The sequence below is a fragment of the Leptosomus discolor genome, chromosome 3, assembly GCF_034619465.1.
Source record: "Leptosomus discolor isolate bLepDis1 chromosome 3, bLepDis1.hap2, whole genome shotgun sequence".
In the NCBI taxonomy this organism is placed as follows: Eukaryota; Metazoa; Chordata; class Aves; order Leptosomiformes; family Leptosomidae; genus Leptosomus; species Leptosomus discolor.
The window spans coordinates 82,335,660-82,389,280 of record NC_141393.1 but is presented as its reverse complement, the minus strand read 5'-3'; the positions used below and the strand labels follow the sequence as shown (position 1 = coordinate 82,389,280).

Genomic DNA, 53,621 nt, shown 5'->3' with positions numbered 1-53,621 from the left:
ACTAATGACTCTCACGGTATCACCAAGAAGAAATAGTGTTTTAAAAAAAGGTAGAGGGCATGACCTGCAAAATTATTGGAAAATCTGCTTAACATCTGTTCCAGAAAAGTAACAGGAAAGCTGATGCAGAATTCAATCACTAATGAATTAAAGGATGAAAATGTAATCAGTGTCAATCACTACCACATCTATTCCATTTTTATTATTTTTAATGCAATCATGAATTTAACTCACAATTTATTACTTTGTGATAGTCCAATTCAAAATATAGTACCTTGTGGGATGAACCCAGCACCTCCTTAACAAATTAGGAGCTACCTGGCTGAGGCATCTCAATAAGTAGCTGGTCGGGAATCGTCATCTAACAGACATTTCTCAAAGGACTGCAAATCAGTCATAGGTGTGATGCTATTAAATACTTTATTGCTGAATTGAAATCAATTATGAAGTCACTTCTGGACAAATTTCTTCAAATATGAAGTGACAAATGATGAGGGGGCATAGGACAGCCACACAGAGTAATCTGGCTTGCTTGACAAACTGTTCCCTCTCAAGAAAAACACATTTTACTCCAAATGGGATGTTTATTCCATGCCATTTAAAAGGGGAGATTTTACATACCAAATATTGTGTACAGAGCTTGTCAGCATTTTACTATCTGACTGATCTAATCTTGCTTTCTTCTGTTGTTCCAATTCTGGATAATATAATTATTGCGTTGTTCAGAATTTCTTTCCAAGAAATTCCACATGTGTTTTGCAATTATTTCTCTCTTCTAAAATGAGTAACAGAGCATAGATCACCTACAGAGGCATAAGGAAATTAAATAGTGGGGGTTTAGTTCACAATAAAATATCAAGTATTTTCTCCTAAAGTGAACACACAGCTAAATGCAGCCAACATATCCGACATAACGGTGCTTGCGTAGAACATCATTGTCCTGTTGCAAAGCGTTACACCTCTTTTCCACACAAAGACGGTGTTAGGAGCGAAGAGCAAGTGTGAATCCCTCAGGGACGAGGCACAACACCCAGCGAGTGAAAGCTCTGGCTTTACGGAAAGCGTAGCGTCACCGTGCTGGGAGCACCGCGACACCGACGCTGATCAAAACGGGGACCCCATGCAGTGGAGCCCTGCTCAGGAGTGAAGCTCAAGGGAAAGCACCGCAGGGGTGGATGATAAAACTTGTGCTGATTAACATATCATACATAGGCAATGTCCTGCTTGGCTCATTAGCAAGCCGGCTGAGGGAAGGGAGGTCCTGTTGCCCGCATGCTGGGGTCCGCAGCTGGCTGTCAGCTTGGTGGCCGCGCAATGGGGGGGAAGCGCACGACCCTGCCTTATTGTGACAACGAGATAGGGCAGACCTGGGACTCTATGGGCTTGGATGGGCAGATGTAAACTACCCCAGGTTGCTGGAACAAGAAGATAAAGTGTGCTTGGGACTCTGCACGCTCAGGCAGGGGAGGTGAACTCCCCTGGGTTACCAGAACAAAGTCTTCTCACACCCTACAGGGCGTCATATAAATAAGACTGATAAGCCATCGCTTTTCTAACCAAGAACCTCGCAGACAGGGACAAGAAATGGGGGTGATGAGGAGCTTGATATTTTTGCTGTCGTTGCAGCCCCTGCATGTGGCAAAAGGTTCTATGGTATGGCTAAATAAGAATGGCTATGAGGATTTGGTTGTTGCAATTAATCCCCAGGTGCCAGAAGATGCCAACACCATCCTGAACACGATGGTAAGAACATTTGCATTTACAAGCCTTGTTTCTCGGTAGTTGCAACTTGACTTTCCTGCTTGGAAATTAGCACGAATCAGGTCCAGCTCCCATTCTTGTCAACGGGGGGTTTTCTTCTTGCTGTTTTGAATTATCATGGATTAATCCCATAGTTACTAAACTAGTAATCTCTAATTTGCCTTGACATCTGTTGTTGCTACTAAGCAAGCACTAATTCCTTTAGACAATGCTGTAGTATCTCTGTTGGGAGCAGACTGAAATTCCTTTAAGTCGCTTTGCGAATTATGTTTACGTGAAAGAATGTCCTGCGAATGCTTGTTTAATAGCCATTGATTATAATACTCCCTGTCATTAGCTAGTATGTCGCATAATGTTCTTTTAAAAATTGTAAATTAAAAAAAAATATCTAGTTTTAGTGTCATTTCTGGGCTTAACCTTTATTCCAATCCACATAGATGTCTCAAGGGATAAATTCCCCTAGAACAGGATGCTGGCCATGTCTCAAAGCAAAGAAATTGTTTTCTACAAGGTCAAATCATTTCAGAGAAAACCTGCTGAACAGGACACTTCTGAGAAATGCTGAGGTTCTGCAACAGGTCTAATGCCTGCTAGACCCTGATAGAGGATTAGCTCAGTCCCATGTAATCTGTAAGATCAAGTATGAAGGATACCATAAAATTTTTAACAATTCCAGATTTCTTTAACCTTGTGAGAAGAGGTTTACGTGATGTAAAAGCAGATCTGATAATTTACTTTTTACCATCAGCCAGTGACTGTCCCCTTTTCGATCAATAAGTAGAGTTTGGATCACTCCGTCAGTAAGGGGCAAACACTGAGCAGTTTTTAGGGTGGAAGCCTACAAGTGATGGTTACTGTTACTGTGAGGTATCTACCACATATTAAATTGACATTATAGCTGCCCTTATGAGAACTTGCTCTTACACCATTCCTCCTGTTCCCTTGAATGAGTTAAAACTGCTCTGTTCTACCTGCAGAGCAGGCAAGGAGCTGCACGAGGACAGCTGAAGTGGCACAATTGCTGCTCAGCTTCTCGTGGGTCAACACCATCACTCTCAGTCCTGGGACTGAATCTCTTCAAGAAATCTCCTTCAGCTGAATTTTATGTACATGCAACGTAGATATTGGATTCCAAAGCTGCTGACACAGTTTAGGTTCTTAGTTTAGGAAAAGTCTACGTGACAGATTTTAGTTCCCTCCTTCCTCTTTGTTTTTTTTTTTCCCCACTAAACACCTAGTTGTTAGTGCAGAGAAAAATAAACAAAGGCAATGCTTTTTCTGATGCCTCTGCTCCATGAGAGGTGGTAAAAGAGCATGACTAGCATGTAGTAGCCATAATACAAATAAGAAGAAATGAGAAACAGCGAATTTGACAGAAGAATTTTGACATTAGATAAATGAAAAGCAGGTGCAATGTTGAATCTTGCCCACACTTGCTGTCAGGCCAGTATTAATTTAAAGGTAAAATCCTTGTATTTAGTAGTTTTCATCTCATATGAAGGCTAGAGTGTGAATTTTATCACAGCCTCTAATTAAGAGCAGGATTATAAAACTGGTGAGAGGTTCCAAGAATTACAGCTTAGTCCTTGGCTTCTTTGTTTATTCCTTTCTTAGCGAAGATTGCAATAATTTCTTAGTCTTGTGTTATGTACTCAGTTCTAACCTATTGTACTGCTGTTTCTTGGTAAGGCTAAATTATTCAATGCACATACAGTCAGATTTTTAATATTAATACTGATATTAATATTTTATTTTCTTTCATTCCCTAGAACATGATTAAAAATGCTTCTAATTACTTGTTTGAAACTACCAAACATTGATTTTTCTTCAAGTCTGTAAAAATTATAATTCCTAAAACATGGAAGAAAAAGAGCAACTATTCAAGATTAAAAACAGAATCGTATGATAAGGTATGATTTAGAGAACCCTTTATGATTAGAACAGCAAGGAAAAGCTAGACTGGTGAGGCTACATGATGAATCACAGCAAAATCTAGGACTAATCCTGGAAGTTCTTGCTCAAAAGTGTTGAGTGTGTGTAGGATAAAAAAAAATGCAGGATTGAATTTATTCAACAAGAATACCTAACTCTTCTCCCATGTCAAGCATAACTTTGGTCTTACTTTTTCAGGCAGATGTCATCATAGCAGACCCTTATGTGAAACATGGTGACGATCCTTATACCTTACACTATGGAGGATGTGAGGAGAAAGGGCAGTACATCCATTTCACCCTAACTTCCTCTTAGATGACAATTTGATTAAAGTTTATGGAGAAAAAGGTACTACTACTATTTAAGTTAATTGCCCATACAAAATGGCCAAGATTTTTTTCTCAGAGGTTAATGAATTTGGGTACTTTAATTCGCTTCCTAAAATGAAAAAAACTTTGAGAGACATATTTTTCAGAAGTAGTAAATACCTGTGAAATATTAACCTGTGAAGTTAAATATTCAAACACCGGATCCAGAAGTTGTTCATCCCTTTGAAAACCTTAAATGGTTATTCCTCTGCACTTAACTACAGCCGTTAGCAGTAGCCTTCCTTTTATGACCACTTGTGAAAGAAACTATCCAGTGTTTGTGTATCTGATTTTATACTACACTGTGTCAGAAAAAAGTAAGGTTTGCTGCTTTGTGGGACAGAAACCTCACAAAACTTGAATTTCCTTAGGAGATTTTTGCAAACTTGGAAGAAAGCCTCTAGAACAGATCCTGCATTTCTCAGATACTCAAATACGTCTCAGAGAGTCAAATACAGATAAAAATTCTAGTCCTGGTTGCTAAACTGATGCCTTCCTAGTGTTACCTCAAGGAAAAGTTATTATCCCAATTGCTTAAATATTTCACAATTTTCCTGTATTATGTCAGAGAAGAATTCTTTTAAATGGTTAAAATGTCCAAGTAAAACACTGAGTAGCTTTTCAAACAGTTTGTTGAAAAACAAGTGCATCTGCTCTTGTTTTTCAACAGGTCGAGTTTTTGTCCATGAATGGGCTCACTATCGGTGGGGGGTGTTTGATGAATATAGTAGTGACGTGCCTTTTTACGTGTCTAGAAATTCTGAAGCAGCAAGTGTTGAAGCAACAAGGTGGGGGGTTTTTTCGTATTTCTGCTTTTACATTACACAGGTTTAAACATTTCAATAACACTTTCCATACTCTCGTCGTCTGTGCTGAGGTTGTACTTTGTAGAGTGTCCACGACCTGTTCGGTAAAAGATGCTTAGTCAGCAACATCCCTTGCCTGCTCTGCAGCCCAGGAAACCACAGCTGCCCTCGGTGCTGTTTTGTAAGAGGTTCAGGAGAACAGGCTGGATAATCTTCCGTTCTGTGTGCGACTGCAGACTTCAGCCAGCATTTGTTTTGTACTTATTTAACATGATTTTCTTAAAGAGCAGTTAACGACGCTGTAATTGCCTCCTGAAACCACTGTGATTTTTAAACAGTTTCTACAAAGAGGGACAATAACTGCATGGATGTAGAGAATTAGTTCAGGCTTGCCTTTTTTCCTAGCTCAGGCATACCAATACAGTCTTTTGTACTGCAACTACTAGCAGAACCTCTTTCCTGCGTAGCATATAATTATCACGAGGAAGATCACAAAAGACCGCAAGTGGTTTATGATTTTGCCTATTTCTAGATTAGCTTGAGGACCCTGCCAGGCACAGAGACAGCCGACCTATGTACTTGTGCAGTGTCTAGTACAGTGCTGTGTCAACAGCAATTTGGCTTTGGGCAGCCAAATTTCAAATAAACCACCAGTCACAGACTATCTAGGGGTTCTTAACCAGCTCTGCCTCTCTTCTCTTGCCTCAGCTGTCCAGCTGGTGTAACTGGTATACCTGTTTTCCAAGACTGCAGTGGAGAGAAGTGTAAGCCAAGAAGCTGTAGATATGATGGTCAACTATACGAAAAAGGATGCGTGTTTATTCCAGATATACGACAAAGTATCTCATGTTCTGTTATGCATATGCAATTCATACCTTCTGTAAGTATTACTGTGCCTTTCTGGACTGAGAGTTTAGTAACATTTGGGGTCTCGACAGTTATTTTTATTGGGGAGAATGATCAGTCATGTGTTTCTTTAATTACTTTGTATTTCAAAGAATATGGATGATGGGCAGATAAGCACCATGCTTATCTGTTAACCCACAACAGTGGGTCGTGGTCTTCCCTCAGCAGAACGCCTTGGACATCCTGAGAGGTCTGAAAGATTATTTCCTTCTTCTCTCAAAGTCTTGACTTTGTATCTTTTGCATGTTTCATTATTGCACTCAAGAAAACTTAGAGGAACTGGTCCAAGACCATCAGCTTAACCCAAGAACTTCATTAATCATTCAGGCTGCTGACTTATGCTGACCTCCATGCTGTTCAGCCACAGTATCTATGTTAGCAGGCTTATATCTAGGAGGACCTCCAGGAATCCATCACTCCAAGGATCTCAGTGCTCACAGACTGAAAGCTTTGTTTCTGCATATCACAACATGCACTTTTTTTGCTTGCCTCTTCTGAGATCCTGGCTGGCCAGGCACCATGGCGCAGAGCACATTTACTGGAGAAGAACACCTCCATTTGTCCTGTTCCCCCACCAAAAGTTTTGTATTTTGATGAGCTATTTTCTTGTGCTGGTACTGTTGGGTTCAGAATTATTATCAGCTTCGATCTGACTTTTTAGGTTGCTGAATTTTGTGATAAAAACAATCACAACACTGAGGCTCCAAATATGCAGAATAAGATGTGCAACCACAAAAGCACGTGGGAAGTGATTATGGAATCCGATGATTTTCGCAACTCAGCTGTTTTAAATGCTTCTGCACCCCCCTCTGAGACTACCTTCGAGCTACTGCAGACCCGAGACAGAACAGTCATATTAGTACTGGACGTTTCTGGGAGCATGTCAATGGTAAGAATATGCATTTTATAAGCAATTTTTAGCAAAAATTGTAAGAAACAGGAAAAAAGTTACAAAATAAAAGAAAATCAGTCAATTCTGTAATTAACTTGATTATTTTAGAGGAAAAAAAAAAGGAATACTCTTACTCTCCTTGGTCATTTTATTTAGGAATTCCTACAAGATTTCAGTTAAAAATACTGAGAGTGGTAGGCCAAATTTGGTCTTTTTTTCCTTGTAAAATCTCAATTTTATATACTGTCCTTCCTTTTTTCCAGACCTAGAATGACAAAGCCATTGTATTTCTTCCAAGCAGAAAATGCATCATAGACAGAGTTTCATATTGTATTTTCATTTTGAATGATGCTAAAATTTAAAGTAAATATGTAGGTCACAACACATCAATAAATTAGATGTTCTTTTCTCATTACAATATTGCTCTTTGGAATGAAGAATGTGAGCTGGCATAATGTTACATCATATTAACGAGGCTGAGGTTATTTTTCTTTTTTTTTTCCACGTAAAATTTTGCATAGGTTTATTTTTTCACAACTTCTTGTGGTATGAGATACTAAACTTGTTTGTAGATGCAAGTTTTAGTAAATGACCCTGAATATGTGCTTATTTGCATAAATATCCCAATAATTTTATAAAGCTGTAAGTGATGTGATCATCTGTAAAAAGATTAAAGATTATCTGGATAGGTAAGGCAGCTATCTCATGATTTAGTAACAGACTTCAAACCTCTATGCGTACTCCAACAGCTTTTAAAAATCCGCCTATATAAACTTTTGATGACACAGTGCATTTTTTTATCTGTAACTTACCTCTTCCACAGTTGAGCAGTGAGCCAATGACCATTACTCTCTTATTGAAAATACTGCAAGTTCAGTGTTTTCATTTCTCACAGGAATTCAAGCCTAAAAATAAGATTATTCATCTAAAGATGGCTATTCAAAACGCTCAAACGTGTTGAGAAATATTCTTAACTATTTGACAGTCATACCTTAAACCAAAATATACATGAGGAAGCATAAAGCAGTATATGCTCCAACTCTTTAGTTGTGGCATACATATAATTGTGGGATTCTCCCATAGTGCTCCATCAACAGACCTATTTCCAGACATGCTGTTTGAGTCCAGAGCTGTTCTTGAGACTGATCTTCAGCAAAGATCTGCAATTGAAATAAATGATATTATTTTTTATAATACAGTTGTCTGCCAATCATAGTACATTTTATCAGATCAGTACGTAAATCGTCATGTAATACTGAAAAACAAAATGAAGATAATTATTACATAAATTTTGGACCAGCTAGCTCCAGAGGTGTTTTCAAATATAACTTTTTTTCAGTAATCCCTTTGAATATTTGCATTTAAAATAGCCATATGTTTACTTTAATATTATTTATGCTTTCAAAATATTTAGTTTCTAGACTAATCTACTCCTCAGGCATTGTAGGTGTTGTCCTTTTGTGTTGCCACCACACTATCAAAAAAAAACAAGTGGCAAACATCTTGATTAGGAGTGAAATCATAACATCAGAAGATGAGATTTGCCTGGTGACATCTTTCCTGGAAGCTGCAGATTGCTGCACTTTCACAATACCAGAACATGGTTTACAGCTCCTCTCTTCTAGAACTGAGCTTACATATGAGTTTCCTTACTGCAGATAGTTTTCAATTTTTAATTACAACTTGATCAACGTCAAAAATTCCTACATCGTGTTCACGGTCATAGCTTTTCAGAAGAGATTGCATTCTAGGGATACTGGTTTTTTTCACATACAGAACAACCACATCGGACATCTCCGTAGCGCTGCAGAGGTATTTCTGCTCCACTGTTTTGAAATTGATTCCTGGGTTGGAATTGTCACGTTTCAATCTGATGCATCTGAAAAAGCACCTTTGCAACAAATAACCAATGTCACAGTACGCCAAAAACTTGTTCAAAGTCTGCCTACATTTCCAAGTGGAGGAACCAATATCTGCTCAGGCATATGTAAAGGACTGAAGGTAAAGTATAATGTGGAAATATCTCCTGGCATGTATGGAAAATGAGGAAGAAGCGAGAAACATGCTTGAACATGGACTTCCTGCGCAGTGGTAGAGTTAAGAAAGAGAATATGTTTCTTGAATCTACCAGGAGAAAAATTGGTAGAGAAACTATTTGGCATTAGAAACAATATTATCAGAAAACAGGCCAGATGTGGTGTCCATGCTTCAAAAAGGATATTGAAAAATAAGATCAAATTCCAAAATGAACAACTACAAGAATGGTCTAAATTTTGGAATAATTCCCACAGTTCACTAGTCATGAATCAAGCCCCTAAAATTGTGAAACCACATACAAATCATGACATTGGGAAACAGTGATGGGTATACATTATTATTTGTCTGTTTTACTTCCTTGGGCTGGCAGTCTGAAGTCTCAGAAGATGTCACCTAATTCAGATGCAAAACTGAAAGCAACGTGTAGGACAAAGGAAGAAAGAGAGAAATTGTACAGAGAAGGATGAGACTGCTGAGGTAGCCGAGAGTCCAGGGCAGAGAGGAGGCTCAGGACAGGGGCCATCAGGAGGACGACTGGCAACCAGACGGGGATGGAACAGCCAGGACAGAGGCCTCCCCCTTGGTTGCTCCCTACCCCTTTCTGCCCCACCTTCAGTTACCTCAGAGTCCAGCCTCCAACAGAAATCTGTCCTTTTCTACTCTTGAATAAAGAGCAGTTCCAGATGGTGGACGTAAGTTTTTAATATGATGCCCTTAAAGATCCAGTCCCTGAACCAGCAAAGCATATATGGGCAGAATGCTTCCAACATCCTCCACTTGGGACGGGTTCCTTTCCTAGGAAAATATATATTGAACATGCATTATTTATAATCGAATACTTACTAAATCTTGGCAATTAAATCTTGCAATATCAATTGCAATAATTAATATTATAATCGTTTTAGTGTTAAATAAAAATTCAAACACTTATTAAAGAATAAATTTGTCTTATATTTGAAGTTAACAGCTCTAAAAGCATACATTGACTGTGCTCTGGGATAAACTAGTATTTAAAATTTATTCTGCTGCTTATATCATGAACTCTTTTCTTGATGCACTTAATTGCAGATAAAATGAATACCACATACGGTTCAGAAATTGTGTTACTGACAGATGGAGAGGACTCAGGTAAAGCAGCTTGCCTTGATTTGGTGAAACACAGTGGGGCAAAAATTCACACCATTGCACTGGGGCCATCGGCAGACAAAGAATTAGAATCATTTTCAAAACTAACAGGTAAATATTCTAAATGTACTTTTTCTGGCATGCATGTTCATGGCAATTCACTGGTCTGGAAAAAAGAAATTTAAGGCATTTAAAACAAATTTAATTTTAAAGAAATTTGGTTTTCATGACAGGCTTTTTTGATGCAAACAAGCAGAACTCTTTAGATCCGTAGACTTAAGAGCTGTCTTGAATTAAAAAATGCAATAACATGACAATACCCTATTACTAAGGAGATTTAGTCATGATACTGTCATATAACATAAAAAGAAATATCTAGAATTTTATTTCTGGCAATGACTAGAACCCTCTATATGCTTTCGCTTATAAGCATTTTTTATTACATAAAGAAGAAGAAATTTCTCCAACTGTTGTGGCTGAAGTGCACTGGCTAGGACATTGTAAAGGCAGTGACTACCCTTGTCATGAGCAACCATAGCTGTCAGCTGGCTGGAGCTACAGGATGAGTTTGAAAACAACCATTTAAAAACTGTCCATAGGTGTGTTGCTTCACGCTACAGCACCTGCAAATGCCATGGAAGAACGAAAGCTTCTTGCGTTGATCTAGAAAGCAAGCTGACTCCAAATAAGTACGGTGAATAAATATTCTTACTTGAGAGATGCACATGCTGTGCATTTTTAGACTATAATCCACTTGGTTTAGCAATTTAAATAACTTGGAATGCCCTCATACACTCTTCAACATTAGGTCAACGTGACTATGGGAGAGACCAGAGTTCCATTCTGTTCTGGCCTGTATTTTAAGACAGAATTTGTCGTTTAAATTCCACTTGTGGAGAATTTAAGAATGATTTGTGAGCCAGAAAGAACCCAGATGGACCTTCAGCATGTAGTCTTCAACCAGCAGGCCTTCCTGCTTAGAAAGAAAACTCGATTTTCCAAAGATGTGGATGGATCTCTGAGCTAACACCTCCTCCAGCTCATATGACCCCACGCGTTCTCTCACGAGACGGAGCCATAACCTGCTGTAACCTGCCCGCCTTGTGTCGGTCTGTGCCTGGGGCACGGGGCGCGAGGCGTTGGGTGGTTGGGAGGAGCTGTGGGCAGCCTCTGCACAGCCCAAGCAGGCACCCCAGGGCCCAGCACCACCCAGGAGTCCTTCCCCAACTCTGGGGTTCCAGTGACCCGTGCACTAGGAGCAGAGCGATGGCTCAGTTTGTGTCTGGCATGCATGGCCCCAGCTTGAGAGAGAATTGCAGCAAAGGCATGAAGTGCAGGTGCTTCAGCAGAGCAGGATGAAGCCTTAGTCACAACGAATTCGTTAACAGACCTGCACTGAGTATGAGAACCTCCAACGGACTGGAGCTGCTCAAATTTAGTATCCATGCAAAGAGATCTCAACTTCACATTTGGAAATAAAGACAATCTGGATTTTAAGAGACAAAACCCACGGAAAGCCACTGTGACTTTTCTACAAAGGTATTTTCAGAGCAGAATTTCACTGAAGGGATAATATGTGGCTCCAAAAGTACTAGGGAAAGTCTAAAAATGCTGTACTTGATGATGCACTGCAGGGAGTGATTTTTTTGCAAACTTTGCCGATAAGAGATAAAATTACTTGATCACACAAGCCAGAATTTACCAACACATGCATTAACACATTAATAAAAAGATACACTTCTTTTTTGATTTCATAACAAATTGGCTGCCTCAATAGAACATTCAGCACCAAAAGTCACATAAAATTTAGCAATTTCAGAGTAAAAAGTAGTATTTCTAATTCTTTTGCTCTTGTCTTCCAGGAGGTTTAATGCTTTATGCTGTAGATGGAGCCGTCCCCAATAAATTAACTGGGACATTCAGTGCAATTACATCAGGAAGCGGAGATATCTCTGAACAATCTATTCAGGTCTGAATTTCAACACTTCTTTTTCCTCCTGTGCTTTTAGTTGATCAGTAATTGAATGAATTTAGGCATAAATGATCATAATTGTCAGTGGCTCAGTTTGGAAATAGGAGTAAGTCAATTTTTTAGTGATCTACATTTCACTGTGATGAAATAAATACTTAATTTACGTAATTTATATAATTCTTGATTTCACAAAATCAAGAAAATTGTTTCTGATAATTGTCAAAATCCAAGAGACTTGGAGAGAAAAAACCAAGCAGAAATCCCCCAGGATGTTTTGTTCACTCTTAGATGAGACATTATCTTTTAGAGCATTTTAACAGTCTAACTTAAGTAACAAAGACACAATTAAAAATACAGCTTCTCTCCTAAGCCATATGTACCATTTTAACGTATAAACTTTTAGACTTTCCATCTAGGTCAATTGTTAATTAGAATTTAGCAACTTATTCCTCACTTTGTTAATATTTTAACACAGATCCAGTCCTATGTTTTATCTAAAATATACCACTTGCGAAGATAGCTAGATTATAAGCAGCAGTCAATGTAGATTTGAAAAACAGGTCTGGGATTTTTTGAGTTGTTAAATTGCCTTTAATGGACTTTTCTATACAAATTAAGATTGTAACAGGCTATTTTCTAATTGCGGACTTTATTGTTCATAGGAGTGAGGAAATTACACAAAATTATTTGAATAAAGAAAATATTACTTCTCTCTTCCATATATTCTGCTCTGTTCTGTTGTTATTCCTGTCTCTGTCATTACTCATAAGCCTTACAGTCATATGTGGAGCCATTTTCTTTCTCTCTCTCCCAGGATTTTGAGACAGACAAACCGCAGTGGAAATACAGCTTACTGGCTGTATTCAGATGAGCAGATAAATAGTTTAGATACAGAAATGAAGGACTTACTGTAGCTTACACTGTTTATCATAATTTTACACTTAAAATCAATATTACTGTGCAAGCAGCCATTTCATAAAGTGAATCTGGGGGTTTACTTCATTCAATAGCTGTGCCAAATGGCTCTTCATTTTCCTGTAGGTAGAGACAGCAGAACTAGAAAGCCTGCCATCTTCTCTATATAACTGTGAGTGATAAATAAGTAAACAGAGACCTTTTTTCATGCTAGCTTCCAAAAGGCATAAATGCTTTTAAATTCTTTCCTCCAAGACTCATCCCTTTTGAGGCAGCAATGAAAGGATACAATATTGTGCGACCGATGAAGAATCACTCTGAAAATATGTTAAAAGCTTCTTTACTAAATAGCAATAACACAAATTTTATTTCTCTAACAACAGCTTGAAAGCAAAGAGCTAGTTGTTCAGCATTCTGAATGGATGAACGCTACTCTGCCTGTTGACAAAACTGTGGGAAATGACACTTTCTTCAGCATTGCATGGAGTCTGTCTCAGCCATTTTTTTTCCTGAGGGACCCCAAAGGAAAAGAAGACAGAAGCTCAGACTTTACAATCGATAATTCAAACCTGAAGACAGCTAGACTCAGATTAAGTGGCACTGCAGAGGTAAAGACTGAACATTTTCTTTTACTTTCTGAATTAACATTCCCTATAGACCAGCATGTAGCTTTTCTTTAATTAATTTTCTATCACGTAAGGGAAACAATGTCCCTATTAGAACATGAAGCTTTTCCACTAGTTTTTTATATTTTTATATCTGTTTTTGCAGGCGGGCGATTGGCAGTTTTGTATTAAAAACGTTCATACAGCAGCTCAAGCTGTATCAGTAACAGCTGCGTCTCGACCAGCACGTCCTGATGTCCCTCCGGCGAGCGTTGCCGTTCGCGGGAAGAGCGCAAACAGATTCGAACCCGCTGTTCTTTACGCAGAGGTCAGCCAAGGGTTTTTGCCCGTTCTTGGTGCCACTGTGATAGCCACCATAGAGAAGGATGGTGCTGCAGCAGTAACCCTCGAGCTCCTTGATAATGGCGATTCCGTGTACATGGTAAAAACTTTGCATTTATGCATTTTGGAATCCAAGTCTGCATGCTCCCCTCAGATTTATCACTGACTGAGTTGTGGCTATGACCTAAATCAGGAAAAAAATAAAAAGGAAGGCAGAGAACCCTACTGCTTTAGGACTGAAGTAAGCTACAAAGTTTTTTTTCTCGGTGAGGAAAACAAAGACATCGGCCTTTTCCTGAAGAATTGTTCTGCTTTCTTTCCTCTGCTGTTACTGAGGGTGAAAGCAGAAGAACTGTGCATGGTAGAGTGTTCATTGCTCGTATCTACTTTCTGGAAGTGTGCTTCATGTAATCATCTGCCCTCAAGAGGCAAGGTAAAAAGAAAACAAGCTGTTTCATTAGTCCAGCTCACATTCTATAAAGCTGGAATACAGTCCTAACCTTAGCTCACCGAACGTTAGCTTTATCTCTTTTCTGTGTTAAATAGGTGCATTATTATTCTTTTCAAGAATACTCTGTTACAGCAATAGCAAGACATTCCTGGCATTCGGCATCCCTCAATCCCTTTTCATCTCTCCTCTTCCTTTGCTCTCTGTAGACTTGGAGCTTTTCAAGTTCATTAGTAGCCAGCAGTGTCTCCTCATTCTGTCCTTGCTTTCACATTGCTGTACTTAAAAACATCGTAAGATTTCAATGTGTTATCCTGTGTTTCTTAAACATCTCCTATATTCTGAACCCATGAGGTTTTTTTACATTGCTGCCAGGCTTTAAAACAGTTTGCTTGGATGCCACCAGCAGATCTTCTACTGCAGCCAGTCAGGTCCAATTGCAAAAGTTCGCTTAAAGAGAAGGAATCCTGTCCTGATGAATTCCTGGCCAAAGGTTAAATTATGACAGTTTTCTAATTTAAAGGTGCTCTATGTAGTAGATGGCCAATGAGTATTAACTTGGTTGTTCCATATAGTAACACAAGATTTACCTAGTTAAAGGTGTTAATGCAAAATGGTTCTTTTTAACACAATACATCTGAAACTCAGGTTGTCGTTCGTGGGACCACTCCTGGTTTTTAAAGACGTCCACACTACAAAAACACTGCCAGGTTTTCTGCATAGCAATGTTCAGGTTTTATGTTTATGTATGAATAGCAAAAATGACCTTGTCCACCAGCAGGTATCTTGTTTGAGATATTAATTCTCAGTAATTCCTTACCAAGGTGCTGACATGGTGAAGGATGATGGAGTCTACTCAAGGTACTTTATTTCTTTACGAGGCACTGGAAGATACAGTCTAAAAGTGAGTGCCCATGGCAGAGATACAACCACCAGACTTGGCCTCAAGCGAAATCGAGCCTTGTATATACCAGGCTACAGAGAAAATGGTAAAGAGTGCTTGTGAAACAGACAATTCTTTGCATGATTTATATATAGGGGGGTGTAAAGGTTTAGCAAATGGGATCATTTAGATTCACAAAAATTGCATTTCATCTTAAAAGAAGTTCCATCTACCATTTTCACTACAAAAAAAAACCCAAACAAAACAAACCAGCTTCAACTACTGTTTCCTATGTATGGGAATAGCATAAAATCTTGTCTTTAATATAAAAATTATTTTCTCTTACAGCCATGGGACAGATAAATATTGCTCAGAATCTGTATTTCAGCATCTCTCTACAGGAATTTCAAGTCTGTAATTCTTCTTGAGACTTTAAAATGGTGATTTGGGGTAAATAAAATCAGCATGCAGCGTTAATATAAAACTAATGCTGCTAGAAAACTTAGCATTTGAGATTGCTTTTTCATACTCTTTCATCTTAAAGCTGAAAAAAATATTAGCTGTTGCAATGTAATATTCTCACACCTAAACACAGTGAAATTTAGAAAAATCAATGTAAAAATTCTCTAAAAAAACTCACAAAGCATAGCCTATACAACTGAAACTCTTTTAAGGCCTGCAATATGGGTGAAGAGATGGATAGAACTACCTTATGGCAGCCACGGCTCACCAACATCTGTAACCTGCTTTACTGGTTGCATCATTTCCAATTTTCACACATTTCAGACTTTATCAGCTTTTTGGGTTCCCTAGATTTTATGCTGAGAACCCTGAGATCACCTTGTTTTCTGTCTTTACCTCACTAACTTTCCACTAAATTTGACTAAGTTAGAGGAAACTTATAGGATGGGAAGAGGTAATTAAAAAAAAAAAAGAAAATGCAATTCAGAGTTTGGGCATGATGAAAGTTGAAAAATGTTTTAAACAGGTAAAATATATATGAATGCACCGAGACCTGAATTTGCTGATAAAGAAATCCAAGTCGAGCTGGGAAGGTTCAGCAGAATTGCAACAAGTTCTTTTGTAGACAATACCGGAGGACGTTCTGCTCCTATTTATCCACCCTGTAAAATTACAGACCTTCATGCCCGTATGGAAAACAAAGCAATAGTCTTGTCTTGGACAGCTCCAGGAGGTGACTTTGACAATGGAAAAGGGGAGTCAGACACTATATTTTTGTGAGATGAGGTTGATATTTTTATCTGGAAGGACATAGGCTGAGGACAACCACCCACATCTTTCCCACCTGAAAATGTAACCAAACAGAAAGTTACCCTGTTGCATGATGCCTGTTTTAATTCTTCATTTTTCATGTTAAAAAAAAAACCCAAACCAAAATAAGGAATATTATAAAGAAATTAAATAAATAAAATTATAGTACAACCATTAGAGACTTTGGCAACAAGACTTAGCCCATGTCTGTGCATAATAAAAAAATAAATAAATAAATCAGCCCCCATGGCCAATACAAAGCTTGAGTCTATTGACAAAGATGGAAATGGACTACAGAGATGCAGTAACCTTCTATCCAAAATACTCATTTCCAGGTTATTGTACAGGATAAATGAAACCTAATTCCAGATGAAAGGTACAAGTCCGTCCTTGCATAAACCAGAGATTGTATCTTAAAATATACAATCTACAGTCATGCAGATTACAGTTTCAGATTAAAATCTTACACTTATCTAAAAAGTTTAATAACCAGACACACAAGGAAAAAAAACCCTCAAATTAAAAAAATTCTCAACTTCTTTTATTGCTATTTAGCAACTGCCTATCTAAAAACTTTTATCGCTAAAGTTGTCAGTTACTGCATTATAGTTTAAGCTAGCAGGTCCTGCACTGGTTTGGAGCTGGGCATATCATGTACATCTCTCTACTATCTAAAGAGGAAAAGATATTCAGAAGAGGAAGAGAGGAAGAAGAGGGGACAGTCTTGAAAAGCTACAGACTTGAAATAGAAACAGCAGAACCCTCACAAAATTAACCAAACACATTTATAGCAACGGAACTACCAGTTCTTTGATTACAAAGGGGAGAATCGTTTTGTGTCTTTCACAGTTTTTGCTGTCAGAACCTCATGTTGAGAGAGAGAGCACAGATCAGATGCAAGGCCCGTCCCTGCTATCTACACCTATATTTTAATTGCCATTTCACCTTATGTTTATATTTGGACGGCACAGTTTCTCATTCAGCTACATTTTGCACTGGTCTGCACAAAGCTAAGAGTGTTGGTGAAACAAGATTTTTAAGGCAGATTCAATTTCGATTTTTAATTGAAAAGAAGGAGTTCCAAGACTCAGCAACAATAGACCTTTGACACTGCAACTCAAGGTTTAAAAGCAAACTTGCCAACCCTCCATACTGAGCAATAGTCAGTGGTAAAACAGGAGTCATCAGCACATTTTTTTACAAAACGTCTCCAGACTCTCTCCACAAGCAGGGATGTTAAAATATCTATATTCATTTGTTGTTGACATGCGTTCTTTTTTCCCTAGCTGATCACTACATAATAAAAAGCAGTGAAAATCTTCTGGACCTAAGAAATCACTTTGATCGTGCTACTTCTGTGAATTCCTCTAATCTCATACCTAAGGAGGCTGGTAGAGAAGAATCGTTTAAAATTAAACCAGAAAATTTCATAATAGAAAATGACACCATATTCTACTTTGCTATACGTGCCATTGATGACACCAACTTGATTTCAGAGGTGTCTAATATAGCACAAGCCACATCATTCATTCCTCCAAAAGCATCTGTGCCTTTCGATTATGATGGCAACGATGGTGGTGCTAACAGTACAGTAATAGTGGCAATAGTAGCTGTGTGTGGAGCAGTTGTCTGTACTGTTGTGTGTTCAACTCTGTGTTTTACAAAAACAAAAAAGGAAGACTAGATACTGAAACACTGTGAAAGCATACATAAAATAAAATAGAAAATAGGGGGAACTGACTGCAATTTGTGCTACACAAGTTCAAAGTAAGGAAAGAGGTATTTCTGCATGTAAAAAAAATAAGTGCACTGATTTTAAACAGAGGTATTTGTCTTTTTTGGTAGGTTTATAGATGTAGATTTTCAAAACTGTGCCTTATATTCAAGTACATGTACACTGATTAGATGTTAAGCATGCAAGCACGTACTCAGAAATACAGTAAAGTCTATGTGTGCTGTCATTTTGTTCTATGTGATAAAAACACTTAACTCTTCTGTGGCCAGATTTTTCTGATGTAGTGTGCTTTCGTTTCTTAAATAAAGAAGGCAAAGGAATATGATACTTTCCTTACTTTTATTCTCCACATAACAATCAGGTAAGGTAAGGTGGAAAATGATCAGAAAAATCTTCAAGTAGGGTGATGACTTCCTATGTGTCTTTCACATGTTTTTAGTCAGGCTTAGTGAGCCGAGAACAAAAAATATGTACCTCCAGGCTGTTTATTTTTCCAAAAATGTTTCAGTATGCACATCTATAGGTGTGGAGAAGAGTTGAGTAGATAAAGACTTCCAGAACGAGTATATGTAAATGAGCACATGGTAAATGTTCCTAGGTGGAGACTAAACAAAGCTATCAATTTGGAGCCAGAATAAGCCTTTAAATAACACGAGGTAATTTAAAAGCTGCTAATGGAGAAGGAGCGTGGGGGTACAGGGAGAAGGGTGAGCTGCACGACTCTCAGGTTGCTGACTAGCAAATTAACCACTGGCTCAAACAAGAATGCTTCAGACTTCTTACATGGACAAGTCCTTTTTACCTCTGCCTTACAAAAACTGGGAAAAATGTACAATAACAACAAAAAAATTATAAATTCAACAGTCAGATTATCATTCACAGTCTAGCACTACCCAGCAAATATACTATGTCTAGTAAACATGAGTATTTTCATTTATGAGTTTGATAATGCAATTTATGGTAGTGGGAATTACACTTCAGAACCAATATACCATTTTTATAATATAACATACCATGACGCAATACAACATGCACCCTCACCAAGTTTGCTGCTGATGCTAAGCTGGGGGGTGAGGTGGGTATGTCAGAAGGAAGAGCTATCTCACAGAGACCTGGAGGAGTGGGCTAGCAAGAACCCTATGAAGTTGGACAAAGAGAAGTGCAAAGTCCTGGGACGACGTGACCAAAGAGCCCAGCTCAGGCTGGGTGCTGTGGCTGAGGAGCTGCCTTGCTGAGCGGGTCCTGGTGGGCAATGAGCTGAACGTGAGCCAGCGGTGCGCTGCTGCAGCCACAAAGGAGCCTGGGCTGCATCTGCAGGGGCCTTGCTAGCAGAGATGGAAATGTGGCCATCCCACTCAGCGCGTGTCAAGCTGCTCCTGGAGTGCTGTGTCCAGTTCCTGTCCCCACAATTCATAAAGGATGTGGACATGCTGGAGAGGGTCCAACAGGAGGGTCATGAAGATGGTCAAAGGGCTGGAGAACCTGCCCTATGAGGAAGGACTGAAGGAGTTGGGTCTCTTCTCCCTGGAGAAGGGAAGTTCTCAGAGGGGCACCCCATCACAGTGTGCCAATACTTAAAGGGTGGCTACGAGCAGATCGAGGCGCTCTCTTCACTGGGAGCCACATGGAGCAGACAAGGGGTGATGGGTACCAGTCACACTAGGAGAAGGGTCATCTTGATACAAGAAAGGATTTTTTTACAGTGAGAACAATCAATCACTGCAACAACCTCCCCAGGGACATGGTAGAGTCCCCATCACTGGAGATTTTCAAAATGCAACTGGACAGGGTGCTAGGTAATCTCATCTGGGCTCTCTTTTCCACAGAAGGCTGGATCAGGTGATCTTCTGAGGTCACTTCCAGCCTGGGCTGTTCTATGATTCTGTGGTTTTCCTGCACACACCAACAAATTTATGCAAATGTTGAATAATCATCTGAAGTTCTCCTCTCTGTCTTTATATCTGCAACATCAAATTTTGCCCTTTGTTTTACCTTATCTTTTACATTTTAACAGCACCAACTTTTTAATATTTTAATGGAATTTCTCTGCCTTTCCTCTCCTATTTCTATACTTTCCGCGCGTTCTGCTTTTTCTTTATCTATGTTTCCCATTTGTTGTGGGTTTCTGTACTTCTACATAATGCCATCTCTTAATGAACCTTGGTGTGTTTTCAGATCTAAAATTCTTTTTCCCCAAGCAGTAATAAATGTCATCATTTCAGTTCGTAACTGTTGCGTTAAAGGGCAAAGGAATTCGGCAGAAAATAAACCCCCTTGCGACCAGCTTGTCCTCAGATATCAGAGGGGCTGCGGGCGGCTGGGCTTGGGGTCTGAGTGATGCCCAATTCGGCTCTATGAGTCTGGTCGCAGCCAAGATCAGCCTAGAGGTGATTGACAGCTCACACAGCTAGATTGACAACTGAACTATCATGATTACGGAGTCACCGCACCGTCAGTCTAGCGGCGCTTGACAAAACTGTCACAGCCACACGTAGGAGCGTGGTGGCGTTCACGAGAGCTCACACGGCCGGATTAATGACAGTGCAGCTTATCGGAGCAGCAACAGATACACAAGTTCTTTGGATTGCCGGTGATAAATTCACTGTCTGCAAAGCCCGGGCAAGTTTCAGATAAGAATGACCCAGCCTGGCTACAAAACACACCAAGTTATAACAGCAGCTCTATGGAGATTTCGGAGTTTCCCGCGGAGCACTTGGTGTAACCATGTGTTCAAGCCTTACCCAAAGGCATCCCTACGAGGGCAAGAGAGGCTCAGCCCGTTGACGGATCCCAAAAGTCTAAGGTGGTCTGTGACTTGTCATCGATGGCATCTTCCCTAACATCCTTCTCTCTTAAGCTATTTTGATACGATTTTTCACTTTTCAGGTGGAGCTTGAGTGACTCCTGGAAAGTGAAAAATCAGTAGAAAATTCTCTCGCTTTGCTTTTAAAGGTACAGACTAGAGAAATTCAGAGCGCAGGCTCAGTGAGGGGTGGTCGCACCTTGAAGGGAGGCAGCTTTTGGGATGGAGGTGTGCTTTGGTATTATAATGAGGTTATAACGAGCAGAGTTCACCCAAACGATGGTACTTTGTCAAAAAACGACGGAGTGTTGGCCCAGGATAGCAAATATGCAGCTTATCAGTTCTGTAGTACCATCAAGTTCCCATCCTAGTGGTGATACCTCAGAGCCTGGCCACGGTGCCTTCACTCCGCTCTGCCCTCCGTGCCGTGTCTCTCTCAGAGTCAGCACATCAAGCTCCCCTGATGTTGCCAACACCTAAGGGTGCCTGGGGAACTCCTGGGGAATGGATTCCTTGCGTACCCGCTGCACTCTGCTTTTGTACCTTTCCTTAATGTGCGAACAACGATGTACCTTTAACAGAAGTTTGATTTCCAAGCCACCTCTAGCAATTACTCCACGATATCAAGGCCAGAATAGCTGTCACATTTTAGAGGAGAGACACTCCTTTGGAGAAAGGAGTCAGAAATCAATGCGTTATTTGCTGATATCAGTTCCCTGTAATATTTTTTAGGTCACTGAATGTCCATTTACACAGAAATACTTCCTTTTGTTTGCTTCCGATGTGCTTCTTATTCCCTAAAGTATTTCTGACGCAATCAAATTGTTTGGCAGGAACTACATCGTACAATGAGGATAAACGGGTTGCAGCACTGTTCCTGCAACTGTTTCCTAGAGTTATATAAAAAGATGACAGGCCTTATATTGCCAATCTCCATGCTCCAAGACAACTCATCCATTACTCCGAAGACACCCAACCCTACCCGCCCAGCCGGCGGAGCTGCAGTAGTCCATGGTGTGGCAGCACTGACATCTAGTGGGCTCCTACAACACCTCCGGTTTCCCCAAATGTTCCCAAAATCGGTTTAGATCAAAGCATCTCTCTCTGGGATGTTCTGACCTTAGTACAAATGCAGATTTAAAAATACAATAAAAAATGCATAGTGGAAGGTTGAGTTTAGTACTTATGGCTGGCTCTCGCTACAGGAGCATGAAGATTATTTATTTGAATTAAAAGCTTCAGTTTACTGAGCTCTGTCTGTAGCAGAAATTCTGAAGAACTCGGTTCAAGTAACGCAGGATTGAGCACTTCCCGCAAACATCTCCGTAAAAGATGGACAAAATCTACTCTTTCATGCTTCCTGACAAGCAAGTGCAAACCGATGGGGTAAGACTGTTTGGCTGACGTCAATGATTACATTTACACGAACAGTACGTGGGCTGGGGTCCCAGTTGCTGACACAACTGCCACGTGCCAGTTCAGACGAGGTAGAAAAGATGCGATAGCTGAAGTCAAAGCCGTATAAACCTTGTTCTCAACATGGTCATCCCAATGCTCTTAAAATAATCCCAGCTTCCAGCTTGCTACACAGACCTCACGGTGTTCCACGGAGAAGTTTAATTATTGCTATGTCACATGTGGAGAAACTGTAGTCCCGTCTGACCAAGTGACTTTCTCACAGTCATCAGCAGGGAAGCGGCAGAGCTGCAAATATCACTCCAGTCATTAAACTATCTCTGCACAGTAAAAGCAAGAAACCCCGAAACGTTTTTATTTCCACAGGGGCCAGCTACAGCCTATAGAATTGTCCATACAACCTTCCTCCAAGTACAAGACAGACAGCTTCTTCTGGGACAGACAGCTGGGGTGTGGGACCAAATTATTATCCTGCCTAGGTATCAGACTAACCCACTATAGCTCCGGGCAGTATGATACTGAAAGGACAAAGATCACAAGAACAGCACGTGACTTACCTAGTCCAGTTCCCTGGAATTTCAGCGCTTTTACCTACTGAATGTTTTGGCAGTCGCCGCACACAGCCCCAGTACAACTCCAGTTTAAAGTGTTCAGGGGAAGCGCAGCAACAGCTGCCGTCAGGATCAGTGGAGGAGTGCACAAATGTGAAAAGGAGCATTAATTCTCACTCAGATAGCTGTAGTTGCCGAGCGGAAGCGCGCTGTTGAGAACAGCTGCTTTCTGGTGCTGTCAAATCCAGTCCCCAGATTTTTCATGAAAGCCTGATTGTCCACAGGCCAGGCAGCTGGCACTACTGGTTTTATAATCTTTGCCCAGTTATTATCAAGCTAAGCTCACAGTTGTTCATGTTGGCACCAAAGCTATAGGCTCCCATACAAACGCCCTTACCTGTTTTAGTAAAACAAGCTTTGACTCTTAAATCAAGGTATAATTTAATAATGTTTATTTAAAATGACACATTCTGCTCCTTTTTTTTTATATGTCTTTTCACTACATTAATAAATGTTACATCAAATTTACCTTCAGATTTTCACGCACACCTGTTTCGAAAATCCGGTTCCAGGGTTGCTGCTGTTCTTCAAAGTATTAGTTGGAGTTCTGCAGAGTTGTAACTGGTTTGCCAGAACTCTTCATTTCCCGCTGTTTAACTGCATTAAAAGACAACATAAATACATAAATATTCATAAAACAGCTGGTTTACGCAAATATATGCTGCGGTTAGACAATCATGAGTGGGAAGGGGAATCGTGTCTATGCACACAGTGACACAAGACGTGATCCATATAACTCACTGTGTTATAAACACATATGAATTCCAACAGGAATTACTATTATTACATTACTTGGATTACACGTTACCAAAATGTGTTTATTTATTTTACCATGTTTTCACAGAGGTATAAACTGACTTATGGAGGCATTTTTGGGTTCTCTTGGTCAAATCTTTGACTCCAAAGCCTTTGGTTTAAACACTACCTTCCCATAAAGTCAGAAAGCAGTCCTGGGAGTCAGCTTAGAAGCATTTTAGTTAGAAGCTATTATACTTTACATAAAAGTATTCTGTCTTCTTAGTTGTACTATCAACCTTTATATTAATATACTTTTGGTTGGTTGGTTTGGGGTTTGTTTTGTAAGTAAGTCTTTAAGGATATGGTCCAAGACTCATTAGCATCAGGGAAAGAACACTGGAAGCACTCCGAATGGATACAGTAGATATCAGTAAGTGGTATTCAACGGATTGCTTTAAAATTCAAGTATTTTAGGACAATCACATTCCTTAAAATTAAAACACACCTTAATGGCAAGGTCAAAAAAAAAATTGACATTATCTATGGAGCCATTCTGAACCACATTAAACTGTGCTAAACCTACAATGTTTCTGCAAAGTAACCTTAAAAAATGGCCGGTTCCAGACACTTCCAATGCTTTTGATTTTCATCAAGCTTTTCAAGAAAAGTCTAATGGCAAGAAATAAAACTTTAAGGTTAATTTCTTCACAGATAAGCCTGACACAGAAGCAAACTTAGTATGGAGTTAGTAACAGCGACTGCGCTGCAGCATCTAGTTATTCAACCGTTATTCTTGCCCTGTTTTGCAGTGTGTCCAAATGCAATACTCGGCTGCAAACCTTTACAGCTACATCATCAAGATTTAGGTAGACAAATGGAGTGGTCTAGAGAGACAGGTAAAGGGCTAGAACTTCAGCAGTTCTAACCATTGGGCTTATTTGTCTTCCACTTCAGGAAATCTTAATCAGAAATCCTCAAAGCCCTCACTCAAATTATTACCAAGTAACAGTATTGAACTTCTCTGCGTAAACTCTGCTTCTGACCATAGGCAGGGAAGCTCCAGCTTCTGTTGACATCCAACAATACAACGCTGTAAAAGGTTATTTCTTCTTTTTCCACACATTATAAGCAAGGCTGAAGCTCAGGCAGTAGGCAAAAGGACGGTGTTCGCCATACCTGCTGGTGCTTTGGTCACCCACCATCTTCTTAATCGTCAGAGATGAGAGGTCATGGCATGCTTCAATTTCTGTGGTTCTGTAGATTCTCTTGCGGCTTCTACTTCAGTACCTTTACAAGTGGCCATCCCTGCTGTCTACCCTACCCTTCTGAAAGAAGATGCTGCTCTTCCAGCACAGGCGGCAGAAGTAAATACGCTGACTCCTCAGCTGTTTGCAGCTGGTTTTATCAGGATGAGCGAGGGTATCTCTCCACACCATACAGGCTTTGAATATACCTTCAGAGCTCGCTCGGTCAGTATCTGGTTTGTCACTAAGCCTACATGCTAGGTACAGCCCTCCTTACCTCAGCCAGATGTATCAGTTTATCCCAAACCCGAATCCCTGACAATATTTCTGGCACTGAATAGCAGCTGTACAGAGGGACCACACTTCCTACTAGAACCAGGTACTGAAGCTTCCCATAAAGACAGGGCAGGCAACCTGCACGTGGTAAAACGGCAACAGGAATCTCCACGATTCAGCAGTTAACACCTGAATGCCTGTTCCATCCAGGATGCCAAAAAAATTTCCAGTTTGTCCTGAACACTACGTTATAGGCCTACAGGGAGCAGAGAAAGACAATTTCAAGAAGGGGAGTAACTCAGTAGTGTTTTAAAAGTAGTAACATACTGTGGAACTCGGGTAGCGTGGAGTTCCAGGTTATGATTCAATTACTGACTTTATTTTTACATTGTAGGATAAAACAGGGGAAAAAATTATCCAAACTAGAGTTTTATATGAGGTCTATAAACATGCACTAGAACAGCTCTTCCTCTTAGAGAAGTGTAGTAACCGTTAGCCTGAAGAGTTGTTTTCTCCCTCTCACTTGCATTCTGACTGCTTGAACACTCATGAAAAGAGGATGTTAAAAGCGAGAACTGAAAAAAACACATCCAATGCCCCACACATGCCAAGCAGCCCATCTGCTAAAGGTGGAAGTACCGTCTACTTCAGGCATTTTCCTAAGTAGCAGTACTGTTCTGTTTGGGGCTCCTTAGGAAAGCAGCAATCACAAGCAGGGTTTCTAATCCTACAAGAGGATTTGAAGCTATGGGGGCTTAAAGGATGAGAGTCTTCTTCCTCTTCCATCCAGGTTATGGTAGAAAGGAGAGGTATCTAACCCCCTTCTGAAGGAAAAAGTTGTTTCAAGGCTGCCACGCAATATACCACAGCAAGCAGCACTTTCTGCTCCAGCAGGTGAGGCTCACACATCATGGGCAGCAACACGGTGCAAGCTTCAGGGAAGAAGTAGCAGTATGTTGTTTTGGGAAGAGCGAGACCACGTTGGTTGCTGTCAGTTCCACCCAGTCTCTCCCAAGGGATTATTACGGCACATCTCCACCTGAGGTGGTGCTTCTGCCTCAAGGTCGGGCTCCGCTGCTCTCAGCTGTTGGGCATCTCTGTCTTTTTGTGGAACTCCCCCCACAGGAGCTGCCGATGCTTAGCACCAACGAAAGCTGTGAAGTGAAATAATCGCATCTGTGCGTGCAAATTTAAAATTTTTGATGTTGCTGCCTTTTCACATATCCTACACTGATTCCACAAGAAATCGTAATCAGCTTTTATATGATCGTGTAGTGCTTGCTGAGCATTACAAGGGAGACTCGTGAGACCTTCATATGTCAGTAAAACCCATTTTAAGAAATGGAAACAAACTTGCCATATAGTTTTTGTATCTAAACACTTACACCCATGTATGAGTGAGACAATAAAAGTGGGAAAAGGTAAAATGTATTCAAGCAAAGCAAAAGGCTACACACAATAGCTTTCAGGCCCTCTCCTTATCGGTCCTAAAGGCACAACGGGAACTTTATACAGCCTGGGTTTTGTTTTGGTTTTAATTCCTGGAATCTGACCAGCACGTAAGCAAGATTGCTTTGATTGTTCCAGTTATTTTCTTTTCCTGGAGTTCATTTCTTCTTGTAATGTCCTAGGATTTCCTCTGACTTTATCAAATTTAGCCAAACATTCCTTACTATTAGGATGTAAATTACTTAACGGCAAGGATCATTTTCGAGCTGGGAATATTAGTTTCTTGCCGACGATGCCACACTGCAAATCTGTTTTCTAATTGCTAGCCCATGTCGAAGGTCCTTTCCTTTCATAGAATCATAGAATACCAGGTGGGAAGGGACCTCAAGGATCATCTAGCCAACCTTTCCAGGTAAAAATATAGTTTCAATGATATGGCCCAGCACCCTGTCATGCTGAGTCTTAAAACTGTCCAATGTAGGGGAATCCACCACTTGCCTGGGGAGATTATCCCAATGTCTCACTGTCCTCACGGTGAAAAACCTTCTTCTGGAGTCCAATCGGAATCTCCCCAGGAGTAACTTGTATCCATTACCCCTTGTCTTTTCCGTGTGACTCCTCATAAAAACGGAGTCTCCATCTTCTTGGTAGCCACCCTTTATGTACTGGTACATGGTGATAAGGTCTCCCCTAAGCCTTCTCTTCTCAAGGCTGAACAAACCCAGTTTTCTCAGCCTTTCTTCATATGACAGGTCTTCCAGTCCTCTGATCAACTGCGTGGCCCTTCTCTGGACCCTTTCCAGCTTGTCCCCATCTTTTTTGTATGGTGGGGACCAAAACTGAATGCAGTGCTCACGGTGTGGTCTGACCAGCGCTGAGTAAAGCGGGATAACGACTTCTTTATCTCTGCTGGGGATGCCCTTGTTAAGGCAACCCAGCGCCCTGCTGGCTTGCTTTGCCGCTGCAGCACACTGTTCACTCATGTCGAGCTTAAGAGATGTTAAAATAATGGAAATTATTAAAATGAGAGACTATTTTCTTCTAAGTTGTTTGATTGCTGGCGTGTAGTTTTGCCACTATACTCAACGTATTTTCAAATTCTCCCTTCGTGATGCTTTGGTGCTGTTTTATAGTTGCATCTCAGTAGATATTTACCTAAACAAGCTCTTTTAATAAACAGCATTTTTCTGAACGGCTTCGTTAAAATTCTTTCCCAGTTTACATTCTCACGGCCTACCCCAAAATTACTTTTCATGAAGCCAAGATTCGACTTACAGAATTGTGGACTCAAGACACGGGAGCGGTGGGGGGGAAACGTGTCGCCGGGCCGCAGCCCCCCGGGACGGCGGGGTTTCCACGCGTTAAGGCGGCGGACAGACGTGCCCCGGGCGGGCCACCGCCGCCCTCACAAGGGGATTCTGCCCTTCCCGCCCGCCGCGCTAGCTGGGCTCCCCGGTAAAGGCCGCCACGGGCCCCGGGGAGCCCTCCTTCCCCTCCTCGGCTGGCGGGCGGGCCCAGCCTCGCTCCGGATCCCGCCGCAGGCCCTGGGGCGCACCGATAGCGGCGGGGGCTCCCTGAGGCGGGAACGCGCCCCGGGGCCCGGAGGGGTGCCCGCCCTCACCGGCGGCACGCGCCGCCCCCTCACGGCGGGGCGGGAACGGGAACGGGGCGGGTGTTGCCGCCACTCCAGCGGCCGATCCGGGCTCTGCGGCTGACGTTGCGGTAGCGGCCAATCCGCTGCGGCGCCGGGCGGGGCCTGGTACCGCCCCCCCCGGCGGTTCCCCACAGGGACGGGCCGGAGCGGCCGCTCCCGCCGCCGCCGCCGGGGGTGTCCGGGCTGAGTCAGCGCCCCCTCCCCCGCCGAAGATGAACATCATGGACTTCAATGTGAAGAAGCTGGCGGCCGACGCGGGCACCTTCCTCAGCCGCGCCGTGCAGGTACGCCTCGGTCGGCCGCCAGTGCGAGGAGGCCTCGGCGGGACAGGGCTTCGGGGAGAAGGGGGAGGCCGCGGGCTGGCTCCGCGGGGCCGCTGCCGCTGGGCCCGGCGCGGGGCGTTGGCCGGGGTGTTCGGCTCCGCTTTGCTCCTCCCCGAGCCGGGGGAGCGGCGGCTATGGGGGGGTCCGGGCTGGCGGCTGGGCCCACGGCGGGCTCCTGGCTTTGAGGGAGCGCCAGGCCCGGCTGCGCTGGCGAGGGGTGAGCCTAGAGCTGTGGCCTGGTCGGGCGGCGGTGCGCTGCTGGGAGGTGCCGCCTTCTCAAGCCAGCTCCGTCCCCTGCTAGCCCTGGGCTTGGCCGGAGCCGGGGACTTCGTTCGGGCTGGTTGTAGAACAGTTTCGGGGGGCTGGCGGGTGGGGGCGGCGAGGCAGCCCAAGGTCAGGGTAGGCAGAGAGGGGAGAAGGCGCCTGGGCTGGGGGGGTGGGGAGGGAGTTGAACAGGCATCAGCTGCGAGGAGGTACGGTCGGACTTTATGCATGGAAAGGACGAAGGTGTGTCTCGCCTGAAATAAGCTGGTGTTTTATCTTGGCTGCTAAAAATGTATCTCGCTGCCTGCTCGGTAAAACTAAGAAGTCTAATGTGACAAGTAAAGGTATGTGTCTGCTTAGGCTTTTTGATTTTGTTGGCGCTTAGTTTCGTTTCTGAGCTTGTTTGCTATCCCATTGTTTCCGAATCGGTTCTTCCCCTTTCTTCACGCTAAGGGCACTATAATTGGCTTTTGTTCCGTAGCTGTTGTCTTGAGCCGTAATCCCCTTTCTTTATGTAATCAAACCTGAACAGATTTCCTGTAGGGAGGTGGACATCCAAGCGGTGCCCTAGTAATCCACTTCGGTTTCTCACGAGTTCTCGCTGGGTCACAGACAGGTTTGGAACGCGCTTAAAGTTGTTATCTGGTCTGATCGGCCTGACGTATTGCCCTAAATCTCAATATTCGCGCAGAACCAATGCTCAGCAGCACAGCAGAGCTCTGAAAATGCCCACTCGTCAGAAAACATTGTTGTTCAAATTTAAATGAACTTAAAGCAGTCGTTGTGGCTTCTCTTTGTGGTGGAGGTCTTTCCGTGCTTCCCCCCCCTTCTTCCAGCTCTACATGTTTCCCAGACCATCTCCTTCTTTCTAGCCTCCACCCCGTTCCCTTTTCTTGCTGGACAAGGAAAAAAGGAGATGCAGTTCACCCTTCGTTGTAAGATCCTGTGATGAGACCTTGTGATTTCGTCTCTCTTTATCTTGACTTTTCACATCTAAATCAGCTTATTGCATTAAATCTAATGTAGGTTTTTGCAGTCTGTCGTGGTTTAAAGGTGGTGTGAACTGTGGCTCACTCCAGTATGCTCTATCTGCATTGTTGCATCTGGTCTGCATCTGTTTACATCTGAATTGCTACGTTAGTTCTCTGTTTAGTCCAAACTGAAATTCGGTGGAAACGTGGAAGTAATAATTTCGCTCTACCAGCTGCCACTTTCCCCTGAAACGAGAAGTTTAATGAAGCCATTGGGGGGGAGGAGCAAATCCCTAACATCATTTTATAAGCTGAGTAACTCCTGTGTGCTACTGTTCCTTCCCCTGTTTTTTTGAAGTTACTATGTAAGGCCTACAGATAATATTAAGGGGTGATAATTTTGTGGACTTTTAAAAATATCATCTGGGTGTAGATTTTGTGTCCTCCTGTACAAATTACAGTTCTGTATATAGAGTTGAACTCTTATGTTCAGGTGTTGCTGTATGATGTAATATGACCTGACACTAGTTGCTTTGGGATATTAGAAACAAAAAAACCCCCACCAAACCCTATAAAACAGTTCAGCAGCATAAAATGGTATGTAGGAAAACCACTTAAAAGTTCCATTTCAACTTACAAGACAGTGAATGTCTTGTTAGTGTTTCCAAGGGTTATCAGACTTTTCGGTTACAAGGGGACTGGGGCTCTTTCACCCACAACTGCCTGATATTCATGTTCCTGGAAACCTGTTCCTTCTGTGGATGAGGTTAAACTGCGTTCAGACTGCCATATTCTAGTCAGTAGTCTACAGAAAAATCAAGCCTACCTGGCCATCTTCATCCAAAGCCTGCCCTTCCTTCTGGCAGGCAGAAAATGCTTGAAGGGGTTGCTCTCAGTCAGTCTTGCAGTAGTCGCAGTTTGCGGAACAAATGGTTGTAGTTAGTGGTATTTGAGGTGAAATAAATAATGCCATCGAGTGTAGCAATAGGAATGGGAGTCCTTCCTCTTGCCAGGCTGTGCTGTCGACAAGCTGCCTGCGTGGTGGCTGGGGATGAGCTGGGCCTTGACTCCTTGGTGGCAGAAACATTTTTGACCTCTACCTGAAGTGAGGGACCTATCTTAATGCGATTTCTCCTGGTAATTTTGCAGTATAGACCTGAAATGTCGATTGGGCTGTGATAACCCAGTCGTATATAAACCAGTCCAATTCCCTCCTGCATGAGCTGGTTGCATTCAGGCAACTTGTGTATGTATTTTGAATTTAATGAAGATGGGTGAATGGATTAGGTGGCTTACTGGTATGATTTGTTGCAGCAAGTGCTTACGTGAAGTATGCCTGTATGATGTTTTTTAAGCTTTAATAAAAAGGAAAACAAAACTTGTAGAGCTCTAATCAAAGTAGAAAATCACTAGTATCTGCCTATCTTGGAACAGTTTTTCTAAGCAGAAGAAAAATTCTTAATTCATAGCACCACCTTCCTTATTTTGCTCTTATCCTTAACGGTTGGAGTAGTGTCTGAAAAAGGATGTAAAATGGAAAGACCAGGTCAAATTCCAGTTTTGGGGTAACCAAGATGAGAAATCAGAGTGGCAGCGTTGTTGTGTTACGTTGATGCTGGAAACCATACGTCTGCCAAACCACTCTTTACCATGCTGCTCCCTTTTGCTAAAATTTTTTCCTGTAAGTGTGTGTGTGAAATCCGACATTGCAATCTTCAAGCAGTCTTCACGCTGCTGAGAAGACTTATAGAAATAATAATAGGAAAGCCCATTTTATATACAAATACTCTAATTAGTAAAAAACAATTTCAAACCCATTAATATTGTATTATGATGGCTCTGTAAAAGTCTTTGAAAACAACTTACAGTACCTGACATCTTTTTGAAGAGCCTTTTAAACAGGAGTGGTAACACATCCATAAATAAATTCCATTCTTCCCTATACTGTACCTGAACTGTCTCACGAAGGCAGTTTGCTTTTATGTCGAACTGCAAAGGCCCCGCCGTTTATCTAGACCTTCGATGTGCACGCTGCCCAAGTTGGTTTTATTCTACATATGATGGAAATGAAAACAAACTTGGACAATGTGATTTACTTGTATTGTGTTCTCATTTCTTACTGCGAGTTTAAATATCCCACCAAAGAATTTAAGAATGAAGTTTGACAGTCAAAAAGGCTTCCAGCCCTATTGTGCTCTTAATTGGTAAGCTTGTTAGGGATTTAGTCATAAGCCAGGCTCTTCTGAAAAGGCCTGACTTCGAACAGGCTGTCAAGTGATGAGATCATCGTCCTCCTGAGGAACTACTGCTCTGAAGAGAGGCAGGCAAAACCCTCGGTTCCGGTTTTGCCTGGATCCCTGATGTGAAACGCGTGGCTTCCCCCTCTCCCAGAGAGCTGGGATTGAAGTACAAACTGCTTGTGGATTAATAAGAGTTGGCATGACTTTAATATCAAGTGAAATGAATTGCCTGCTGGATTTATTTAGCTGAGTGGAGTTAGATTGTAGTTCATTTTTACTGAACATGCAGCTTGGAAGAGAGCAGCAGAGGTCATCTTGCTGTTCTGTCAGGCACAACCAGATCGGTTATATCAAAACAGTTCATCGGACGTTGATTTGTTCTGTTCTAGAAAGCAAAGCACCCCCGCCCCAAAGATAAATATTGCACAGCTTCGCAGGGAAGTCTATTTTAGCTTTTAATCCTTGTCTTTAAAAGCTTTCTCTAATGTCGAATTCTAATTCAAATCTTTGTGCTGAAGTTGAAACTCACTACTTCTTGTCCTGTTTGCTGTGGACAGGACAAAATTCTTTTTAAACACGTTAAAGGTAGCTGCAGTGAGAATTTGTGTCTTCAGGATTTGCTGTGGGAGAGGGGACAAACTTCATTTCAAAATATGCAAGATTCACGTAATCTTTTAATTGTCTTTGTTACCTGTGGACTGTCTTTTGGCTCACGTTTCAAAGTGCACTGTGCAAGGCTGGATGAGATGCTTCAAGTGAGAACTCTCAGTACCAAGCAGAGCAGAGGATTTCTTCATAATGTTGTGAATTACCTTCCCAGTCTTGGTCCGATTAACACCCTCCCCTCCCTTTTTTTCTGATAGTAAGGGTGTGTGTTGAACTTAACAACTTTCGAATTTGTCCTTAGATTTTTATTGGTGACTGGATAATGATTATATCTTTGAAAACATGATCTGCAGCTAACATGAGCGAATAGTGACTGTCTTAAACTTGTCCTGGGAGGTGATTTCTATGAACTAACTGAGTATTTTCAACCTCACTGACTCATAGTTCACAGAAGAAAAGCTTGGTCAAGCAGAGAAGACGGAGCTGGATGCTCACCTGGAGAACCTTCTTAACAAAGCAGAATGCACTAAATTGTGGACAGAAAAAATAACAAAGCAAACTGAAGTATTACTGCAGCCAAATCCAAGTAAGGAGCCCTTCAAGTTTTTTGTTTGCAACTTTTCACTTAACAGATCTGCCAATGTAAATGTTTGCTGCAATAGCTGTTGCATAAGTAATGACTAAATATAGCAGTTTTAAAATGTGAAGGCTGGAGTTAGGGAAAGCGCATTTTGAAGAGCTACTGAGAATCGGAGACACTGTATTGGTTGCTGGTGATTAACCCTCCAAATGGGAAAAGCTTTAAGACAGAGCTCTTCAAGCCATAGCATTGGTTCTGTGCTCCGGTCAGTCTCAGGCTGACTGGTTTTTGAGTTGTTTCCTGTTGAATGGAATTTCCCCTTCTTAATTCCTGAAATCTTGAGTAACTGTAAGAACTCTGAAGTTTTTCATGGGGTAGATGCAGCGGCTCAAGAAATGTCATTACTATTTCATTGCTGTAAGCTGTCTGCACAATACAATTCAGCTTGAAGCAGGCAAGATGAACTGAAATGCCTGTCTCTAACAATTCCTTTGCTAAAGGATGATTAGATTGTTACACTGTACTTAGGCAATACAATAAAGTTTCAAATCTGTTTTCATCACTGGTGAATCTCTCACTAGAACAATAACAGAAAAGATACGGGTAGAAATGTAGTTTTCTGGTGTGCTAATTTTATTTGTTTCTGAAGTTGCTGCTATGAGTAGTAATGTCGAGGATTTCGGTTTCAGACTGATATCCTGCAGTTATCTGTGCCATTCGTGGCAGTTGTGCTAGATTGGGAGCTGTAGGAGTTTGCTCAGTGTGTAGATCTAGATTTCAAGTCAAGACCTGGTCTGTAGTCACTCGATGAACTAGTATTACCAAAAAAATTCTAAACTTCCTTTAGGTTTCCTCAAATGATAAAAATATAATACTGCTAATACCTTTGCACTGAAAACATAAATATTCTCCTTGTAGTAACGTACTGTGTTAGGGTTTATTAGTACAGGTAAATCATACATGATAGCACTTCTCTAATGCCAAGTAGTACATAAATTCTTTATAATGCTCGTCTTTCAAGTGTTATTTTGGAAGCCTGTTTCATCCTTTAGTTCCATTTAAAAAACCCAAACATTAAAACCCAAAACAACTAATCCTGTGGGAAAGATGCAGTAGAGCTTAAAGAATATTCCAGCTCAAATTTCTGCGTTTATCTAGGCCAGGGGAAGTAGTTGTCTTGTTTGTGTAATTCAGTATTTGTAGTACCTGTTGAATTTTTGAGATGTAGAATATTGAATCACTAGCTGAAGGCTGGTAGAATGGTGTGAGGGAGATTCAGTGGAAGGATAATCTGTGGTAGGATCTCAGTTATGCTGACCAGTCAGTTTTCTGATGGCTAAAAATAGTCAGCATTAAACAGCGGTCTTGGGCTGTGACTGTAACTTCAGCTGTTCGGCAGCCTGCTTGGGAGGACTATCACATGCTGTAGAGCACTGCTTTTGGTGGTTCTTAATGGAGTGACCCTCTCTGGGGGAGGAAAAATCACTTTCAATCACATTTTTAATTGTACCTTTGGGTCAGATCCATGTAATAGTCCAATAATTTTAGATTACTTTTCAGTTTTGTCATTTAATAATTTTAGATTACTTTTCAATTTTGTCCTTTAATCAAAAATAAATATTGTGCATAAAGAAAACCCCATGAATTTGGATCGTTTTTGCTTCACCCTCAGCGCCAGGGAATGCACTGGCACCCATGTTTATCTGTGTCAGGTTAATTTTTGTAACCTTTGTGAGAGAGTAGTTAGTTAGTCCGGTGCTGATGACAGTTGTCTAATTAACAGTATTATTTTTGGTTGCATCGAAGTGGCAGGTTCATTGGAGAGCTGCTTTGTGGTTGTCTGGACTATTGCAGGCTGAACTTCGTTCATACTGCCTGCGTAAGTGGAGTGAGCTAGTTATGAAGTCAAAACAATTGCTCAGAGAAACGAGGTGTTGTACCTGAGGAGTTTGCTGTTGTAATTCACTGTCCCTTAATGTCTGTGAGGCTTTTTCACCCAAGAAGCATACCATGGCTTAATGCTCTGGTAGGAGGATATTAATGATCGTAGTCATGACGAGGTTTTTTTTTTTTTTGATAATTTTGTTGCTCAAACTAAGGAAAGATGCGAATACGGGATGAAACGCTTTCTAGTATCTTTAGTGGTTTCTTTCAGAGGATTTCAAGGAAGCAGGGAGAGTGGTAAAGGAAGGATATAATTCCTGGAGCTACCAAACTTTTAAAATACCTTAATAGGGAACCTACAGTAGGTGTTGAACTGAATTCCTACACCATTAATTCTAGTGAATGATTTCCGTGTTTGTTTTTTTTTTTTTTTCCTGGAGGGGAAAAAAAAGACTGGTTTTGTTAAGGAGAAGTGTTCTGTTATGGTCTTACAGTGAAGATTCTGGAGAAAACTTTGAAAAACTCTATAAATATGCTGATAGAAGGGAGAGGAAAAGTGTGATTTTTCACTTTCACACTTGGCTCTAAGAAACCCTTGAACGTAGCATGACAGACATGGACAGCGTCTTCAGCTCAGTATTGTTCACTTAATGTTGAGTTTAATGTCCAGATTTTGAAATTCTGTTCTTTTTTTGTTTTGTTTCTATTCCTAACTTGTGTTTTGAATGTCAGTAATTATTTGGAATAAACTTTTTTTTTAGATGCCAGAATAGAAGAATTTGTCTATGAGAAGCTGGACCGCAAAGCACCGAGTCGCATGAATAATCCGGAGTTACTAGGCCAGTATATGATTGATGCTGGAAATGAATTTGGCCCAGGAACAGCCTATGGTAAGTAGAGGCAAAAAATGTGTCTGGTGTTGCTGAAGTGAAGGGGGGAAAAAACCGCACAGATCTAGGTTTTTTTCTTAACAATGTTAAATGATAATTGTCTTCCTCTGGAGAAAACAGTTCAATGGCTTTTGTATGGCGTTGAGATGACTTGCTGTGTAACTTTGGGCATTAGGGGATCGATGATGATGCTATCCAGATCTAGAAATGGAACCTGCTGTTGGAATGATAACTGTCTTTGTGGATGGATAATTTTCTTACCAGAACAAATAATTCTGGAATGTAGTTTCCTCATTCAAGGAACCCATTTGCACATCTGACAACAGGCATTTTATTTGTAGTGTGGAGTGAAAATGTTACCTGAAATTAATTTCTTTAGTAAGGAGCCTCTCTACAGTATTCCTGCTTTTCTTTATATATAATATTTTGCTAAAGATGGGAGTGTAGACCATAATCTAAATCTTCTTCCTTCTCCAGCAAATGTATATACCTGTGACAGGAGGGTTGAGGGTGTTGTATCTAATGATTTTTCACGCTGGCATTAATTTTAAAGTCTAATTCCAGTGTTCTTTACAACTCATAAAGTTGCTGATAACAGATTTAGCCGTTGATTTTTAACTTCACCAACTGGCATGCATAGGTGTCTGTATGTATAATACAGGCTACAGTCGAGGTCTGATAGTTATCTCCCTTTAGTTGCTTTCTTCAAAATTGCAGTGGGAGGGAAAACTTTTGTTCTGGGAAGAATGAGTTCTTTGTATCTGGAAATAATGATCCTCCTTTTGAAAAGAAGGGAAGTGCACTTAAAAAAAAAGTAAATGTTTTACTGAAGACTTAGGGGTACAAAATCAATAATGGCAGGCTTTGTTCCTCTTCCACATGGTTTTGTGCTGTTATCTGTGGCCTTCCCTCTGGTCATCAGCCCCAAGTCCTGCTTTCTGGCATCAAATGGGGTTGTACTTACAGGCCCACTGTCCCTTAGCTTGCAGAATTTTGAGTTCAGGCAGGTAACATAAACTTTTAGCATGAGGATAGCTACACCGTTAGCGTTCATGTGGTGTCACAAAATATTTTAGTTCTCTGAAAACTTAGTGTCTTTTCTGCCTCAGCTGTGTCAGCCTGTTGAAGCGTAATAACTATTCCTGAAGCACTGTCTTCAGTTTCAGTACCTAACTCCCAACCAATTTCAAAGTATTTTTCAGTTAATGTACAAATGTGATTTAGAAGTGGGAGTGGATGCTGGTGGGGAAAAGCACGTTATTTTCCAGTAGCTGAGTGAGCTTCTTCCTTGCTACCAACTACTACCTTAAACAAAAATGTGGTGTAAGGGGAGAAAGTTGTTGGATTAAAATAAGCAGGTACAATATCGAGTTCTAAACCAGGTGTTCACAGCAGAGCTGCCATAGTTCGTGCCACTTCTACAGTGCTCCATCTGTTCTCGTTGAAATCTTGCCTTGACCTTTGATTTTTACTAATAAAAATGGGTTTGTTTGGTTTGGGTGGTTGTTTGTTTTGGTGTGGGAGGTTTTTTCTGTTTGTTATTTTTTGAGGGTTGTTGTTGTCGCTGATTTGGATTTCTTTTGAAAGCCCTTGTGATGGCATTGGATTGTCTTTCAAACTGCTGGCCTAAACTTTCCTGCCTGTAGAAACCTGTTTTGTTAACCACCTGCCTGAATCTCGCTGAAACTAACTTTTTTTTTTTTTCCCTTTGCAGGAAATGCGCTCATTAAATGTGGAGAAACACAAAAGCGAATTGGGACAGCAGACAGAGAACTAATTCAAACTTCTGCTATAAACTTTCTCACTCCCCTAAGAAACTTTATTGAAGGAGACTACAAAACTATTACTGTAAGTTGAATTGTGCCTTTTTCAGCATTTCACACCCTTGTAACTGTAAATCTTCAAAACAAAGTAGTAGATAATTGGGCATTATTGCTTTCCTCAAAGTAATGTAGAAAAAACTTGGGTAGAATTTGTGCCTTTGGTGTGTTTTCCTTCCTTTTGACCAGGTAAAATAAAAATAATTCTGAAAACGTGCTTTTTGTAACTATTATTCTATTAAAAGTATAGATCTTGAATATAAAACATGTGAGAAATATTAGGATAATTCTGCCTCTCTGTTCAATGGAAGAACCTTTTTGTACATGATAAGTCATTTAAAAAAAAACAATTCCAAGTAGAGAGGCTTTTGCTTTTGAGTATGTGTACCTATTCTCACAAACTAACCGAACTCGCTTCCAGAAAGAACGTAAACTATTACAAAACAAAAGGCTAGACTTGGATGCAGCAAAAACCAGGTTGAAGAAGGCAAAAGTTGCAGAAGCTCGAGCTGCAGTAAGTAGATATTTTTATTTTTTTTTTAAATTTGTCTGTAACTTTCAAACTTACTGGTCTGTGTTTACAAACTCGACTGCTTGGTGATATTTCTGATCATAGCTTCTGGCCCTCGCTATTTTTCTGGATACTTTGTAAGAAATGCCGCAGTGGAATGCCACGAAATGAGAACAAATTGCTGATCAACTTCTATTTTTAGTTATTCCATCAAGTTGAACTTATTTGACCCAAGTGAATGTTCTCCCCTTGTTCTATACTAGGTGAGCCTATGCTGCCGCTGATGGCTTGCTGCCAAGGTGGTTGTAAATAAAAATCATTCAGAGGTCAAGTTTTGGCATTTGGATCTCTACAAGCATTGAAGCATATGTATAATTACTTCCAACTGATGGACCTGTCTATACTTCTAACTTCTCTATATCACACGTATTTGTAGTTGACTCTTTCCATATGGTTTATTATTTCACACCACCAAGCAGAGTGAGACTCTTAAAGTCACATCTCTAAACCTTTCTTATTCCCTCAAGAAATGCTCGTTCAAGGAGATTAAAATGACTATAAACTAAAAAGCTTTTGCCTTTTAAACTCTTAAACTGCCTCTAAATGGAGGAATAGATAATCGAATGTGTGCAATTTCAGCAGGGTGTGCTTATAGCATTTTCATAGTTGTCCGCATTCCTGAAAGCGCAGCGGCTGACGAGGGATAGTGACAAAGTGACTTCTCCCAGAGGAGTTAATGCAGTAGTGCTCATGCACACAGATACCGAAGGAATACACAGGGACAGTGTACGTGGTGAGGAGGCAGAAGCAGGACTGTCAGATTTTGCTGGATTTTCTGAATGGATCACTGAAAGATCTTGGAAGCATCATCTCTGAGACTGAGCATTTGTAGATAAAGTACCCAGCGTCTTTGGCATGGTGATCCTTCTAAAAAAGCCAACGTCACCTCTACCTGACAGTTCTGCTTCTGTGTCTCAGTCCTCCATGTCATGCACCCTGTCCCTGTGTATTTAAACTCTCTGTATTTTTTAAGTCTATGCCTGCATTTCCCCTTACGTTACATCCATTTTATGCAAAAAAAAAGTTCCTCCTCTATTTGTCAAGCTTGCTTAATTTGTAAGATTAACAGTGGAGAGCAGAGCAGGGATTTGTTCAGCTAGGAGTGGAATTTGGAGGTGATGAGTGGAGAGGCAGTGGATAGCAAACTGTTCCTTTGCTTGGGTTTGTTCAGAGTTAAGTTTCCCAAAACAAGAAAGTATTTTCATTGTTAACTTCCTTTGCAGCACGGTAGCAGGTGTAAACTGTTCTTTCTAAAGCAATAGAAGGGCCATAAAGAAATTGTTCCCGTGAGCTTAGTACTAAAAGAAAGGCTCCATACCGTCACTGGTGTTCCATCACCAGGGTAATCATCCAGAGCTTGGTGCTTGGACAAAATTATTGCCCATTGCTGCTACTACTTGACCAGTCTTAAATATTCATATAGCAAGTAACTCGCGGTTTTATGCACAAATAATTTAGTGCTGGCAAAGCATGAAACTCTAGGCCTCTTACTTCACTACCTTGCCTGTACTTCAATTTTTAATTACACTTTAACAGCAGTGTGCGTGTTTAAGAAGTATTGGATTGTAGAATTCCCAGAGACATGAAAAAATGGCATCTCTACGTTACCTTCTGTGGTGTAGAAATGAGAGCTAACCTGGATGTAGGTGTAATGCAAACGGCTCACCTTCTGCTGGCTGACTTATTTATGAAGGAAGACACCTCACAAGCAGTGCTGAGCTGAGAGATGAGCACAGTGTATTGAGTTGTGATGCCAGCTTTGATGTTTTACTGCTTTCTTTGACAGGATAAAGTGATAAATTGCATCTACATCTGATTATTTTTTCCCTGTTATAAAAATACCTAATATTTGATGAAATTACCTTCTCCCACGCTTACTCTACAACTGAAGTAGCTTAGATCAGTATCTAAAATAGAAATCTAACCAATTTTATTTGCCTATATTCAGCTCACAGTCTTGCTTAGCTTAAACTTGCAGTGCTTTGCGCTAATAATCTGTTCACCTGCTGTATTCAGTGTTGTAACTTGCTTTTGTCTTTTATCTATGCATTTAAGCAACTAAACACCTCTCAGCCTGAAGAGAATAACATTATGGTAAATGTCTCTTACGTGCTCAACTTGCTGCATGTAAAATGGCTAAAGGTTTGTTGGCCTCCTGTGTTCATTCATTTTCCTATCAAATGTTTCCTCTTGCTATCCAGCTCATTTTAGTCTTGTTTCGGATGTTTTCCATTCCAAACTGGGTTGGTATAGAGTAAATATGCTTATGTCAGTACAGCATTGGATGTGGTTTGTATCAGAATACTTCTGATACTCTGAAGTATACAGTATTGTATTCTGGTTTCTTTGATTTATGATTGTAAATTTAAGATGCAAAGGAGGTGATTTTTTCATCACTTCTTAACTTCAGCTATCGAAGGAAAAGGAATTATTTAATTTTCCTATTATTTTTTTAATATGAGTAGGAGTGAATTATGTGAAGTAACCAGGAATATGTAGAAATTAATCCTTCCAAGAACTGTTTTACAAATAACTTAAACTGAATAACTGAATGGCTTAACTCAGGGTACAATATATCCAAAATTTCTTGCAAGGCCTCATGAACGCCCCTGTTCTCGGCACCGTAATTGTGAAAGCGGAAAGGGAAGGGGTTAATCGGTTATGTACAGCCGGGACGGTGCTGTTCAGCCTGTCCTGGTTTGGATCTTGGATCTGCAGAGCATAGTGGGTCTGATCTCAATTAGTGTTCCAGATTTCTCGCTCGTGATCAGATAAGAGCGTGAATAAACTTGTTCGTTACGACTTGCTTCTGCAACCTTTGTACACGCTTCTTCGTGCCGAAGTCCTGGTTGTGTCATCTTCCCACAACTGCAGGGAACGAAGGTTAGAGGAGAACTGCGTTGCAAGAGGGAATTGGAACAGCAAGCTGAAGTAATTAACTTCTAGAGTAAATTCCTTGCAGTTCTATGGTTTTGCTGTACTCCTTGCTACTACATTGATACTCAGTTTGAGACACTGCTGTAGCGTTTTTAATTCAATTTAGGTTTCAGTAACAATGCTTGTGAAAGAGGAAACTGGTAATGAAATTAGCAAGAGAAATCATTCATCTTTCAATCTTGACTTAACGTGGTGTTAAAATGAGAATAGCTTTCCATAGTTTTCCAGTATTTTAACACATTAAGGTAACTTAAATTCTTCCGTCACGTAATTTAGTTTGTCTGATTCATGTCATTTTCTAAGTAGTTATGTCTTATGTTGTAAAAGCTTCTTTTAAATAGATTCTTGTAACGTCTAAGTTCTACAAGCCATACGCTCTTCAGTATCTAACTTATTTCACAGATGTAGTGCTGTCCATGCTCATTGTAGTTTCATTCTCTATATATGAAGGGCTTTGGGCAACCGACTCTCAGCACTCCTCAGACCCCTATGGAGTTCTGAGGACAGGAAAGTGGTTAAAAGCGAAAGTATGGTTGCATCCTATATTAAAGTACCACCAATATCTAAGTTTGTATGTGTTTATTATTTTTTTTCTCCCCCACTCTTAATGCTGACTAGATATGGGCTGAGGAAGTGACAAAAGTAAGTAAACAATTTAGAAACTGCACAATTCTGAAACCGTAACTTGTGCCGGTCTCACGTGATAAAGGATATTGCGTGTTGTTGATTGCAGTCTGATGCTGGCAGCCTGATGCATCAGAACACAGTGCTTCCCTCGAGGGCCTTTCAGACTCCAGTGGCGACTTTCAAGCCCCAATGCCTGGGGCTTGTTTTACAGTAATCTGTTTCTGGCTGTCACTTCGTCCCATATGGTTCTCATGTGACAAGATACAGTAGAAAAACAACTACAGGAGTTGTCTCTCAAATTGTACTGGTATGGGATCCTGTTAAAAATTATCTCTTATTTGAAATTTTTCAGGAAGCTTGGGATCTGGTAATCTAAACTGTCCTGAAAAACACAGATCCTTAGCTTTTACCCAGAGCACAGAACAGTAGCTGAAGTGCTGCAGTGCATGCAAGAAGCTCGGAGCAGACTCTGCTTTGGAGGGCGTTGGTTTTTTTTATTCCCCACCCTTTTCCCCAGTGTCATTGGAGAATGCTGGGCTTATCTTAAGCAACTCAAGTTAGGAGGTGGGCCCACCTGAAAACTGCGCCTGGGCTGAAGGCCGGTTCGTGAACTCAACTTTTTAGCCTTGGGACGGGAGCTGCAGCCTTCTCTCGTCGTGCCATCCCGTGCGCAGGGGCAAGCTCAGCGGAGCTGATGGAGTGTTGGGTGATGGCCGCTCCAGCGCCACGAGAAGGGCTGCTCTCAGGCTGGCTGGCTCTGACAAAGCAGTGTTGGGAACAGGCTGTGAGAAGCTGTGCTAGCAGTTAAGAAGAAATTTGGGGGGGGATTTCTGTAGAGGAGGGGAAATAAAAATTAAGGGTAGCGGGAGGGCAGGGGCTTTGGAGTGTGGTTTTGAAGGTGGGACTAGATAGGAAGCTGTGGGAGGTGCAGGGAGTTGCTGTTAGAAGCTGGGATGTGGAACTCTGGGTGAAATCTTTGGGGCTGTGAGAGAAATTAAGGCTTTTTCTGTTCCAGCTTCTTGTGAGTTACGGTGCAAACAGAGGAGTGTATGCGTAGAGTGTGAGAGTTTAGGGGGAAGAAGGAGTTTAGAGACTGAACTGTAAAAGGAGGGTTAGGTCAACTTTGATCCCAAAGTTTGAGAATTATTTCACTATTTAAGTAAAGTAACAATTTGGAAGCAGCAAACCAGTCTGCTGGAGTTCTTGGTACTATTTTGGGGAAAAAGATAGCAGGGGAACTGTATAACTGCTGTAACAAAACCAATCTGGAAGCTATAAGACAATGATGAATAAAACTTCGCTTTTCAGAGATGATGACAAGCAACTTTAAGGATAGTGAAATCTAATTGGTTGTGTCTTGGAGAGAAAAAGAAATACTACGAAGTGCTTAACCATAGCATAAAGGAGACTAAAAGCTTTAAATCTTGTAATAAATACTGTAATTCAAGGTTATCTTTTTTTTTTTATTACTCATATAAGAAGCAGAGACTGTCGAGAAGAAACTACAACACACGTGTTGTGCCGAAGGAACGCTAATCCATCCAGGTTTCTAAAGGCAATCTGTCCTTCTGTGTTTGAAAGTTGGGAGGAAGAGATTCATAGATGTTTTCAATTTGAGAAGCTTCCCAACAAGGATTTCAGACTGCCCAGTAACCTCTAGATGAATTACAGGGTTTTTTTTGAGTTAGAACAAAAGATCTGCATGGTGTCACTGACATTTTCTTTGGTTTAACTTCTCCTCTGAAATGTGGAATTAGAGGATATTAAATGCTGTACTGTGAACCACATGGGGTAGGTACTGATGTTACACACTTCAAACATCTGAATTTTGTTAGGAGTCTTCTGAGGTGTCTGGTGTAGTCAGTGGAAAGAGCAGAGGCTTTTGGCGTGTTCAGCACGTTGAGGTTAGACTGGTTTTGAGGATCAAGAGGAGCTCCTGTCTGTCTTTTGACTCCAAAGGAGACAAGGAGGCCCAGCTATATTGGGTCGCATGGATAAATCCGTTCTCACTGTGTTACTAATGGCATGCCTAATAAAACAACAGTAGGAAGATGATTTTATGTCCTGTGCTCCTGTGGTTGTGTGTTATCCTTTAGCTACAGGGTTGCACAGTACTTCTGAAAGGTCATATATTCCGATGTGAAATTTGGAGTTTGTGAATTTCTGAATATTCATACTCAGAAACTGGGCTCGTGTTCTGAAGCAAGAGACTAGACTCTTTATCTCCAGATAAATGGTTTACCTATGATTTTGCTGAGTTTTTTTTTAAAGGCATTGAAGATGTTGCCAATACGGAAGGGAATGCTTTTCTTCCCCGCTTGGTTACCAGATCTGCTGTTTTCCTCTGTCCTTACTCTCAAGGACTGCCAGGTGGATTTCACTGATATTAATACAGATTTAATAGGAAAATTCTGAGCAAAGATTCTCGCCTCAATGAACTTTGAAAACCGAATTAGTTTGTAACTTGACACATGCACTGCTATCTCAGTTTTGAGTAAGAAACACGCCATACTCTGTAGCTGCTTCCTCGCTGTTTAATTACTGTGCAAGCCTTCCCAGCTGCAGTGACTTCACCTGAAAAACATTTCTTGGGTAACTGCATCTCTTCCGTGCTCACTTCTGAGATTAAGATCCTTCCATGTGACTTTTCATATTGATTAACAGGAGCAGAATGCAGGAGCAGAATGTTTGCAAATACATAAAATCCTTTTGAAACCAATGGTTTTATCGGTATCATCACATTAAGTTTCCTGAAAATACATTTCCTTGCCCTGTTTTGTTGAGAACAGTAACTGCTGCATCTTGGACTTCATGCAGATTTTTGCCTTCGGGTTTATTTTTAGAAACAAGGTACTAAATGCATTTAAGCATTGAGGCAAGGTAATCCAGATTCCAGGCTGAGGACGTTCTGTCTTGGAACAGTAAATCTTAGATATTACAACACATTTTTATGTATCTGTGGTTTTTTAAGTAGTGTCCTCCCCCGCCCCCCCCAAAAAAACACCACTAATTTTGGCTTGTACTAGATGGAAGTCCTTTAAAACTGCTACAACATTGTTATTTAAAAATTGCTGATAACAATATGTAACAAGGAATATATTTGAATTATTTAAATATGAAACTTAAATCCTATGATTTTAATAGCAATTTTACTCTAATTCAAGTTAGAACACTTGCTATGGTTTGGTTGCATTTATTTTTAAAGATGCCTCAATGACAAGTTCCAGAAATAGTTATAGTAGCTTGGTGGCCAGTATGAGACATTAATTTATTAAATATCCCGTTACAGCTTACTGTCCAAGACTTATGCACAGCTGATCGCTGGGCAGTTCCCTGATAAAAATTAGTGTGAAGTTTACCCTAAATTATTTGGTCAGAGCCCTGTTAACTTGAAGTATGGAAGAAAAGTACGTTGTCCTTGGCTGCCACTGCTGTGCTGGCAGAACCCCGGGTGCAGACACTGTTATGGCGATGGTTTGGGAGAGGGAGATGGTGATGGGAGAGGCTGGGAGAGGTGGGGTGGTGCTGCTGGCAGAAACACGCCCTCCCTTTGCGTACGTTGACTCTGTGTGGTAGGTGCCTGGCGACAAAGCCGTTTGTGGTGTGTACGGGGCCTCCGCCTTTCTGCACCCAAAATGCAATCGCTTTTTTTGCCTAGGAGAGATCTGCAGAGCAAAAGCTCGCGTTTCAACCAGCTCAGCCGGTGATGAATGCGTTGGTATGAGCAGCTCTGAGTCAGATGGGAGGGTGGCGGTGGGAGGGCGTACCGGGGCCGCGTGGTGCCCATACCTAACGCCTGTCCTTGCTTCAGTCTGAGCAGGAGGTGCGGATGACTCAGAGCGAGTTTGACCGTCAAGCGGAGATTACCAGGCTGCTGCTGGAAGGGATCAGCAGCACACACGTGAGTACCCGCCCCGGGCAGAGGGGGGAAGGCGGGATGGGGGCACGCGCTAAAAATAACTCCACTGAGCAACTTGGCGACTCGGGGCTGCCAGGTTTCACTTGGGTGTGTTAAAGCATCCGACCGAATGGATTCTAGTTTAGTATCCACCCAGTTTCTTTTCCCGTTAACCTTGAGAACGCAGGAGCTTTCGTTTTTATCCATTAAACTCGGCTTCCCATTCATCAGACCAACGGAATGTTGAAACCACAAAAATGTGCTAAAATATTTAGTCTGTCGTGGAAACAATGTAAGGAAATGGCATGATGCTTGTACAGCACCTGTTTTTTGTGCTCATATATAGTTTTCTGTGACATTTTAGCTCGGTTACCTGCTAAATCCAGGCACTATGGCTACGTGGTGTAAATCCCTGTGTGCCAATATTGGTACTGCCTGTAAATTCCTGTTACCATGGCGTTAGCACCTGACCACTCTTTCTAAAACAGACTAAAATCTTGACTTCTTTGCTGTATTATAGGCACATCACCTTCGCTGTCTCAATGATTTTGTTGAAGCTCAGATGACCTACTATGCACAATGTTACCAATATATGTTGGATCTCCAGAAACAACTTGGAAGGTAGTAACACTAAAAACTTCAGGAAAAAAACCCTATTTTTTTTCTAAGTGCTTATGAAAAGTAGGAAAACTTACGCTGAAATAATAGTGGTGAACACACAGGCGTGCTGGACTGAAGGGAAATATATCTGTTCTCAAGTAATTAATATGTAATGACCCCAGTGCAACTACTTCTCTAAGCTTACATGCAGCACTAATGCCTTTTGAGGGCTGATTTACTGAGATTTTGCATATCTTGCGACTGAGGAAGGTGAGCCCGTGGTACCCTCATTGAATGGCACAAAAAGGAATTTCTAGAGGTTTACTTGTAATCATTCAGGTATCTTATGCTTCATGCTACAAAGCCACTATGCAGTGTGGGAGAAGTTCTGGTACTGCCTGTAAATTCCTGTTACCTCTTAATTTGCTACAGGGCACTACCTGATTTCCAGTAAAACTGCGTTCTCCACCGTTAGGTGGGTTGCCAGCATGGATGATGTATCTAGGGAGAAACGTATTTCATAATACCTGTAAGCAGCAATCCAAAGCACTCGCAGCGGGGTGAGAATTTGTCTAGTTTTACCGTTTTGTGGGTTTAGCATTTTTAAAGTACGAGAAGAAACTGATGTTAGTTTATGCTCAGATCCTGCTTGTGCGATTGGTGGTGATGTAGAGATCTACGTACTTCTCATACAGCGTCCCCACCTTAATTCTTCTTCACAAATCAGCCTTTCTTAGGGTTATACCACCAGACCACGTTACTTAGGTGAGCATATGCATTGAAGAGTTGTCCGTGCTTAGAAATTTACTGTAGTGTCTGTTCGAAATAACTGTCTCTATAAAGTGTCTCTGTTTATGTTTTTCATGGCAAGGAAGTAGAAACAAAAGTGTTCTTGAGTCTTGTCCTTTTCCTGACTTGCAACTTCCTGTGGCATTGGATTTCCTTTCCTCAGTTTGTTTGAGTGGGTAGTTTAAAGACTTGGAAAAAACAACTTTAAAACTATGATTTAAAAAAAAAAGCTACATTTTGAAGTTACATTCCACTGAAAGAAGTATTCAGCTATAAGATTTGGTAGCGCATAAATGCAAGTTGTAGAATTGAAAGCTTGACAATAAACATTTACTGGATTAAGCACAAGAGCATCTGCAATTAAAAATGAAGTGACGAATACTTACACAACTGCTTTGAGAGGAAGTTTTTAAAATCTGCACTCTTACCCTAGTATATTTACCAAACAGAAAGCTTTAAGCATCATACTCTTAATGTAAGGAAGAACATATTCCTCCTTAAAAGCCCCTTGCTTTAGGGTGGATAGCGTGTCCAGCTGTCTTTGTTTAAAATTTGTGTAAACTGATACCAGATATTAAAAAAAGTATATTTGAAGAAAATACTGCCTTCAGGAAAACAGCAGGACGTACCTTTACGTGGCTGTGATCTGATTAGTATTTTTGACAATTACTATGGCTGCTAGAAGACCGAAAGCGTGGAAGCTTTGCAGAATCCCGAATGCCTCGAGCAGCCCCGTGAGGCTTCTCTGCCTGTGTGGATTAAACCGGTGTTAACTCTGGGGTGTGTCTTTCCTTCCCCGCGCAGGGAAGTCCCACTGAACTCTTAACGGAGAGCACTGGGTCTGTAGTTGTGCTCCTTGCTGGGGAGGAGTTCCTCAGCCGAGGGCGTGTGGTGGGTAGCACTTGCATTAAATAAACAACCGAGCAGGATACGTGTCGTGTTCTTCCGTTGTTATGCGTAGGCAGATGCAGGACCAAAAAAAAAAAAACAGCTTAGGCAACTCGGCTGGGTTTTGGTTGTGTTTGCCAGCGCTCCCTTGGCTGACAAGGGATAGTTAGTGCTGAGTTACGCGTGCTCTCCTCACACGTTGATGAATGACGTTGTGTCATGTTCTCATATGAAAGCAAAGAGCTGTGAAGGACTTATTTTTGGTTTGAGGTGGACTGAAGGTGAGAGAGTTTGTTGTTTAAAATAGCAACCTGGTTCTCAGAGTAGATGGGTATTACATGTTTTACCTAGGTCAGAATCTAGGGTGTAAACCCTAACCTGGTTCACATTGAGACTATTCAAGTTCCAAAGCTGAGCACTGATTTTCCTGATGTACTCTCCTGCCAGCTGTAGGGAAAGTAGGGGGAAAACACGTGCTTGGTTCTCTTGATAGACGTAGACATGGTTTTATGGATGTTTCTCTTCAAGGCAGTAACAGGGGAGGGCTCCCGTAGAGCTGCTTAAAGAACCAAATCTCCCAGATTAAAAGCCATCTCTCTTCTTTCTTTTTTCATTTTCTCAGACTGAACGAAACAAATCTATTTCAAATATCCTGGTACTGTGGCTGCTTTTTTTTTGTTTTCTTGCTGATAACTTGCTTTTGCTTGGAATTTTCTCTGCTTCCCTGACAGCCAAGCCTAAGCTTTAGCATAATATTTTTTCAAATTGCCCGTTACTAGTCCCCTACTCTCCAAGCTGTGAAACTCCTGCTACTCCAGTGTTCCAAAAAAAATCCCAGACAACCTCTGTATAGCTGAAGCTTTGCAGCAACATGCCTACGTATGGCTTTGCAAAGGGTGAGACTTAATGCTTTACTGATTGACAGAGTGGTTATAACGCTTTGGCTTTCTTTTCCACTAGCGGTACAAACCAGTGACCCTTTGAACTGGGCAGAATGATTTACGAGTAATTGCTGTGTTAACAGAGAGCGAGTTTAGCAGCGTACTAAATAGTAATTTAGCAATATCCAGCTAATCATGTAATAAATACATCGTGAGGCACAGCTGAGTTATCCCTACAAAAACGTGGGGTCTAGCTTTTCCTCCCTTTGCTTTGCTCATTTGATTTGCTCAGGGAACACGATGAACTGGTTTGAAAAACTAATCTGGCAAATAAAAAAAAAAATAAATTGTTTTTGGTGGAGTTGCAGTCTCTTCTTGGTGAGTTGACCCAGCTCTTTATGATCAAATGAGGTCAAGATAAGCCAGAGGGGAAGTGGGGCTTCCTCCTTTTGACAGTGGTAAACTGCTAACTAGACTCACAACAGTCTCCAGAAAGTCTGCCCGATTTTTACGTGCAGTTTGGTCCGACTGTACAGGGGCTACTTCTGTCCTTCACAGGGTCCTCCTGCTGTTTCCCTTCAGTCAGATGGAACAATTGCACGACTGCGAGGTGACCATGTTTAACAAGCTGTTCTGACGGAAGGTTAGCCATCTTCTGGATGATTTGTGTTAGATCGGATGTTGAATCAGCTCAAAGGCAAAAAATTATTAGATCTCACTCAAATGACAGAGAATGAACGTTTGCACAAAAAAAAGGGGCAGAGAAGTGGGTCCACCCTGTCTGGTGACAGTGTAAATTTACCGGATTAAGTATAGAGTGAAACTGTAAACTTTGTGTGCAGTACTGCTCCAGCTGCTACAGGTTTGAGCTACCTTAATTCCACCTATGTTCATGGCCACGTGATCCAAAAATCAGTCACTATATTGATAGATTTAGTTTTGACCTGCACCAGCTCCCTAAACCAACTCCTCTTATGATTATATGAGCACCAATAATGCTGCAGATGTGAGTGTGGGAAGGTTCTGGTCTTGCTTTATATGGTTAAAGATGCCACTGAACTGCAGCTTCAGGAAGATTGTGACTGGGGAGCATAGGTGGGAAGGGATGAGATGAGACTTTTCTGACAGGTTTGTACACACAGTGTGAATAGATCTTCATTGTGCCAAAAGAGTAGGCAAAAAAAAAAAGGGAGGGGGATGTGTGTAATATATCCACATCCCAGATGTTCCCAAAAAAGAATCTATGGAGGTCTGGTGAGTAGAGTTATGTGTGGGAGTTGCCTGACGAGTTGGTGTGTAACCGGTCGGAATAACGGAAGGAAATGCAGCTGTAGTTCCCCGTCGTCCTCACTCAGCCTGACTCCTACTCGCTGACCCTGGTGGCATCAGCTCTGCCACCTCTCAACGCCTCCGTTGGCCTGCTTTTAAGGCAGCGTCAGATGAGCGCTGGAACAAGGGCAGGCAGCAAAGGGACAGGGAATGACTCCCTCGACTGCTAAACAGCCAAGTTGAGTCTGCCATGGAACTGCATCCCAGGGCGTAGGGCAGAGCGGCGTGAGACAGCCTCACAGCTCATCGTTGCCCCCCTTGCTGTTCCGTTCCTCCTACCCCACTGCCCTGAAAGCTCCTGCTGCTTTGCTTTCCCTTTGCTCCTTCCTCTCTTCAGCCACGTTATTCTGTCCTTTCCCCTGTATCTGCTCTGGCTCTCATCAGTCTGTGGTGATTCAGCACGCTAACTTCGTGGAAGATTATACACTTTTTTTTTATCCCTTTCTTTTTGTCCAGGCAGGTTAATGAGTTTAATTGACTTCAGAAGGGTCTGGCAAGCACTGCAGCTGGCACGGCACAAGCAGCAGCCTGACCTAGAAAGGAGGGGCTTAAGTTGATATAAGTTCATCTTTAGCATAACGAGTATTTTTGTTTTTCAGCATGCAGTGTGCTGAACCAACAAAGTGACTTAGATCGCAAAAATAGTTGTGGGGTGTTTTTCTTTCAGAGGGAGGCTGGGGTTTTAACCTGCATTACATTTCCCTGATCTCATTCACCAGCACAATCTTTTGTGTAGCCACATAATTGAGGAATGAGCAGGAGGAGCTGGAGGCTGCTTTTACTGGCAGAGCTGTCGAAAGAACTGTTTATTAAAATACAGGCCGAATTCAGCCGGACCCACGGTGCTTTCTTGGTTTTGCTTTTTTCTTTTTAAGAGTGGCGGTATTTCTTTTTAAGTCTGTTGGTTTGATTTATACTACAGGTCAGGAACAAGTACCTTTGGTTAGGTTTATATGAGTATCTGCTGTTCCATTACTGCTGCCCATGGGCGTTTATTCTGCAGTTGATAAAAGCGAGAACACTAATTTAGGCACGGAAGGACTTATAACTCCCCACGTAGAACTGATTTACTCTTTCCATTTTGTCTTCTCCCACAGCTTTCCATCTACTTTCCTCTCGAACAATAATCAGTCTTCCTCAGCTCCTGTGCAGAGCGTTTCTGCTCCCTCAGTCATGGCCTCAGCCTCTGCTTCGTTGCCTTCAGTAAGCAATTCCATAGTTACTTCAGGCATCAGTGAACTGAAGTCCTCCAGTGGCAGCAGGAAAGCGAGAGTTCTCTATGATTACGACGCTGCCAACAGCAGTGAATTATCGCTCCTTGCAGATGAGGTAAGAGTTTTCCGTGTACCCTGATCGTTTAGAAGTAAAATCAGAATGCTTGTGACGAGCCAGTTAAGGTGTGCTACATCAAGAAATCTGTGTAGCTGATTTTTTTGTTTTTCTTAATTAGACTTTGATAGCGCTCTGAGAGCGTGGTCCTGTACCTGTATGCCCTCATAGTCTAGTGAGCATTAACATCTGTGACCCCAGCTTGGCTTGCAAGCACGTTTGCTGGCCAGTCAGGATGCAATTCTGCCATCTGCTTGCACTGTTATCGATGCAATTAGTCTTTCAAACATTAAATGTTGCCATTTGGGAAGAATATGAAGATGCAGCTACTTCTTGTTTCGGTGGTGGTGATTGTGCTGTGTTTATTGCCGTTCCAGCACTCTTTAAGTCAGAGTCAGTACAAAGCAGGCGGGGGTACGCAGTGACGCAGGGTGCCGGAAGGGAGATCCACCCGGTGGTGCGGCTGTAGCTTAACCCTGAAGAAGAGCATCCGCTAAAAAGTTTTCAGACTTTCAATGTGCATTACTTAAATGTTTCTATTTGACTTTTTTCTTGTCTAGACAGTGACTTGGAAGCTCTGGCCTAAGATTTTTCTGTTAAGATGTAGCACGTTGACGCCATCTCTCTGTCATGCACTTGAAGATCAAGCAAACTTTCTGTTAGATTGCCTGTTAAAGCTGATGGTGATATACAAGATTTATAGATAAAAAATAATAGAAAAGAAACACTAATGTATAGAATTTAACCAGGAAGAAAAGGGACTTTAAAATATCCTGCCGTATCTACTTCTTTCCCATGAACCAGTGAAATAATTTTTATGAGCACTAGATGATGTTCTGTGGATGCTCACATTAAATGCTCTATTTAACTTGGTTAATCTCCGTTCCAAGACCGTGGAAATCATGTGAAGGTAGACTAATTTCTTTCCCAGGCCAAGGAAATTATGTGCTATAATAATGTGTTTCTGTTTTTTAGGTGATAACAGTGTACAGTATCCCTGGCATGGATTCAGACTGGCTGATGGGTGAAAGGGGAAATCAGAAAGGCAAAGTGCCTATTACTTATTTAGAACTGCTAAACTAAAGGGTTGGCCTCCATAAAGACTGTCCATTATGGCGACACGGTATTTATATACAATTAACGTCGTGTAAGCAGGTTTAAGCGTCTTCCATGTTATTGTCTTGAGGGACAAATACCAGCCATTACAAACTGGCTTTTCTGCCAGCATGGTTGCATGGTAAATACTTTATTCAAACTTAATGTGTTTTAAAGCTTTTACTTCATGTGCCAAGAACATGTTTCCTACAGATTTGTTTCTACTGAAGTTTTCACTAATACAAGCTTCTACTTTTGAGTAACGTAGATTGAAAGCAGGAGGTACTGTTTTCTACTGAAATTTTTCATTAATGGCAAAGCTTTTCTTCACATAAAATAAACTTATTGTGAACTGATGCGGGTGTAACGCACGTTATTTGAATAACCGAAACCAAACGTGAGAGACAAACCTTGAAGAAGTCCCTGTGGGTCTGCTCCCAGCACTGGTGGAGTTCAGATGTGCCGGGGCTGTCTGCTGCGTAACTTGTGCGTTTAATCACCTCTGAAAAACGAAAACGGTGGTTTTCCCTCTGTTGGAAGCTCAAGGCAAACTGCTGGTACGGTGAGATTTAAACTGCACCTAGGTGGACTGACACAAGCTAGTGACGTGTGTTCTGCCCTGGGTTTCTTCTTGCCTTGTATTTTTTTTTTTTTCCATTTAATTGCTTTCCGGAAAAAGAGGCTAATTCGGTTTGATTCGTGATTATTGAGATTCTTTCAACTGCAAATCAGCCTTTATGTTAAATTAAGCACTGCGTTTTGCTCACCAAACGTGCGCTGTCTCTCTCCATTTAGGTAGTTCTGGAGATGAGCATACATTTGTTTAGATTATAGGTTCGGGTGGAAATTTGCATCCACGATTCTCACGCGACAGTTTATTGTCATGTTCTAATTGGATTCAATTAGTGT

The 53,621-nt window shown here is 41.3% G+C and overlaps 2 protein-coding genes across 7 annotated transcripts; both read left to right on the top strand.

Annotated features, from left to right (window-relative positions):
- The first annotated feature begins 1,584 nt into the window (after positions 1 to 1,584).
- Positions 1,585 to 28,251, top strand: LOC104349465 (calcium-activated chloride channel regulator 1). The gene is given in 18 exon segments (XM_086463062.1): positions 1,585 to 1,743; positions 3,531 to 3,671; positions 3,892 to 3,988; positions 3,991 to 4,041; positions 4,732 to 4,849; positions 5,576 to 5,747; positions 6,435 to 6,662; positions 8,442 to 8,650; positions 9,745 to 9,938; positions 11,690 to 11,796; positions 13,098 to 13,322; positions 13,486 to 13,745; positions 14,929 to 15,098; positions 15,981 to 16,230; positions 17,114 to 17,121; positions 17,551 to 17,850; positions 24,852 to 25,036; positions 27,754 to 28,251. Coding segments are annotated over 18 exon segments (3,372 nt in total).
- A 101-nt stretch (positions 28,252 to 28,352) lies between these two features.
- SH3GLB1 (SH3 domain containing GRB2 like, endophilin B1) lies at positions 28,353 to 53,068 on the top strand. 6 transcript variants are annotated; one of them, XM_086462848.1, is made up of 11 exons: positions 28,353 to 28,474; positions 33,039 to 33,180; positions 35,820 to 35,948; positions 37,663 to 37,796; positions 38,190 to 38,282; positions 40,395 to 40,433; positions 41,895 to 41,918; positions 45,715 to 45,804; positions 46,322 to 46,422; positions 51,386 to 51,617; positions 52,593 to 53,068. In XM_086462848.1, the coding sequence occupies exons 1-11, from the start codon at positions 28,403 to 28,405 to the stop codon at positions 52,698 to 52,700; spliced, it is 1,164 nt and encodes a 387-aa protein (XP_086318974.1). In that variant the 5' UTR covers positions 28,353 to 28,402; the 3' UTR covers positions 52,701 to 53,068. The 6 variants fall into 6 exon arrangements, with proteins under 6 accessions (XP_086318974.1, XP_086318972.1, XP_086318977.1 ...); XM_086462846.1 differs by having other exon boundaries at positions 40,395 to 40,481; XM_086462851.1 differs by lacking the exon at positions 40,395 to 40,433.
- The last annotated feature ends 553 nt before the right edge of the window (positions 53,069 to 53,621 follow it).

What these genes read in the sequence shown, in the direction of transcription:
- SH3GLB1 (XM_086462846.1), top strand. Translation starts at nt 28,403, where the DNA reads ATGAACATCATGGACTTCAATGTGAAGAAGCTGGCGGCCGACGCGGGC. An exon ending in TGGCCCAGGAACAGCCTATG is followed by an intron (nt 35,949 to 37,662) that starts GTAAGTAGAGGC and finishes TTCCCTTTGCAG; the next exon opens with GAAATGCGCTCATTAAATGT. An exon ending in AAGGGATCAGCAGCACACAC is followed by an intron (nt 45,805 to 46,321) that starts GTGAGTACCCGC and finishes GCTGTATTATAG; the next exon opens with GCACATCACCTTCGCTGTCT.